General features: G+C 42.9%; 1 protein-coding gene across 1 annotated transcript; it reads left to right on the forward strand.

Annotated features, from left to right (window-relative positions):
• Positions 1 to 17,441: 17,441 nt before the first annotated feature.
• On the forward strand, positions 17,442 to 29,044 carry LOC8043920 (usherin-like). Its single transcript, XM_040223024.3, has 3 exons — positions 17,442 to 17,758; positions 27,623 to 27,805; positions 28,835 to 29,044. Exons 1-3 carry the CDS (start codon positions 17,455 to 17,457, stop codon positions 28,960 to 28,962), a joined length of 615 nt encoding a protein of 204 aa, XP_040078958.3. The 5' UTR covers positions 17,442 to 17,454; the 3' UTR covers positions 28,963 to 29,044.
• Positions 29,045 to 72,089: the final 43,045 nt, after the last annotated feature.

Below are 72,089 nucleotides of genomic sequence, written 5' to 3' on the forward strand. Positions count from 1 at the left end.
GCTCGCCAGAGCGCCCCGTCGGAATGCGAGACATGAAGATTGCGAAGAGTGCACCTAACGAAATATTTTAGCGTGCGCTAAGTACACATACAATTTACTTGGTAGTATACATTAAATTTACAAAACGTATGTTTTCAGTATACATTAAACGACTTTAAAAAGTGTACAAATCGTCTTCTAGCATGCTATCAGCATACGTCTAGTCTCCTTATTTGCTAAACGAAAGTGCTACTAATATGTGCACTAAGTACACAATAAATATACTTTTGGTGTGTTGCTTTTTACACAGGGTATCAAGGTTCACCATGCAATGTATCTAGATTCACTGGGGGCGTAAACAGCAATTAAGAAAAAGACAAAACGCCAAAGCTTTCGTCACTTCTCATCTTTAGGCCGCACAAAATTAAATAATTATGCCGGCCACAATGCTGACGTATACTGCATATTCTTAAATGTGGGAAGATCAGAAAAAAAAATATATTTATATAACATAGCTCGACTACTTTTGAAGATTTGTTTTTTTTGCTCCCTTTATCGCGCAGTTTCCGTTTCGCACAAAATGTTTTGTCTTTGCCTTGTCGGCTATCAAGCGCAGGCGTGCACTGCTACGTTTTTTAGAAAGCTTATTTATACGAGAGGTGAAGCATAGTCATGCGAACATGCAACATCAAACGCTTGGTGCTTTAGTAAAAAAGTTAAACCAGATCTTTTTTGTGTATATTGACGCATTGTTGCCTTCTGCTTGGGGAAAATTGGTTACAGCTCCAATTGATTTGGTAGCCGAGTCGCTAACACCTACAGAGGCAACAGTCAGCTGGCGAGCTGCAGGACCAACTGAATATTTCCAAGTATGTTTAATCAATTTGTTATAACTTTAGCAACATAAATTGCAAACTACACGCTCAGTCTCTGGATTTTGAAACAAGCACACCACATTTTAGGTGACAGGAAATTTCTACGCGCACGGTTCTTAATATTAAGTCATAAGCGTAGATAAGGCAGCAATATGTTGAGGCGAAGCGGCATTTAAAATCAACGCAAGACATCATGCGGCGAGCTGTTCCAGGAAGGTTAAAATAAACTACCAGATTCCTTGCTGTTGCACTGTGGTGATAGGTATTACATGTTAGCATTTTGGAGGCGCCCCATACCACAAGTCACAATTTATCCTCGTTTAGTGGCAGTAGCATTCACCAGCTCACATCACTGACAACTGCCAGTATTTATGAGGTTCTATGATGACTAAAACTCTGTTCACCACTACACTAAAAATATTCGTGGTTGACACTGACATTACGTCATATTTATCTGGACATTAAAAACCCTTCCACTAAGTGCTCTCAGGGTGGCACCACTTTGCTACATCCCGGCATTTCAACGAAGTGGGCTGAGTAAATGAGTGAGAGGGCATGCGCTCGATCGCGAGAGCAGACGGCAACCGGCGATTCTTCATGTGTGGCAGTACCCGTGGGCTATACCTAGCATCTAACGCTCGCTCGCTGCTGCCGCTTTGAAGTGGTTCGCGTCTCTAAAACATTTATGGCTACTTGAAGAGCTATTTATTGTGCTCCGTTGTTTTATTTCAGTAAACAATCAACTAGCGTACCTTTGTTCGCTTAATTCTATAGCAATGTGTTAACCGGCAGTTCTACCCTCAACCGCAGCGTTTATTGTGTCAAGAGAAAATCGAACCCTGCTGGTACAGTTCTGAGTTTGAAAAGTCCTTGCTCGGTTTTTGTAAAACGCCATGCAAATGTGTTTTGTTTCTTACTCTGGGGTTAGAAATATTAAAACCCATAGCGGTTTTTCTTACGTGTTTCCAGCAATATGTAATACAATATTGTTAGCTAAGGAAGCACTTCCATGTAGAGATTAGCTGCCTTGCATTAATTGCCTTATAAATTGCAATAAACAACTTTCCACAAACCCCGCTGCCACAGCACCCGCGTCGTTGGTTTTCGGTGGTGCATTGTATGTCAATTGCGCACTCATTAGTCTATTTCCAAGTACCACCTACACGTAAACATCAGAACATTTTAGTTCAGTTACAAATAAACCACTCCAAACATCTGGGAAAATGTGAAATCGTGTCCTTATCCAAAGATAGCAGGCAATGAAATATATACAGAATATTGTCCGTTTAAAATAAAATGTTGGATTTCCTTTATACTGAATAAAATAAACACGTTTTACTTTTTTTTTTTTTTTTTGCAGCGGAGTTTTTTAAGGTTTTGGTTCCCCAGGATCGCTTCCGGTACCAAATGTCGACACAACACTCTGGTTTCCGCCGTGGCTCATAGATGGCGGTAGCTGTCCAGAGTGCTGTGTTTGCCGGTTGTCTGGTTGCCGCCATCGCTTATAGACCGCGGCAACCTTTCCAGCCATTCCACTCCGGCTTGCCGACTTGCGGCCGGCCTTTACTTCATTCCCACCATAGTACAGCTTCGCTGATCTTCCTCCTTCACCAAAGTGGAAAGGCTGAAAGTTTCTTTTTTTTAATCTATACTTTCCACACATTCATACTAAAACGTAAATCAGAAGATATCCTAAATTGCAAAAAGCTACATCAATAGCCTTAACTTTTCGCCGGAGGTAACAGAGAAATCACACAGTTTACGGGGATGTATTCACTCTTCTTTTTTTTGTTATTGACGCGGTAGTAGGTGATATGAGGTTTGCATTAGGTTAGTCTTTTTATCGGTTATAGTTTTTCACATAAACTTAAACATCTAAATCTACAAATGTTTGCCTAATAATGCAGAAATTACGCAATTTTCAACCGTGTTTGCATGCCAACCAAATGTATGCTTTTACCCACGGTCTACGGAGCAGACGACGAACCTGCGTGATCGGAGAGAGCGCATTTCCCTGTCTGCTCTTTTTAGCGGACTGGTCTATAGATTCTAACCGAAAGTAACTAATTATGTAAATACGGTACAAAAATAAACGTGAATGCAATACATGCGCATGATATAAGAGATGACGTCTGACGGGTTTGAGTGGTTGCAATATGTCTGTCCCACATCAATAAAACGAAAAAAATATATTTTTGAATAGTGTCTATGCCAGGTAGCCAATAAAATTAGAGGAACTTTTCCTTCGAAGAAAGGAGGGGCTAGGCATCTCCACAGACGTATTAAAGTCGTCGCACAGCAGTTTCTAAATTACTGGTTGTGTAAATAATATTTTTCTCTCCTAGTGGTTCCAAATATATATATATATATATATATATATATATATATATATATATATATATATATATATATATATACACTTTTTTTTTAAATAAAAGAGAAAGTTATATTTCAATTAACACCTAGCATCAACTTGAGCTCCTTAAACATAACAAAGGAACGACCACAAAACAAATCATGTCTTTCAAGAAACTAAAACTCAGTACGAAACTGAAATTCAAAAGTAAAATATATGAATTAGCCAATTTTAGGACGTCAAGCCTGTTGTAATGGCCACACTACTGCTGTTAAGGTTGCTTTATTTCGTAAAGCCACGATTGCCACTTTACTTTTTCATAGTTTTGATTATAATTAGTTTTCAGATTTATTTTTCTTTACCTATATTTGGTATTAGCAAAGAGACGGAACCTGGTTAAATTACTTTAGAGGAAGTATACCTCATGTGATCTTCAAATAGTACATCACAATCATTCTGCAATAATATCTACACGGGATTTTTATCATGTTTTTCACTGAGGGAGGTGTGACCAAAATCCTGGTATGTATTCATGATAACTAATGACCGATATTCAAGGAAAACAGACAATATTTGTCACAAAGACGTTTCATCAATTGCCCGTTTCTGTAATGTTCTTATCAGGTTAGTACTTACATAGCGCGACACTGCTAGCCCGAACGAATTTTGCCAAGTTCTTTTAGTACCATCTTAGAAGCAAAAACTAGTTTTGTGAAAAATGCTGATTTCGGACATCAACCTATGGGATATAATTTAGTGCCCATTATGCCGTACCATTTTATAGTGATAGGCGAAAAAGCGCCAATATCGTGTTCGCGCTAAGAGTGTCGCGCAAAATACGTGGATCGTTGTAGTGTCTCATGGCAATGCGTTTTCTCCCAAGTCCAAAAGCGTGTCAAAAAAGCTGCCCCATCCATGATGACAACGTTAGAACAGGCTTGTTGCTTCAGCATTCGCATCAAGCTGGAATTTAGGAACACAGCTTGGATATCTAGTTTAAAGGAAACTTTCATGTTACAGGTAACTGTGGACGAGGAATATATCCACCAGGGTTTCTACTCGTATGTAAGTATACACTGAGCGTTTTTTTTCCGGGGAGTTCAATTTTGTAGAAACATAAAATAGAAAACTCATGTGGTTATATGTGACACGTGGAAATCCTGGTGCTTGAAACTTCCTCCAAAAAATGCTGGAGCAACCAAAACGACAGAAAATAGTTAAGAACGGCATTCTATATCTTTGTCTTCTGAATCCGTATACTGCTCTGAATATTGGAAAGAATATTATGTAACATTCATTTCCTTTTGAAAAAAACGGGAACCGAATGTCGCACGCCATTTGGCGAGTCTTTCTGCCACCTTCTGTCAGTCAGAGGCCTCGTGACGTCGTCGTCTGGATCTCCAAGCCAGGGGGGAAGAACTCCAAAAGCCACCTGACAGCCAATTATATCACTTTATATATAGTTACTGACAGCCAAAAAACGCGGGACATGCCTTGTTTTAAGCAGGCCCGGTGCTCTTTTTAACTTTTTTTATTGCGTTTTGGCAGAATATTCTCTTCCAGGAAACTTTGGTTCTTGGTTTAATATTGTTACATATGTGTCACTGCGTTAGCTTGATATATTTACACAGTAACTGTACAACCAGACATTTTACTTCCAGCAGCCACCACGTGCGAATTCACCCGCACATTTCCGCGCCCGAGTCTTGTGGGACGAGAAAACCGAATCATCAGAACACAGTCTTATTGTCAATAATCTTCTACCAGCAAGAAACTACGTGGTGGAGGTCTTGGCCTGCACCCTGAATGAATGCAGTGATATACGGAGAGCTGTAGTCTTCACCCAACCAGCACGTATGATTTTTTCTGCATGCCAAAATGTCCTGTGAATAGATCAATAGTGAAAAATGGGCCAGTTGGTACATGATCCCTTTTGACAAAATGCGTCGCAAGACAGGGACAGGATAAGGAGACACAACGAAGCGCTACTTTCAACTAAATGTTAATTGAAACAACACACACTACTTATGCACCCAATCGGGCTTCTCATGCAGCGATTCGAATTTCTTGTCTGTTAGATGAACTGTCGGCGCACTTCTCCATATGTCATCGCCCTGCGATCTAAAGTTGAATGATTCGTACAGCTTTCTTGATATTTTGCTTCTTAGCTATCCCAGAATTTTTTTTTTTTTTTTTACAATTCGGGGGAGCAAGCGCATCTCTCACAGTGACTAGCTAAATTTCCCGAGGGCCAATTCCTTACTGATAGCGCGTGCTCTCTTGCCCTTTCCTTAACGCATCTGCCCGTTAGGCCCATGTGCCCTTTTCCACAAGTCATTGGAATTTCAAATACGACCGAAGATACGGATTCCACGAATTTCCTAGAGTGTTTCTTTCTGTTAACGTCGCCTCCGTATTTTTTGTCGGTAATTTTATGGCACAGGCTGGACGGCTTTTCTGAGGTCGAAAACACAACCGGCAAATCAAATGTCCGGCCACTTTTTTTAGGTTGTGTGATACCTTGTGGATATATGGTATAAAAGCGGGTCCCCCTCTCTTCCTGAGCTCCTGTGCTTCCTATTCTTTTTCTTTCATCTTGGAAACAAGTGTTTCAGCCGCCTCTTGAAGAAAACGATCAGGGTAACCCGATGATTTTAGGCCTTCCACCTGGTTGCGAAAACTTTTTTTCACGGTGTGCTGACACGATTTGGCAAAAGAAACCTTCAAAAGGGAGCAAGCAATCCCTCTTTTAACCAACTTAAAGCGTGCTGAATTAAAGGGCAAGACCGTTCTCTTTGAGCGTGGTCTGTACTCCCAGCACACGTGCTCTTCTGGAAAATATAAACTTAAATCTAGGAATGCAACTTTCCTCACGTCATTGTTACGTCAGTAAGTCCGCGCGAATTCAAAACGAAAATTCACAGCACTTTTTGAATCAGGTTGCTTCCAACAAACTGGGCTGCGGTACTAGCACCAGGAAGTCATCCACGTATCCTAGTATCTTAACATCCCCCTCTTCTTCTAGATTACGGAGCCCTTTTCGGTCAAATCGCGCCAAAAACATGTCGCACAGTACTGAGGGAACTCTTGACCCAATGCTAATCCCGTGCTTTTGAACATACAAGTCATCTTTAAAAGTCACAAAGGTAAAATCTAGGTAGCATGTGAGCAGTTAAATAAATGACTCCACACTAAGCCCGCTAGAGTTCCTAAACGCGATCTCGTCGTAACCCTCTATGCACTCCCTAACCGCAGGGAACAATTCGTTCCCTGCTGGTTGTCCGCCTTCAAATTACGGATCAAAGAAAGTTCTTTTAAATCAAGATCCGCAAGCTGCTTGCCCAGGAACCCCCAACGTTCCCATGAGTCCCTTTCCTTTTGGCAGAGAAAAACACTTCCAAGCTAAGCTTCTTGGAAGCCTGAACCTTCTTGGCCAGTCTGTTCCATTCAAGTCTTCACAAAGTTCCTTGGCCGTTGTATTGATCTTGTTAAGCGACACCTTTTCTACTTGCCGCTTGCGGGCAGGTGTACAAAAGAACTTCAGACAAGTGGAGAAGATGTCGCTTAACAAGATCAAGACAGCGTCGAAGGAACTTTTTGAAAGACTTGAATTGAACAGACTGGTGAAGAAGGTTCAGTCTTCCAAGAAGCTTAGCCTGGAAGTGTTTTTTTTTTTCCGCCAAAACTCTTAAAGCTACAATTCCTGTTAGGGTAATAGCGTCGGAAAGAGACTGGTGGCAACGTGACGTCGGGGGGGGGGGGGGGGGGGGGGGAGTTCCAGGGCAAGCAGCTTGCGGGTTTTGACTTAAAATATCCATTTTTCATTCGTAATTCGCAGGCGGCCATCCAGCGCTTGTCCACAAAAGATGTTTTCTGCTCGGGAGGGTTCTCCATCGATGTAGAGGACTTGTCTTATTCCATACGGCAAAACGAATTGTCCCCTGCAGTTAGAGAGTGCATACAGGGTGACGACGAGATCGTGTTTAGGAACTCTAGCGGGCTTAGTGTGGAGTAATTTATTGAACTGCTCACATGCTACCTAGATTCTAGCTTTGTGTCTTTTGAAAGTGACTTGTATGTTCAGAAGCATGGGATTTGCATTGGGTCACGAGTCGCCCCAGTACTACGCGACATTTTTTTCGTGCAATTTGACCGGGAAGTGCTCAGTAATTTAGAAAAGAGGGGATCTTAAGATACTAAAATACGTTGATGGCTTCTTTGTGCTAGTATCGCAGCCCACTTTGTTGGATGGCAGCCTTATTCAAAGCGTGCTGGAAATTTTCGATTTGAATTCGCGTGGACTTATGTTTAATCACGAAACTATGACGTCAGAAAAGCTGCAAATCCTATATTTAAGTTTAGATTTTCAAGAAGAGCAAGCTCGCTGGGAGTACAGACCACGCTCAAAGAAAATGGTCTTGCCCTTTCATTTAGCACACTCAAAGCTTGTTAAAACATGGATCGCTTCCTCCCTTTAAAAGGCGTCTTTTGCCAAATCATGCAAGCACACCGTGAAAACTAGTTTTTGCAACCAGGTGGAAGGCCTAAAATCATCGGGTTACCTTGATCGTTTTCTTCAAGAGGTGGCTTAAACACATGTTTCCAAGATGAAAAGGAAAGAAGAGGAAGCACAGGAGCCCAGGAGGACAGTCAGACCCACTGTTATACCATATATCCACAAGGTCTCACACAACCCAAAAAAATGGCGGTACAGTTTCATTTGCCGGTTGTGTTTTCGATGCAAAAAAGCTTTCCAGCATGTGCAAACAAAAATTAAAAGCGAAAAGAATGGAGGCGACGTTTGCAGAAAGAAACACTCTAAGAAATTCATGGAATGCGCAACCTCAGTTGTATACGAAATTCCTTTGACTTGCGCAAAAGGGTACGTGGACCAAACGGGAAATGTGTTAATGAAAGGACAAGAGAGCACGCGCTACCAGTAAGGAAATCCCCCTAGAGCAATTTAGCTATTCACTGTGACGGATGCCGTTGCGCCCCGGAATTGGAAAAAAAAACTAAAACTCTGGGAGAGCTAAGAAGCAAAACCTCGAGAGAGCATTAGATTGCAGGGGGATGACAGGTGCATACGTGCCCCGACAGTAAATTTTACCAACAAGAAATTGGAATTCCTGCTTGCGAAGTCCAATTGGGTGTGTAAATAGTTTGTGTTGTTTCAATAAACATTTAGTTGAAATTAGCGCTTCGTGTTGTCTCCCTTACTCAGTCCCTGTCTTGCGGCCAATTTTGTCAAAAGAGTCCTGTTAATGGTTTCAAATTTAATTTTTTTTGTTTTCTATTTAGCCCAATTTTTAGCACGAAGGCATAGTAACGGAAGCACTTGTTTGAGAACTCTCTTCCCTCAACGCTTAGTTCATTTTTATCGCGTTCGGACGCACTGCGACCTCTTACAAAGGACTTTGCATTTCAAAACTAAACAATCGGAATATGTAATTTCGTAGGGTGATGCACCATAAGAAGAACAGGGTTGACTGTTTAGGCAAGCACATAGATACAACAGCACTGTCAGCTTAGGCATTAACGGAGAATAAGCTGGCACCCTTTCCCCCTTTCCGGATTACATTCTCACCCTTTCTAGAGTTCCCTCACTGAACTTTGGTGAATCAGAACAGCTTAGCAGGGTTGTGGATAAGGGGTAAGAGGGGTAGATAGGGCTCCAATAGGCTCGAGTAAGCAACCTCATGGTTGCTTGCTCGAAGTTGACTGTTTTGTGGAATGCTTGTTGGGCCAATCAGCCGTTGGCACTGAGCTACATCTGCATGCTCAGAAGTAAAGAAATTTAAGTCACGCGGTGCATAAGTGTGAGGCTGTAATCCTCAGCCATTGATGTTTCGCAGACCCCTTGTGGTAGGTGGAGATGATGGAGGAACCCGTTCGTGGTGAGGGCCCTGAGGGGAAGGGAAAGGTATAGGTTAATTATAATATTGTTTAAATAAATGGATGTATCTAAGGACTAGTGTGAAGCAGACTTCGCTCATTGACATAAACACGAGAAAACTCACCCGAAAATGGGAACATTTCTTATCAATCTGAATAAATACAACTTTTATTACCGGGCTTGACTGATGAGGCAGGGCTTCGCGATCCCCAAAGGGGCCGCATACCCACATTTGAGAACCACTGGTGTAAAGCATGTAGCCACGTCCGCCACCGTAAGGCTTCCGTCCCACTAACAGCCTTGGCGTTTAAACGAAGGAATTGTTTTTTGTTTTGTCTTTTGTAAGCATTTCAAAAACGCTTCTTACGTTGAAAGTGCTATTTCTACTCGCAGAAGGTTTTCAATTTGCCTTTCATTCTTCATAAAAATATATAATCTTTCGTAGCAATGTAGTTCAGCGCCTGCCCCTGTGACTTGTAATATTTCTTTTTTATAGTGGTTCCCTAATAAAATGACATCTCGGAGAGAAGATACTGCAACCTTTCAGAAGGAAATTCGGCAGCTTTTTATTCATGCAAAAGTTGCGCAGGGTGCGCCATATTTTTTGTGTTGCTACCGATATTCTTTTTATGGTCTAATATTTTAATACGATGCTTAGCCAATTTTAAAATGAAAGCGTAATTTAAAAAAAATCAATTCCACAATAGTTTATTGCATGTCTATAATGTAGAACAAATACCATGTTTGCTGCGTAATATTAATGTTAATTCCGGTTCCGATTTCTACTAAGTAATATTTTTGCCGGGAGGTTTTCGAGATTTATGTTTTAGTTCTTTCATATGACAGTATGTCTTTTTAACAAGGTGTAACGTACGTCAATGAACGTTGCTGCTCCTCACAAAATTTTTTTAAGGATTATTTCACATACCCAACTAATTTCATCGCACAGGCCCTAACAAACAACGGGAGGGTGTCGGTTTACTAAAGTCAAAAGTTAAAAATCAAATGGTTTTATTTTAAGAGTTTTGAGCAAAGCCTAATTTTATTGTTATACTTTTTGGTAGTTTAATATTACACGAATTGAGCCTCCTTCCAGAGTGAACATGTCACTTTCAGCATAGTATCTTAGTGCGCAGACTGAATTTGACGTACCCAGGTTAGCGTCCAGCCAAATCTGCTTCCCGTCAAGTCCTTCCTAGTTACATATCCAGTGATTGTTTTTTTTTTTCATTCGGTCATGTTCAGTAAAAGTCCACCTTACTTAAGCTTAACACGCACATCCAGCACACATTTTCGGCTTTAAGTAAATGGATACCATACTTACAGTGTGAGATCCAGATAATTTTGTACAATTTGAAGTTTCCACTACCATTTCCAGTTAGATCTCAAACGAGATTTTCCGGTAAGGAAAGCCTTTTGGACAAACTCCTTACTTAGTGCGAGCAAAAGTTAGCCAACACATGTCATCGAGAATTTTGTTTTTAATATTCACAGGAGTCTTAGTACAGAGATATAATTACAATGTAGCGCAAAGACAACATTTCCCCCACTTTGCGCTACATTGTAATTATGAAAAACCAACTAGCCCAACAGCTCATTTTAGCACAGAGAACCGCCTTTTTTCACCTGCATTATTGGCGCGCATTCTGCGCGGGCGCTCATTATATATCACCAGAAAAAACAAGTGGGTACTGAAAATAAAAACGACCGCACATGATGTAATCTATACGTTACTTTGTTACAATATGTTATACCATTCAGTACTTCGGCATTTCCTCAGCTAATGCATAATATACTATTTTAAGGGAAAATATTGTGCTTAGATCCTGTTTATTTTAGTATCAATAACACTAGGATATTACACTTTCTGTGTTCAACTCGCAACTCTCTACTTCCATAAGCGGCGAATCAATTGAACTGACCGTTATGCGTTTCCTTCGTCAGTCAGCATAAACGTTTTTTTTTTTTTGCACGAAGAAAGTCACTGTAGTTTTCTTTTGGTTTCAGCCACACCGAAGCCCGATATTACAATAGTAGATTCAAACCTGAATTCCTTCGTCGTGGGCTGGACCTTCCCACGTTATAACTGGAGGAGCGACTATGATGGTTTCCTGGTGCGCTATTGTCGAATGTCTAAGTTTTGTGAAGAAAGCTACACAGACCTTCACCTTATGAACGTCAGCAGCTTACGTCCCGACACAATATACAATATTGAAGTACGAGTCAACATTAAACATTCCGATAGGCATGTCGAGGTTGGGCCGGCAGCCAGGGCTCAAGTGAAAACTTGGAGCAAACGTGAGTAGCAAGGCTCTTCATTACTCGTCATAAGAATTGCACGGCCTCGTAATTTTTTAACGCAAATATATATTCAAATATTCTGCCATTTAGAGGTCGTGAAAATGCGGGTGATGTTTCGCCACATCAAACAAGTAAAGTATTTTTTTTCGCTGAAACTTTATATTTTAAGCCGGCCTTTTATCAGCGGAAAAGAAGAGACATCTGATCCATAGAAAAGAACCGAGTAGGAGACTGCACTACTCTCAGCTCATATGCATTACCGCTTGTTCTTTGTATGGCTTCTATTTTAGAGTAAAAGAATAATAGGCATACTTAGTACAAATAAAATATTTTTTTTTAAAAAATGAGACTGTCGCACAAAATTTAAATGTGTTGATAATTGTACAGATTACAAATTTATCATCCTGTCTGAATTTAAACTATATTTTTGTAGGTCCTGGAAAGCCACAACTACGTACACATGCTGAAGGAGCATCACAAAATTCTGCTCATCTTTCCTGGGCCTTCGATAACAGCAGCGTCACTCATGTTCAGTTCCTTTTAGCATATCCGGTGAGTGGGGGAAATGTTAAATAGCAGCAAGACGTACTTCACTTTGTTACTTTGAGGAATCATTTACCATATTTGATGCTATATATGTCGCACAGCTGTGTAAGTATAAACTGCAATTTTCTAAATAAGGTTGGTATATAAGGCGCACTTTTGTGTACATCGCACTTATATTCCGAGTGTTTCGTCGAAAACTTAAAAAAAAATTCTGCCAATGGGTTGACTGAGAAAAAAGGGAACAGTTATCGGGACGAACCTGCCAGCCACGGCGGACGTCAGGGATTGGCAAATCAAAATAATTGGCTAATGTAATATAAACCTTATAACTGATGGAAAGAAACATGGTTCCCACTGGAAACCTCTTTGGCGTCATCAAAAACCACTAAATCTGTCAAATTTGGCAAGACTGAAAGCACGCTGAAGTTACCACTCGTGGAGCAGGATCAAGGTTAGCGATGCCAAAATGCGAATGGTAAGAATATCATCCGCGTTTCGCATCGCCACCTTTTTTCTGGTGCAAGAGTGAAAACTTAACTGGGCACCCTTGCTTTGACACGTGCTTTAAGTTATAATAAAATTGACTGTTTTAGTGGCTTGTGGTGACGCTCAGCAAGATTCTAATTTTAGCCATGTGTTTATTGTTTTCTAATTTAAAGGCTAATTAGGTATTTACAGTTCATTACCTACCTAACTTAATTTTTTGCAATCCCTGACGCCTTCCATGGCTGGCAATTTGTTACCTAAACGTTTATTTGTTTTTCTTTTAGCTACGAATATTTGAGCTTTTGTTGAAGCATTGAGTATTTGTACGCAGGGCGGTGCGAAAGTTGATTGATAAGCACGCATATGTATATTGTAATCGTCATATATCAAGGGGCATATTCATTATTGTACGCGGTCTCAATAACATTATATCTTATATAATGTTCGTACAAATGATATCCATAAGTAACAAGCTTTACCGTTAGTGCAAATTGGCCTAACGATTACATTCCAAATTTTGTTGCAGCAGCCTCCGATTACTCTTTGTTTCGGGTGGGACTTTCGTGTGATTTTGTTCTTCCTACTTTCGCACTTCGCAGCATAATTTAGCTGTAAATTCGCTTTTTTTTCTAATCTGGCAACCGGATTGACCTATTCTTATGACGGGCTACATGTTTTTTTCTGTTTCTTTTTCACCAATATGCCAGCTAATTTGTTTATACAAATTAAATGTAATAACATCTAGATAATACGCTCGCAAACTTTCAAGTCACAGAAGGGACCTATGGTTCACAGCGGATGATATTTTCACAGATATAAAAAGGTTAACGAACATAAAACTGAAAATAAGCATTTAATGAGGTGAACTTGTACTTACAAACTTTTAATAAAAGGTACAACGCGATTTCTGTTTTTACGGTAACTGCACTGAAGCACCAGGTTACAGCTGATTTTATATATGTTGTGTGTTCAGAAAGTGTCCTAACCAGGATACACGATGACAGCTGGAAATCGACTGAAAATTCCAAAAAGCCTACAAAAAAAATATCCGGGTCAAGTTGGTTTTCAATTTTGTTGGCATTCGCGTGGCAACCGCGTGCGCTCCAAACTCCGCCCCGTATGCGGCATTACACCCCCTTTAAGAAGCAGCGGCCCGCTGCAGAACGAAGCTATGCATAAAAGGAAGTTAGTTGCACCAAAAGACAATAAATGTGTGTCACCTTCACTGAATAGGATAGTCCCTGATTCGTCGGGCTGTTCATTGCAGTCTCCAGTGTCGTCAAAAGCTTGGGCTCGCCGTCGTTTTTCGTCATCGTTGGTTGTCGTCGTTTGCCGTCGTAGTCACCTTTGTCGTCCTCGTAGTTTTCCGTCGTAGGCTGCGGTCGTCGTAGTTGTCGATCGTCATCGTCGGTCGTCGTCATAGATCTTCGTCGGAAGTTGTCGTCGGAGATTGTCGTTGGAGGGCGTCGTCAGAAATTGTCCTCAGAGGTGTCTTCGAATAACGTCGTCTAGGTAGTCGTCGTCATTTGTAATCGTAAGTCGTCATCCTCGTGGTCTTCACGGGTCATTATAGATGCATGGAGGATGGTACCCAGCCCCTCCACCAAAATATCAAAGTTTGAAAATGGTAAAGCAATGTAAAACGGAAAATACGCATTTAATCAGGAAAACCTACGCCTACAAACTTAAAGAAAAAGCTGCAACGCGTCTTGAGTTCCGAAAGCGACCGCCCCGAAGCAACGCGTTACGCCAGTTTTTATACATGCTGCGACTACAGGAATGTTCCTAACCGAAATACACAATGACAGCCGGGAATGTGCTAGAATTTAAAGAAGTTCACATAATTACAAAAGAGAAATTCGGACCGAGTGGCGTCCAAGCCACGTTCAAATGCGTGTCATACGCGTGCCCTGTCAACCGGTGGTGCGGAATGGGCAACCCAATTTAATTCCAGTTCCATTCCGGGGAATTAGAGTTTCCGACAATTTCATTCCTTTTAACTTCTCGGAAATAACACACCGGGCCCATTCCACTCCTAAAATGGCTGAATTCACCCATTCCATTCCTCTAATTCCTAAACGTGAAGGAATGGCCAATTGAAAGCCACACTGTGTTACTGGAAAAAGCGGCAGAAAGCTGCTAACGTTGTCATACGCGGACACGAAAGCAAAGCAATGCAAACCATTCTTCAAAGCACTTATTCCACAAACTCGAAGGGCGATCGCAAAAAGCGCTTCGTGGTGCTTGGTGTCACTGAAGACATAGATCGCGCGATCAAACGTAAGATATTTGCGAGTCGCAACAGACGCCAAAAATTAAGACCACCCATTTTTTTCACACTTGTATAGACCTTTCAAGGGCTTATCATCCCGGCGAAAGATGCTGAGTTACAGGTCTGTGGACGCATGCGTGGCGTCTCATACTTCGTGTAAGAGGGCTACTGCGCTCGCTCAGAACGCCTGCCACAGTCCACGAGACAATACTAATAATATTAATGATGCTTATTTTCCATCATATATAATGGCGCAATGACACTAAGGTGAAAAGCTGCCACATGAAGCTCGACGAGTCCTCGGCCAGCATTCGACTATTTGAAAGGTCTCTACGCTCCACAGATACATGGTTAGCTTGTTGCTTGTTTGATAAGGCCTTAAAGTTGTCTAGTTCGGGCGTAGTGCAAGAAAAAGCTATCTTGCTCTCAGCTTCGTACACTTGCGCAACAGCACCGCCAGCGCGCTGTTTGAAGTGATGCCGCGTATAGCCACCCCAAATCTCCATGTATCAAGGCAACAACAGAAAACCGCTGACGACGTGCAATCAGAATAGGACGCCAGCACGGGGGACTGTAGCACCATATTGCAAAACCTAAAGACATCAACTTTTTTACGTTTTCTGCACGATTATTGCGATTCCTTAACATATTCAATCCAATTTTTTTATTTGTGTTTCACGCAAGAAATAGAAGATCGGCTTGTTAAAAGCAGGGAGTCGAACCGGTCATCGCTCCGGATCGGCTAGGGTTCGGGTTCAGTAGCTTTGCATTTTGTTCCGGTTCGGTTCTGGTTCAGTGATGCATTTGAAATAACGGTTCGGTTACCGGTCCCACCAAGCGCAAACCAGTTCAAAATGGTTCTTCAAAAAAAAAGTCCACAGCTACCAGTTGTTAAGAAGAAAATGTGACTTCAACACCGCGTCATCTGCCTTAAAGAAAGTAGGTCAGCAGAAGCTGTGCTTTGACACAAGGACAGTAAAACAAATATATGTCTAATTTCGTTTTGTGATCTCGAATTTTTAACAAAAACATCGTTGCAAAAATTGTTATACAAGCGTTTGGAAGCAGAACCAAAGTACTCAATGGGAGGTCAATCAGCCAGCACGCTCAGAGACACCGTGACGGTAGTCCGCACCATACTTGCGAACTACCACGAAATAAAAAGAAATTAATCGTTAGTTCTTTAATCGTTAGTTCTTTAATCGTTAGTTCTTTAAGCCGATGGAGTTTAGTCTGTCCGAGTACCCAGAGTAGGGCGACATTGTTACCCACTGTAGATGAGCGATTTAGCCAGTGCAGTATGACTGCTAGCCTGGAGCTTTTAGCGGGCACCGCGCAGTACTGATAAACGACCTTATGCCGGTCGATGCTCATTCAGATCGAAACGGCGGACTATACACAAAGCACGCCAAACGACTTGCTGGATCGACTGAGTTGAAAAGGAGAAAGGCAGTGATGGCCTGTCGAAAGACATTTAAAACAAAAAAAGGACATAAAGGAGACCACAGGCTACTTGCTGTTTCTAGAAAAAGCACACAAAAAAGAATTGCCGTCAAGCCGCTTTCAGGGCTATGGGCCACTGGCGTCCCATCACCCGGCGTAGCAGTGTCGCGCTCGTCCCGGCTTCGTCTCTTGGCGCCTCCATATTCCGCCGCTCCGCTCAACCGGGAGCAGACGTGACAACCCCCGAGCTAAGCATTTGCTCCGGTGTCTCGCAGCGTCCTTTTCGGTCCATCGTAACATGAAACAAATATAGAAGTGTATGCCTCAATGCCAACTCAATGACGCCAAGTCGTGCTGCACATAGATGTGTAATATGCTTATTTGTTTCAATATTATGGAGCTGTCTCCATGTCGTCGCTGTCGTTTACTTCGACAAAACTGAGCCGCTGACGCCACCGTCGCGAATATTTATTTACTTTGTGCCGCCGTCTGTAAGAAGGCGGGGCATTTTATTACGCTGAACCGTTTCTAATGAACCACTAATCGCCAGATGATGTTACGGATTTGTTCCGGTTCGGGTTCAATATCAAATGTTTGATTTGGGTTACAGTTTTGTCCCGGTTCAGTTAAAAATAACAATTTTGCCCTGATTTTCGGTTAGGGCTCGGTTCAATATTCTAGTTAAAAGCTACTTGCTAATTCCGTATGATTATAACAGCTGCATTGTTGCGTTTCGCGACGCCAGGAGCAACACCTTGACCGTATACAACTATTCAGTTTTGGTTGCTTCACGGATAGCGCGCCATTTTTATCCTGGAAAGAGTGTAGCTAGTGAGAAAATCAAGCCATCAGTCACCTCCCTGCTGTTTCAAGAGCCAATTACAAGGCGCTAGCGAATTGCGCCATCAGCCCGGGACCTAGATCAAAATCATCACAGCTCGCATAACAACCGAGCCCAGAAAGAATAAACATCTTTATTGAGAGAAGGCAAGTGTGGGAGACTTCAGTCTCTCGTTTCTGCGCCTTTTTTATGCTGTCCAGTAATAAAATCTCTTTGCTGAAGCACTTACTGAATTGGTCGTTTGACTTTCTTCATTTTCGCAATTGTTTCGCTGTTTTTATTTTCCTTTTCTTTTTCTTTTTTGTGCTCGTGCTTGCTGTTTTATTTATTTATTATTTAAGTTTTTTCCCCGAATATTTCACTTTTGATTTTTTTAATAAGAGATCTTAGCCAAGTTGTAAGGAGATACCAATAAATGCCGTTGGTTGTTAAAATATGTGGGTGTCTGTCTTTTGTCTTATGTGTTTCTTATTTCGTGTTTTCGCAGCATTGCAAACGTATTCCTTGTTAATCTTATATTGGATACTTGAGCTGTCTTTCCGTCAATTTCAGGAACTCCAAGGGAGCGCCCTCTGGACGAATTGCACAAGTAACGCTAGCTGTAGCGTATCCGTCATCCATCAGCAGAATCCTTTCTTTAAGACGGGATTTCTTAGACTAAAACATCTCGAGCCTTTCACCACATATTGCATCTCAGTGAGAGGTTGTAACGATGCCGGATGTGGAGAGGGATCTACTCAAGAGGCGAGAACAAGCGTATCAGGTAAGCAACATATAGGTCCAGAAAGATAAATAAATACTCTCCATGTATTCTAGCCAAGTAAGTTTCAACATATTCTGCATAAAAATAGTATTTATCAGATTTTTTTTAAGTAAAAGGGAACATTGAGCAAATTTGGAGATCAGTGATTCGCCTGCAAATGCGTTCAAAATACCAGTAAACACGAGGGAACTATTAACCTAAATATATAAATATTACATCTAATCCTCACCGCTTTTTTAAATTTGCCAAACTAAAAAATAATACAGATGCAATTACAGCTTTAAAATTTGGGCTGTAGAAATTGTCCCCAATAATTACAAAACGTTTGACGGTGTGGAATAAAAAATATGGAAGCTCACTCCAGCAATTTTTAGCAGCACAAAAAAAGCGCGACATAATCTGTGTTTTTAGGCTGCTCGCTAGACCTTAGCTTTTAAACATGCAATGACACGTTGCTGGAAAATATAAAATATTGGCTCTGGCGTAAGCTTTATTTGCCTTTTTTTATCAAAAGCTAGCATGATTATAGAGGAAACGAATAGAACGTCAGGACGAGTGAAGTCAGTGTATTTGAAAATTGAGTTAGTCTAGGTAGCTCAAAACTGTCGGAGTACCACTACTACTACCATTTATCGACTGGAAATGTTGGTAAAAGCTAGAAATACTATAGGTGTGCGAATTTTAAAATTTCAAAATAGAATCGAATAGTACCGGTCAGAATATTTCTGACTGATTTTCATATGTATGATATTCGACATTTTGAATGATTTAGCCGATTGAGTACAGCCGGAAAACAAACTGGAATTATTCAGTAATGCTCTTCACATTGTGACGTATTCCTCGCAGGTCTCCGCATACGCTAAATCAAGCCTATGTTTCGCATCATCAACTCACTAACCATCTTGATAAAAAAAGTGCTTTGCTTCTTGCATTTCTCAAATTATAAATTTCGCTGTTGTTCTCACTAAGTGGTTTATTAGTTGTCATCCTCTAAAAGTATTGCGAGACATTAAATTATTTGTTACTTCATATTCTTAAACAAAAACAAAAATCCAGCTGTTACAGCATATGCAATAATACAACCACTCATACTAATAAACTAAAATTACATTAATCTTTCTTGGTAAATTAATGTGCACTCTTCGCGCACTCGACATGAGAGATTCGGGGAACAAGTTCTCTTAAGTCTTTTCAGGCGTTACACGGACTCAAAACGGTTTGATTCTTCGTTTACTTATGGTACCATGTTAATATCAATAAATCAAAACAACGAAGTTTCTAGAGCTGGACGAGCGTGTTGTCGTACATGCTAATATATTGAAAGCTAAACAAAAGTGAGGAACGAGGACGGAGGTGGGTACAAGCTTTCAGTTCCCAACATTTATTTCGTGGCAACGGAACCAAGCAAATCTCGTCTGGAAAGAGGAAGCGAAGAGCGGCGGTGGCGAGAGAAAGTAAGAGTGAAAGAGGGGAGGAGAAAAGGTGGGGGAAGAACGCGGAACGAACACATACACAAACCGGATCGCTTTAGCGCTACGCCACCGGCGCCGCACATTCGCGGTGGGGCATCGGCAAGAAGCGCAGCATCTCGCGTCAACAAACTTTGGATTGTGATGTTTTCGGCGTCGGTGTGAGTCCCCGTGCTCTTTTTCGCGTTGGAATTGTTGATTCTACGTACGTCTAGCAATGTCTTACTACGTTAGAAACCTGAGCGAAATTAACAAGGCTCGTCACACCGCAAAACTCCGTGTAAATAACGCGACGTACGGCCGTTCATTTCGTGTGAACGCTGAAGAATGGACGCTAAAGCCTCATTCACGTGATTAGATTCTGCTCGATATTTTCAGTCGCGACCTTGCTCGGGCCGCAAAGGTGCCGACGGTAGCTTTGATACTCGATGTCGATATTGAAAATTGCAAGCAGAGTGAGAAAAAGTGGATCAGGCGTAACAAGTCGACGATGGCCACTGGAAACAATGATCAACATCTTCTTGCATCTGCTGTTTATGCCGAGTCTATTTACCCCAAACAACCTTCAAACTGAAGCCTCTTGGGACCTGCACTTACCTCTTTTCGTGACATTTGGTCGACGGGCCGCTGTTGTTTTAACGAGCAGATGACAGTTTCAACGGCTTTGAAAGAATAGAAGACGGTTTTAACGACCACGGCTCGTTCGCTAGAAGCCGGTTAACTTTCACCCGTTAAAAAGGTAACCGCCCTTTCCTACTAGGTGCCTAAAAGTACCCAGACAAGCTTGATGAGGAGTGGATGAGCGATAGCTCCGTGTTTTATTATGGGGTGGTAGCAGGCACGTAGCCAGGGGGGCGGCCCATGGGGCCCGCCCCCCCCTCCCCCCCCCCCCCCGAAATCTTCGATTTTGCTGGGACCTCCTCTCCCCCCTCCCCCTCATACCGCATTTTGTCATGGGCGGGCCCCCCCGAAACAAAATCCCGGCTACGTGCTTGGGTGGTAGCTGGTGTAACTTACTGGTTGTAGCGAATATATATAAGTGGCTTTCGTGGGAAGCATCTGCAGGGGAAACGGCGCACCCGCAAAACAGTCACTCAATTCCACGCACACTAAAGAGAGACACACTTACGCAGATGCATAGAGGAGAGCATAGACACATAAGGTACTATTTCCTAGAGAAAAAAGGAGTCTGCATAGGATCGTGTATTGCCCTGTCCTCAGCGACCTCTATCTAGCGCACTGCAACAGGAATTTAAAGGACACTTTAAATAGCTCCAAAGTTATAAAAGTGTACTGGTATGTCGACGATTATTTAATCGTGTTAGCTTCCTATTATCGCAACTTTACCACCATGGTCGCCGACGTTCTCGACATTTTTAAAGTCTGTATGAGCCCTTTGGACATCACTCACCAACTTCCAAACGAACGATCTTTAAGGTTCCTGGATCTTAGACTTTTTATGTTGCTCCAACGTTTTTGCAGGTCCTGTGAGCCCATGGGGAAAAAAACGCTATTACCACTCAACTCGGCGCATTTAAAACTCGATAAGAGGAGCATAGTGTCTTTATGCCTCAAAAACTGACTTACAAAATCCTGCCCGCATTCCATCCCAACAAGCTTTGATAGGCAAGTCTCTCGACTAAAACGCGCAGGGCATCCAATCTCTTTATTAACATCCGTGGCCGAAAGGCTCATCATAGAAATCAGGCGAGACATCTGCATTCAACAAAAGCAGAGACAGAACGAAGAAACGCACAATTGTGCCATATATTCAAAATTTTTCCGACAGACTGAATAAAATAGCTAACAGAGTAAACTTGGGAGTCATCTTCTCAGCTCCTAACAAACTTCGCAGCTTGTGCAAGAAAGTACATACCCCCCCCCCTCCCCCTCAAGTGCAACTGTCGGCTGCAAAGAGAAGCCTAAGAACATCTTTGTTCCTTGTACAGAAAAGGGGGTGTACTCATTTCCCCTATCTTGTGGAAAACTATACACAGGTAAAACCAAACAGTGTCTCCAAGATCGCCTTCGATAACATAACACTTTTATCAACAAGGATATCAACAAGGTGTATCTGTGTGTGCCCGCTCACCGACCGGCGACGTTTTGACAATAATCGGCTGTATTTTAAGGACTTTTCTCGTCGTTATTGCGATTGTACGTTCAGTAAAGGGCTACAAGCTGATCTAGATTGCATTCTTCTTTGGTCGAAAGATAACAAACTTCCTCTAAACTTAAACCAAATGCGCTACCATGCACATCACTGCCTCGTGCCAACCTTCGACCCCTCCAACACTTTTCCTGAACCGAGTGGAGGTCCCAAGAACAACGCATATCCACCTCCCAGGTGTCATCATCGACCAGCATTTCGATTTCCATTGCTATGTCCAAAATCTCGTGTCTGGGGAAAGGTGACTCCTTGGCTTTGTGATTCGGTCCACAAGAAGAGCCAGTCGCGATGTGCCCAGATTGCTGTTCACAGCACTGGTTGTTGCCCATCCTGGAGTTTTGCTGCTCGGCGTGGGATTCGGCAACCAGGCAACTTGTTGTCTCCCTCGAGTAGTTGCAACGTCACGCTTCCTACCTCATTCTGGCTCCAACTTGGCCCCCGAACACCACCCTATTGAGCACTGCACCTCCTCCGTTCAGTCGGCAGGGACCTGCTTCAACATCGTCTTTAAGTAGTGACCACGCGGCTCCTAGCCACTTTTCTGCTACCAGACTCCTCGCTTCCTTTTGCCTCCTCCCTGCGGCGAACTCGCACTGGTCGACTGCTGCCCCTTTTAAAGGGATACTGAACCAAAGATTTTAGTGCCCACAATAAGTGGGCGCACGTTCTTTCCACGAGCCAGCAGCCGCCGGTGTGCGCGAGCACACGCAACGAAAATAACGTCAAAGACCTCCATTCGCGCTTAAGAGGACAGTGAAATGCATGGGCTTGATGTCAAAGGAGAATAAAGACAGGCTTTTCATCTCCACAAGTGAAAGCTACGTCTTTGTTACACCAATTAACCGCTTACCGTTTACACCACACACCACTGTGTAGATGAAAAACTTGTCTTTATTCTCCTTTGGCCCGAAGCCCATACATTTCACTGTCATCTTAACCGCGAATGGAGGTATGTGACGTCATATTGGTTGCGTGTGCTCGCGCACACCGGCGGCTGCTGGCTCATGGAAAGAGCGTGCGCCACTTATTATGGACACTAAATTCCTTGGTTCAGTATCCCTTTAACCCGTGCGCTTCGTCAGTAGAACTCCTTCGCACCCCGTGCAGTGAAACTTCGGAGGTCCACCCGACAATCACCAGTTCACCACCAATCAACAGTGTCTCACTTCGAACATTCACCAAGAACGTCACGGCCCAGCTGTGGAGCATCTAACCCGATATTTTATTCCGATCACGGGAGTGGGCTCCAGCAGGTGGACTGGATGCACCATACTGTACACTTGTACACCCTATAAATGCTTAACTCAAGATACTAACTATTCTGCTCGAGAAAACTATGATATAGTGGCTCTTTTTACCATATTCTGTCCATAATATATACTAGCATTAGCGCCTGCCTATTAAATGCGACAGAAATCATCCGAAACCAACGTTATTTCAACGCGCTCCCATTGCCTTCCATAGCGGCCGCCACGCTTTTGGTGGTGAGCTATAGGGCGGCGCCAAGCAGAGCACTCGACCCCTCCAAGCCATTCACGTGATATTTCTTGGCTCCCGCGCTCCCATAGGGACACGCGGAGTGAGCAGATCGCCCCTATTAGCGCCGATGTGTTTTGGTGGCGCCCTCTTATTGTTTACTTCCGTGACGTCACGACTGGGATTTGCCTCGCCGTGACGTCACCAGTTGTTATTCTGGCTACTTATGATCGGGTGCGACGACGAGTTCGATGGTGTGTTTAAAAACCACAGTAGAAGCTAAGAGCAATCCGAAACTAACACCGTCAAAGTTGACAATCTGAGAGTGCTCATACGCCCATGGTTTGGCCAATAGTGGATAGTTGACCACAGCGACACTTTTGGCCGTGCACATTCCTAATAAAGCCGGTCGTGGTCGAGACTTTGGCTGCTCAGTGCTGCTGAGCAACTGCGCCGTGCTCGGCGAGTATCACAACCACCTAATAAGAGAAATCATTGAGGCAGAGAATATCGCAAAACATGACGATATATCTGTTAGTACTCCGTCTTTAGCCCTATCACAGAAAGAACTAGACTACCTAGCCCACATTAATTTCAGCTCTTGTTTTTGGTTTATAGTTTAGCTTTCTATTGCAAAAAAAGGAATTATTCTTTCATGGCCCTTCTCCATAATACCAAAAGAAGACGAAGACAAAAGTATCAATATACCAAAGAGTTGTTAGTCCTAGGGTGCCTACATGTCTGTCTCTCTGAGGGTGAAGACATCCATTGTTGCCCTGAATCTGCCAGCGCGTGACGCTGTCGCGCAGTCGGTGCTTAACTTGGGAGGTAAAACTAAAATGGCGTCTATGCATTAGCCAAAGCTACGCGCTCGAGCTGAGTGGCACCAGATTGAGCGCACTTCAGAATGCATAAAAAACGATTGGGCGGAAAAATGGGTGAGATGGCACCACTCAAGCAAAAGCGCGCGTGTGTATGAAGGCACTCCAGTTAGTCCGTGTGCGCTGCTCCGCCTGTACATCAAGAGCAACCAACACGCCCGAACCTGCGTTTTAACCACCGCAGTGGTTTTAACAAAATCGTGAAGTTCCCAAAAAGGGAGGACTCAAGAACGCGCGCTACCGGGTTCTCGCAACGCAGCGCAGCATGCATTCGAGCTCAAGAAACACTTTTTGTTTCTCGTGGTAGAGATATTGGGTAAGGCAAAACCAAATAAACCTTTGTTTGGAAAATTGCTAAATATTTGTCTTACTGAAGTAAAGACAAGTCTCGTTGAAATTTCCTTTTAAGTTCGAAAAAAGACGACAAAGTTCAGTCCTAGAAACGATGAGAAAGAAGTGAGCGGTGAAAGGCGGGCGGCACACGGTTAGACTAAACTATAGTCTAACGACGATAGTTTAGTTATTACACGCGCATTACACGACATCAAGACTGCATTCTGACGTCATATTGCGTTCACAACGACGTTGATGTCAACGTTGACGATGATAAAGACAACGTCACGCGAAGTCAAGATAACGGCTTCCTTGTCAAACACGTCATAAAGACGCTTAGTATTGGGTCGTCGACGTCGTTGTCGACATGACGTAACTCGACGTCACGACGACGTCCAGACATCCTCACGACGTCTACGTCGACGTCATCGTCGACGACGACGACGTGACACGACGTGAAGACTTCGTCGTGACGGCGCGTCGAAGCTGATGTTGGCAAAGACAACGATGTTGTACGTCGTCAAGGCTTCGTCATATCGTCGCCGTGACGTTGACGCTAACGACGATGTCAGGACCACGTTAACAGGGCGTCATAGCAATGTTTGACGTTGCGCGGTGCGTGGACAACAACGTCGGCATCGACGATCACGTCCACGTCGTCCTCGACGCGGCGCGACGTCATGACCGCGTTACAACGGCGACTTGATGTCGCGTAACGGCATCGTCCTCGACGCGAAGGGATGTCACGGCGACATTACGACAACATCTTGGCATCGCGTAACGTCGTAGTCGACGATGACGTCGTGACGTCATCGCAACGTTACGTCGTCGTGACGTGGTGTTTTGACGTTACCTCTGACGTCAAAATCATAAAAAATACAGTATAGCCTCTAAGGGTTACATTGCCCATATGACCTTGACCTGTGTCGTCGCTCGCTTCGATCGCAGTGAAGATGGCGCTGCGATCGAAGTGGCTTGGTTCCACCTGATCGCTTTCCGCATTTCGAGGTGGAACTGAAAGCATGAGCGAAGCCTGTCGCTCACCCCACACAGTCGTTTCTAATTCACTCTAGCGTCGGGTACTACAAAGGGTGGCATCACCATAATCGGAAGGACATTGAGGCACCCTAGACTGTATCTTTGCCTGAACACGCTTAATTGGTTTCGGTTTAGCGGAAGGTGGCGTTTCATCGGGGCCATGCCCAGAGATAAGCTCACAAAGGCCCAAAACAAGCTAGTCAACACTGTTTTAGAGCGCAGCTCTTAGGCGCCCGTTTCCGGCTTGAGCGTCGTCGCCATCGCCATTTGCGTCGCCGTCGTCGGCGTCGACGTAAATTTGAGTAAATTTTCCCGCTAAATTTTGCAGCAAATTTTTGCCGCTAAATTTTTTTCGCTAAATTTATCCGCAAATGATTTCCGCTGGCGGGGAAATGTTTTCGCTAAATATAGCGGGGAAATGTTTTCACTAAATATAGCGGGGAAATTTTTCCGCTAAATTTAGCGGGGAATTATGTCCGATAAATTTAGCGCGGAAATTTGTTCGCTAAATATAACGGGGAAAGTTTTCCGCTAAATTTAGCGAGGATATAATTCCGCTAAATTTAGCGCGGAAATTTTTTCTCCAAATTAGTCTCACTGACGCTGCTGATTTTCAAACCGCCATCACTGATATTCTGAATAATGTTCCATATCGATTCTGCACCTTAAATTAAAAAAAACACTGTTTGGATTTTTTACATATAACCCATGAACTTCCGGTTGAAGAGTCTCTAAGGTTCTTAGACCTCAACCTTTTTTTATTTATCACCACACTTGTAGTTAATATGCTCCGAGGGGGAAAAAGCCACCCCATCATTATCAATCGGCCCGCTCCAAATTAGTTAAGAGGGGCGTAGTTAACCCATGCCTAACCAATTCCATCAAAAAGTCATGCCTGCATATACTGTAAAAACTAGCTTTGACGTGCAGATAGCTAGGCTACTATCAGGGGGGGTACCCTATTTACTTATTGACATGTGTCGCAGAAAAAACTCCTTCAGACAATTAAAAATCCCGATTTGACCCAATGTAAGAAAAGGGACCGGAACCAAAGGCCGGCGGTTATGCCTTATATTCACCATATTTCTGATGGCCTTAAAAAGATAGGCAACCGCGTAAACGTCCACATAGTATTCTCTGCTCCATAGAAGCTCTCTAGTTTATCAAAAAGTCAATTCATCCTACGATAAAACATTAGGTTGTATAAAAAATCAACACACCCGTTTTGTTCCGTGCTCTGAGGGGGTGGTTTATGCAATTCCCCTCTCATGCGGTAACCAGTATGCCGGGCAAACCGGGTGGGTGCCTGAATGATCGGTTACGTGAACATCACTATAATATACACAGCGTAATCTCAGGTAACCTAGGCATCCATTGCCGGGACTTCGGGTGCTCAGCGCACTTGAGTAACTGCTCTGTTATTGCCAGAATTTGTAATCAGCTGACAAGAGAAATTATCGAAGCTGAAAAAATAGCCACGTTGGACAAGCATTGTCCGTCAGTGTCCCATCATTAACTTCATCAAAGAAAGAATTGAAATACCTCGAGATAATATCAAAGCGCCAATACTGATGAAGATATTTTTAATTTTTGAAATTTTATAAACTTATTTTAATTTATTTTTAGATTTCTTTCTTGAAACAAAAATATTAATATTTTTAGATTTATTTTTAGTTAAGTTCATTTTCAGTTGTCATTTATTTATGCATTTATTTATTATTATTTTTTTTTTTGCTATTAGGTGTTTGGTGGTTAAAATTTAAAATGTTCTCTTTAACGGCGAAAGAGAAGAAGATGACGATTTGGGGAAGAAGAAATGTATCACTAAGTTGTTAGTCAGCGCTGCGAGTCTGTTTCCTTCTTGTGTGCCTCTGAGTGTGACTATATCCGCGATGTTTCATTCAAGTCGGGACACTGCAAAATGCATGGCTGGCTTCTTCCAAGACTCGCCCAATGGCTGTGACTCGTGCAGCTTTTTCTTGAGCTCGAGCCGTTCTTCTGCTTCTTCGTCAGCTCCCTGATCATGACAGCGTAGTCTTGTTCGAATGCTTTAAAGTTTAATTAGCACAATAAAACAAAAAAATCTTGCAATCTTTTTGAGAGAGAAATGTTGCTCCTCTTCGGTAGAGTCGTCATGAACACAAACATTCTTGCCGTTAGGCCTAAACTAAAAGAAAAAAATGTATTGAGGTACTATTTATTATAAGATGTAATAGGTTAACGGCTATGAACGATTCTCTAGTTCTTTGTTAAGTTGATATTTCCAATTTTCAACACATATTTTGATGGAGTTTAATCATGAACCCAAATATATTTGCCATTCGACAAATATGTTTCACATACTAAAAGTTTGTTCTAAGGTTCATAGCAATTACAAGATAATAACGTTCACTGCTCTGAAAAAATAGGTTTTATTTCTTAGCATTGTGTACATCGCGGATTTTTCAGCGCTTATTGTGAGCTTTTCCTGGGTGTAATTCTCTAATATTTCCCGCAGCTCCCAGTGCACCAGTGGATTTGAAAGTCTCGAGATATGAGGGGAACAGTGTCTTTGTAGCTTGGGAAGAGCCTAGGAAACCAGCAGGTCCTATATATGGCTATTCAGTCGAATGGCACTGCCCCTCCGGCGAACGCCTTAGTACGTTCATATCTGGACACTTAAACAGCACCACTGTTGAAGGTAAGCTTCTCATACACTTCTAATAGGAACATATGATTACTAATCATAACATTTCTATTAGAGGGATTTTGCGAATTGCATGGTACATAAACAGATAAGTATAAATACAGTTTTTGTACAAAACTATTAAGTTTAAGAAACTCAGACTAATGGTTTTTCTCATAAACAATTTCTACTTTCAGAAGTTTTCAAATGTTTGTTTTTATTATTCATTTCTTCTTTATATAGTGTATCCGTAACAATATTTTGCCTTTTCGCAGCGTCATGCTCTCTTGAAAGCTTGAAATTTTCTACATATGCTTAGTAAAGCACCCAAACCAAACGTCAGAAGCCTAATGAATGCACTTTATGTGTGATACATAAAACTTAAATCGTACCTATCCCAGAAACGATTTGACAATATAAAAAATAACGAGCCAGGTCATAGTTTGCGTTGAACTCAGAAGTTGAATGCCTCACATAATTGGGAACATCTTCCAAAAAAAATGCACATACATTTTATTACCCTGTGCGATAAAAATTTACTTACTTTGCTGTCGCATGCGGGTGCGTAGTCTTAGCAGCAAAAAATAATTAGACAAGAAACTATCGTTCAGAGTTTGAGTATATTACTGGGATACTATCCTACTTTTGTCTATATTGAATCAATATATTAAACAAAAATCTATATTGTTTAGGCTGCAGCTCATAATGCTGAGGCTGGCGGAACATAACACAGCGTTCGGAGATGAGCCGCCTTGTTAATCCCTATCGTGGACATTACTCTTTTTTTTTTAGTCGGGTTGCTCAGTCCATAGGAGGCATCCAGTTTATTTTTTAACTTCTGTGTATATTTTCTAAGTATTTGCGTATTTTCGAAGACGTAACCTTGAGGCTTCATGATGCGGAAAATAAAGTATTACATTTTTCGGGTGCGTGAATGAAAAGCCTTTGGTCGCTTCCTGTAACTCTTACTTACTTTAATATACAAATATTTGCACACAAATAACATCATCGCGCACATCCCAGTAACTTTTTTTCTTCTTTCAGATTTGCCTTTAGGTGGATTAAATTGCACATTTTGGGTGTCTGCTTTCAACAGAAGCTGGAGAGATAATCTACTGCAAGGAGACCTCGCAGAAGCAGTATTGTCGTCATCAAATGTTTCTAGCGACTAGCTCCAGGGGTGCTGGCTCACAAGGATTACCCGTCACAGCATAGTTTCTAAATTTAGTGAAATAAAATCGCATTTTTACCATACGTTGTCTATAATTTTATCAATAAAACAAAGCATAGTTGGTGCGGTTGCTTTATACACTTTTTCCCCCGTAATATGATTTCTCTAACTTTGGAAGCTAATTAAAATCTCACAGACTGAGGCACTGTGAGCTAGCTAAGCAATACGCCGATGAGAATATGTAACAAGTGCTTCATGGGTCTTTCACAGGCAACACCTTCTAAAAGACCAGGCCGTAGTGCTTAATTTTCTACGTCACGTATTGGAGGCCAGCGAAAAGCAGAGTAGGGCAAATTTTTTGTGCTTTCGTTGAGCTGGTACTCGGGTTCAGTCAGTGAGAACACGAGTCCGAGCCGAACGCCGAAACCAGCGTGAGGTGTCTACTTTACACGCAGCGCTGACCTCAAGTAAGTGACGTCAAACATTCTGAACAATGTCCTTGTTATCTAGGAGTTCTTATCAAAAGGGTACGAGCTTGCTGCTTTGTAAGAGCGAGAGCTTTCTTGGCTGCTCGCTAGGACTTGTTTTCACAGCTTTTTGATCGTGGAGCCTTACCTACGAATAAAATTTGCTTTATTTTTTTCGAACCCCATGATCCATCAGTATTTTGCTGAGTCCTTCTCGCTTGTAGGCAAATAGTACGAAAGATCTCAAAAGAGCGAATGAACTTGTCCCTAGCGCCATTTTATTCGCCGATGGATTTCGACGTGTGTAGGCAGTGAAACAAAGTAATAGTTGCACACAGAAAACAAAAAATTGGGTTGGCAAATGCTTTCTTAGCGAAATAGCAGCATATATAACCCCTAAAAAAAGAATGTTTACTTTATTGAAAACATGTTGGCTTCTTGTTGACTATCTGATGATATTGTGCTGACATATATGTGTTCATTTTCTGCAGCACGAGCAAAAATCAGCTGTTGAGTTGCTCTTAGCCATACGTTATTTTTTTCACCTAATTTCCTGCTGAGAGCTAGTGTCATAAAAAAAAACTCCTGTCGTTCTGTTTACCTCGTATTTAAAAGGTTCAGTTGACTCTCTGTAACCAGTATCAATAGAAAAGACACAGAATTTATGTGGACTTTGTATTCAACACAGTACATCTTGTCTATGCGTATGTCAAAAGTCAGAAAGTTCCTCTAAAGGCTCTGACATGCTGAGAACGGTAGGGAAGAGCTTCAGTTGTCCCCCCTCCAACGCGAGCTTCGCACCCTTAGCAACGCTTTGGCTTCTCGTGCACCTGGGCCGCGCGCGAGAAGTCAAAGAAAGCACGACGGAAGGCACGAAGCGCGTGTTGGAGGCCATGCGTTCGAAAGAGACGCCCTGCCGTTCTTATTCTCTCAGCGACTATAGTAACTTGGTAGTAGACCTTGTTAGAGTAGTAAATTAGTAAAAAAAAAAAAAGAAACAATAAAATTAATATTTTAAAGTAGAGTAACTACTGTGACCTGCCTCACCCTCAGTTGTGCTATGCAGAGAAGCTAAAACATATACTTTTTAGGAGCCGCCTTCTTAGAGGTAGTGGTTCAGCGACTGTGCCAAATAATGATTGCTTTTGCCAATGTCTTTTACTAAGATATCGAGTCCAGGAACGCCGAAACATTGTTTTGCTTCTGACAAACTCCCGAGAAGGGGATAGGATACTTGGAACCTTAAAAAAAATGGTAAGGCAGCCAGCGGCCAAATCATGACCTTTAAAATTTAGGGTGGTAATGATGTGGAGCAATCAACAGGACTGCGATTCAGGAGTTGCGAGTACTTCATGGTGTTGTTTTTTTGTGTGTGTGTTCGTTTCATCTGTGTATTTGTGGGATATGTTGCGTGTCTGAGTACTATTGGGAAAGGTTTTCTAAGTAACACCAAAATATAAAAAGCTCGATAATATTTTTTTTACGTTATACCGCGGCAGCCATTCTGGAACAGACCGAAAAGCCGTATAACCCTTCCAAAACTTTATTGAATACCTAGCTAAGATGTGAAGCTTACTTTTTTCCTGGGTGGCTGTAGCTTTTCAATTGAAAAGCTAAAATATTTTAGAGGCAACAGAAAGTGTTGACTGTCTATTGAAAAGTGAGTCAATATTCAATGGAAGGTCATCAGAAATATTAGAGGAAGTCAAACAAAAAACTGTTGACATTTTATAACCTTTGATGACTGCTTTTCAACAACTCAACAGACATACATTAGAGTTTTCGGTAAGGAAACCTTTGCGGAATATCCTCAATATAATTTCACTCTGGCTGTTAGTAAGGAGCAGGTCCATCCATATTTTTGTTTCCTGTAATAGAGGAGGCGTAAGTGTATCTGTGTTTTTAAATTTTCGTCCGCGAATAACACCTTGCAGAAGACAAACCTTCGAGCTATACTTGCCTTATAAGACGATTCTTTTCCTAACTAGATTTTGACTTTCTGAATATGGGCCAAATTAGGTTTCGCTCTCGTTCTTGCGATGACCAAATTGGGACCCCAAACGGACTTTGGCAGCGGCAGTGACGTCAGTAGTAAATAGTCGGCTAACGTCTTGCCTGAGTTACTTTCAGTTTTCCAAGTTTTGCTGAATGCTGGTGACTGCTACCGGAAAGCTGCAGGCCTTCGGTGCTGCTCTCACTACTCAACGTGGCAAGTCATCTTCACAAAACACTCACCGTCATCGACCTGTGCCACCCACCACTCATCTTTCAAAGCGTCGCCAGCTGCACCATCGTCTGCGCTAAGAAGAGCTGTTCAGAGACACGGACCAACACTTTTGCAGCGGTGTCGATAGTACACAGTCAGCTAACGTCTTACCCGTGTTACTTTAAGTTTTCTGATTTGTAAGAGTACTGATGACTGCTACAGGAAAGCTACACGCCTTCGGATCTGCTCTCGCTACTCAACGTGGAAAGTCGTCCTCATGAATTATTTACCGGCATCGCCCTGTGCCACCCACCAATCATCTTTCAAAACGTCACCAGAGACACCATCGCCTGCGCTAAACAGCTGTTCGGAGACGCGGACCATCACTTTGGGAGCGGAAGCGGCGTCAATAGTAGAAAGTCGGTTAACGTCTTGTCTGTGTTGCTTTCAGATTAGTCTTACCTTTGATTTTATATAAATGTGCATTGATTGATTGTTGTTGCTGCTGCCAAACATCACTTCATTTTGAATCGTTTCTTGCTTTGCTGTGTTTCTCGACGATGTCAGAGGAAGACGATATTGTTTATTCGAAATGTCGCGCCGAGTTTGGCAGTGGTGAAAATGTCTTGACGTGTTCAGAATGCGACTGTTTCTACCACTTGGGCGATTGTTCTGGTGTAACTGAGACAACGTATAAGTTTAAAAGGGAAGGTTACAAGAAGTCTTGGCGGTGCCCACGCTGCAAACCAGGGAAATCAAAGGGGGGCGGGTAAGGAAGAAAACCTGATCTTAATGTAGCGAGCTCACTTGCGGATATAAACCGTAAGCTGGACAGCCTGGAACCACTAAAACGACCGTTGAAAACATCGGGAAAAAAAAACACAGGGGTGTCCCACAAGTATGACGACGTCCTCAAGACCAATTTTGGCATGAGAAAAAGATCAAAGAGTTGAGAAAACGCATGGATGCTGCCGAAAAAAGCGAGCCCGGCTAAAGAAATCGAGCAACTAAAAAATGAAATCAGCGACATTGAGTGGCGATCAAGGAAACTAAATCTCCAGGTTCACGGCATTATCAAAACTGAAAAGAAGATCATGCTTGATAAGGTCAATGAGGTAGCGTCCAGATTGCAGCTTCCACTCATAACATTTAACGAGGTGGTAACTATGCACAGATACCAACGAACTCGATAAGGGGCCGCACATTATCAAGTGCTTCGCCAGACAAACCACGAAAGAGCAGTGGCTGCAAAACAGAACAAAAAGAGCTGCGTGCAACCAAGCCCGATGTCTTTATTGATGAAAATATGACTAAGAAAAACAAGGTACTTCACTGGCTGGCAAAATAGTGGGCTAAAGGGGCTAGTTTCCGGTACGTATGGCATCGCTATCGGAGTATCTTAGTGCAAAGGCAAAAATGACCCAGCGATTGTAGTAAATAACAAGGATGCCCTTTGCCGTCTTAGTAGAAAGACCGGTCGTACTTTCCTTTTTTGTTTCATAAAGAGTTTTTCTCCTCTTGGGGAACAACGTCCCATTGCTTCCTAAAGAACTATTATGCAATCTTGAGAAAGAAAGTGGTTCCAATTTTACTTGTTTACATTTTGATGCGCAGTCAGCAATAAATAAACAACTGACCTTGAACTTTTTTTATGAGTTCGGTGCTTTCTGATGTTATGTTTACCGAGACAGAGTACACAGAAAATGCTGATGTCTTTCCAGTACCATCATATGACACTTTACTCTTTCAATCTTACTTCAAAGCGCCTGCGCAGGATTGGCTCTCCTGATAAAAGAAGGCATAAACTGTGGTCTTCTGAGTGACTATAATTTTATTGCGGAAGATGTTGAAGGATTGCGTTTGCAAAAAAACCTCAGAATTATCGCTGTTGTTTGCCGCCCACCAGATTTTTACATTTCTGCATTTTCGGGTCGTTTTTGTCCTTCATAAACGAACGTCACTATACTGTCATTTGCGGTGGTGACTTCAATATAAATATGTTTTCTGACAGCACCGCCGAAAAGGGAATGGAGAAAATTCTTGACTTGAACGGATGTATAAATTATAAATACCATCACCAATCCCACAAGAATTACTCTGCATTCAACAACTCTTTAAGGAGGAGGCGGAGGAATCCCTGAGATCACTGGGCTACCCGCACGATCGCCGCCATGATCCAAGCTACCACCGGGATTCCAAACTGCCGGCTTATCCCAGTGATACCGCTTGCTTGGTGAGCAGCCCAGATTTGTGATACTGCACTCGCGCAGTTTCCAGTGTATCGTCATCGGCGTGTTATGCATTGCAGTCTCATCGGTGTTTTTTGATCTGCACTACAAGTTCGGGGAAATGACGCCACGGACGAAAGACGTGTCTGGAAGCGCTCCCTTGAAAGATGTCTGTGGATCGTGTGCCGCGCGTTTCTACGTGAAGCAACAATATCTTGTTCGTTCAGCTAGCTGTAGGCGGAAGTTTCACTGTAAGTGTCTCAATATGGGTCTTGAGGGGTACGACGTATATATGGAAACTGGGTTCAGCACTTTCAAATGCACAGGCTGCACCCGGAGACACAGCCTATCTCCGAAAGCTGCTGGTGCACATGATTCAACCATTGGTGCATCGGATTCCACCTTGAACGAAAATGTGAATGCCATAAATGGGGAGTCATTTGAAGCGCTAGAAAGCGTGCCCATTCCTGCGGGAATCGCTCGTGTCTTGCAAAGTTTGACTAGCAAGCTAGATGTTTCGACAGCGGAAGTCAAGTGCCTTCGAGCAGAAAACAAAAGCCTTCACTCGGAAGTGCTTCAGCTGCGAAAGACCGTTAACGACAAAGTTCCGTTACCTCCGCCAAGAACATCCTTCGCTGCTGTCACCGCACATTCCTCGGCTCATCCGACTATTAGGGTTCAGGCGCTTCATGCGCAACCACGACAGTCCCCGTGCGAGGACCTTGGAGCTTCTTCGAGAATCAGATTTCAGAAGCAGCAAAACCTTTTGTCATCTCGTGCAGGCACCGTGAGCGATAAAAACTAAGATCCACCGCTAAGAGAACCTGTATTACGTGCAGTGAACGAGTTAAAATCAAGAAATGAGGTAGGCGATGACGGCTTCACCCTGGTCAAGCAATCGCCGACCAGCCAAGCCATCGACGGGTAGCGCAAAGCCTGGCAAGCTAAATGCTGTGTCTCGGCCAGTGCGTCGTATGGGATTACTTGTGTCCAGACTGGACCCAAGCACGTCTGTGACTGATATCGAATCTCAGGTTGAGCCTTTTCTAGCGGGAAAAGCAATTGTTTTCTCTAAAATGAAAACTCGATTTCGTCATATGCGTCATTCCACCTAGCTTGTGACGAAGCAGCATTTTAGTCCTAAACAAACCAGACGTGTGGCCGGAAGGAAGCATCTTTCAACCAGACTGATTATAATGTCATTAAATGCAAAGGTGCAAGCCAGCGCTGGACAAGAATGACGAAAATAATCCCTGGTGAAGGGGAACGAGAGGGACAAACGGCAAACACAAATCTGCAAACACAGCTAGGTGACTTGTGCGCGACCGAAAAAATCCGCCTGGTCTGAGTATCGAACCCGAGACCTCTACATTACAGATGGAGCGCTCTGCCAACGGAGCTAACCAGGGGTTAGACGTCAGTAGAGTGAACGGGTTTTATCAGCTGCCCCCAGTGTAATACCATCAAGGGTAAAGCTAGTAATTTTAGGTTATAAATATAATTAGGTTTCCGCGCTTTCAGTTTCTAGTTTTTACATATTCCGTGTACTTTTTTCAGCGTTTATCGGAGTATATTTATGCCCAGAAATGTTTGTCGGCCTTTTGGGTGTATATAAAACAAACACCAACGGACACCGGATCAGATGACCCTTGTAGCTCTAATATTTGTGATCGCTCAAATAATCACGGAACGGATGCAATGAAAAAGATTTGGACACTTTATTTGGCAAATCTGTGCCACTGTAAAAGAAACAAGAAAAAAAGAGAAGTACACACAAGTCAAATAGGAAGCCTATGCCCAAAAAACATGAAACTTCACCTTCTGTATATCAGGATTATGTGATCTTATTATAGCACACACACACATGTACTTTCCCAGGCTCTCCTCGTTGATCCGCACTCTTTCTTTCTTTTTAATGTGACCCTGAGCTTCGAGAATGCCCTCTCAAAGCTAACACTGGTGCAAGCGAGCTGATGCAGATGCAAAGCTGCAAGCGAGCTGGACAAGAATGACGAAAATAATCCCTTGAGAAGGGGAACACGAAGGACAACGGACAAGCGGAAACCAGTCACCTAGCTCTGTTCGGAGATTTGTGTTTGTCCTTTGAATATTTTGTTCCCAGAGGTTCAATAGGACAAACACAAATCTCAAAACACAGCTAGGTGGCTGGTTTCTGTTTGTCCTTTTTCCCCCGTGTTCCCCTTCTCAAGGGATTATTTTCGTCATTCTTGTCCAGCTCGCTTTCACCTTTGCATTTAATTTAATTATAATCACAACCTAAAATTTCAAGCTTCACCCTTGTTGGTGTTAGACTGGTGGCAGCTGATAAAACCCGTTTGCTCTACTGACGTCTAACCCCTGGTTACCTCAGTTGGTAGAGCGCTATAACTCTAATAAAGAGGTCCCGGGTTCGATACCCGGACGAGGCTGATTTTTTCGGTCGCGCACCAATCACCTAGCGGTGTTTGGAGATTTGTGTTTGTCCTTTGTCCCTCTTGTTCCCCTTCTCCAGGGATTATTTTCGTCATTCTTGTCCAGTTCGCTTGCACCTTTGCATTTAATTGCATTATGGTCTTAACCTAAAATTGCAAGCTTCACCCTGGTTGGTGTTAGACTGGTGGCAGCTGATAAAACCCGTTCACTCTACTGACGTCTAACCCTTGGTTCGCTCAGGTGGCAGAGCCCTCCAGCTTTAATGGAGAGGTCCCGAGTTCGATACCCGGACCAGGCGAATTTTTTGGGGTCGCGCACCAGTCACCTATCAGTGTTTGTTGTCCAGCTCGTTGGCACCTTTGCGTTTAATTGCATTATAATCCTAACCTAAAATTGCAAGTTTCACCCTTGTTGGTGTTAAACTGGTGGTAGCTGATAAAACCCATTTGCTCTACTGACGTCTAACCCCGGGTTAGCTCAGTTGATAGAGCGCTCCACCCGTAATGGAGAGGTCCCGGGTTCGATGCCCGGATTATGTAGATTTTTTCGGTCGCGCACAAGTCACCCAGCTGTGTTGGAGATTTGTGTTTGTCCATTGTTCCTCTTGTCCAGGGGTTATTTTCGTCATTCCACCAGTCCGTTGGCAGGCTTGACAGCACACGTGTAGAAGGGACAGAAACAGCAGCCCATGAAAATGGCACCAATGCTTAGTGTTTATTATGAAAGTGTGAGGGGTCTCCGAACGAGTTTTTGTCAAACTTGGTAACAACTATGTTTGATGTTATTTGTCTCACTGAAATATGGCTATGTAATGGTATTCCCGACTCAAATTACTTCACAGCTAACTACAAAGTGTATAGTCAGGATAGGGACTACGAGAGCACAAGTCAGAACTTCGGCGTTGGCGTATGAATTGCTGCTGAGGCATCTCTCTCCGGGACACTGCCGTTTTGATCTTGGAACATATTCCAAGTGTTTATGAACAGAAATCAAAGCAAGTGATGGCTTCAGCTACCTAGTTGGAAGTTACTACTTTCCAACCCTGTTTGATCAGGTTATCTTCGTTGAGCATCTCGAGACACTTAAAAACATCGATTTCAGCAGGTACAGGGTACAGCTGTATGGCGACGTAATCTTCCAGATGGAGATTGGTCAGTTAGAGATGTTAATAGCAGCAGCCTCATAACAATAAAATAAGGCTTTATTTTTAATGGACTTTATGAACTTCTGTGGCTTGGATCAACTTCGCAGGATTGAGAATTGTGCTGGTAATGTCCTTTACCTTGTTCTGTCCAGCGTGTTGGTTGACTCTGTGACTCCTAGTTTAGCCCTCTTAGTGCAGATGTATGTTTTATACCCTCCATTAACAGTTGAGCTCTGTCTTCTTCGTAAAATGTCAGTAACCGTATCCCTACTCTACTTACTGTTACTATAAAGATGATTACCTGAATATGTAAGAATACTTCAAAAACTGCGACTGGAGCGGCCTGCTCATTATGACTGATGTCAAACTGGTGATCGAACATCTTCTTTAATGGTTAAAGACGGAATTGATCTATTTGTGCTGCAGCGCATTCCAAAACCTTCAATATATTCTGAGTGGTTGTCTAAAGAACTGAAAACGTAGATGCGGAAAAAATACCACTTTCATAGACTTTTCAAACAAACCGGCTCTTCCTTATATTATACTCAGTTCAGTAAATACAGGGCCTTAGGGAAGAAATTATATTCGAGGGACGAGCGCCCGCACCTTGACCAGGTAGAGTTTTGCTTGAACCGGCACATAAAAACCTTTTGGCGATTTGCACAAAAGCACAATCGTAATTCTAACCAAAACGTTTGTTTGCGTACAGACAACGGTGCGAGCTATGTTACATTTTGCTACTTACTTCAGTAGCTGTTACTCAACCAGCCAGGGTATTGCTCCGCCTCAAGAAGTTAAAACGAACTGCCATGACTTTTCGACTAGTAACAGAGAAGATACGACCGAAATCGAAGAAGCAATTAAGCAGTTAAAACCAAAGTTATCTAAAGCGCTGACTGTATTCAATCAGTTATTATAAAGGGCTGGAGTGACATTTTCACATTCATTCTGTTGCACATCTTTAACCTCTCTCTGAGTTCCGGTGTCTTCCCGTCACTATAGAATTAAGCGGTTGTGGTACCTATCTTAAAGATATGCGATCGCTCCGTCACAAGTAATTATCGCCCCATATTTTTATTGTCAGGGTTTCCCAAAGTTTTTGAACGGGTTGTGCATTCCCGAATTCTTTAATATTTCCGCCAAAAGTGCGTATCTTGTCAGCATGTTTCTTTTTAAAGGACGGTTGGTTGAAATCAATCTTTGCTCTTTTTTAAACTACTGTGCTCCCATTGTTTTAAACAGAGGCCAAGTTGATTGTATATATTTTGACACGTCGAAAGTTTTCGATGAAGTAAATCATGAGTTAATGTGACGCAAATTATCGTCATACGGTTGTTGTTCAAAGCTGTGTAACTGGTCCGAAAGTCACTTATCTTCTCGTCCAAACAATGTTCACATTCATAAAAGTTATTCCGACCTTTTTTTCTCAACATCTGGTGTACCTCAAGGATCTATTCTTGGCCTAATTTTGTTCTTAATCGACGTCAACGATCTAGCGGCCTGTGCAGATAGTGGTGAGTTACTGATGTTTGCTGATGACATCAAGATTTTATGAGTGTGAAGTCTCTTGTTGACTTTTTTGTTCTGCAACATGATGTCGTACGTGTTGTCCAGTGGTTTTCAGGGAATAGCTTATCACTGTATCCCCTGGAAACAAATGTATTGACTTTCTGCAGGCGCCGCAGTGTAGTACACTATGATTACATTATAGACGGAGTGAATATCCAGCGTGAACCTGTTGTAAAAGACCTTGGTGTGTATCTGGATAATGCATTCAAGTTTACTGTTCACGCGTCTTTTATTGTTGGTAGGGCGACGAGAATCTTGGGTATTATATACCGCATTAGTCAGCTATTCAAGGACCCGGCCTCCATTATTCGTTTATTTTGTGCCCTAGTTATGTCTAAGCTTGAGTTCGGTTTTGTGGCCTAGAATTCGTTATCAAAAACACAAGCAATGTCCATCGAAAGTATGCAACAGAAACTAATACGTAATGTTTCTGTTGCTACTTCTAACACCGTTTGTATTTTGACTATACTTTTCTGCTGATACCATTAACTGATACAAGAGCAGAGCGCGACATAGTTTTTCTGTACAAAATTGTAAATAGCGTATTTGACAGTGCTTCGTTTTTACTTGTACATATTCATGTCCCTCCTCGTTCCACTAGGACCCGTAGCACTTTCACCATTCACACCATATGTAAACCATCTCCTCTGTCACGGATACAATCTATGTTTATCAATATTGATAATGCCGAACTTGCTATATACAGTGACATTAAGGCGTTCAGAAACCAAGTGAAATTGCTTGTTGCCGAACTGTAAATATTGTGTGTTTGTTGCTTTCCGTTTGAAACCTGCCATTGTGTTTTTCTTTTTTTTTTTCTGTTCATATTTATATAATTTCTGCACCAAAGAGGAGACCTGCACGGTTGTTTTTGGCGCGTAAAATAAAATAAAATAAAATAAAGAAATAACAAATTTTAACGTAGATCGAGTGAAAAGAGGAGTAATTGTTGTGACCCCAGTGACCATGTTCAAATTTCTTGGCGTGCGCAAAATAACCTATGTAGGAAGATAATAAAACACCAACCCATAATTTTTCAAAAAAAAATCAATAGCCTCGATGTGTTTAGACGGGACGTGACAGCTAAAACTTGGTACACCCTGCTGTTGCAATGAACTGCCGACAATGCTTATAACACATTTCTAGAAGAATTTCTTAAATTCTTTAGATACCACTTTCCGTATAAATATAGAAAACAATCCAAAAAGATTCCGAAGTCATAAATAACCTGTGCCATGTTCAAGATGATTGTATGAGCGATGAATTATATAAAAAAATTACTAAAAACCGTCATCCGCACGATGTTCGGAACTTTTAAGTCCTGTCAAAACAACCTAAATAACAAAACAAAAGTATACGAAAACAAAATTACTATTCCTCTCTTTCATCTACATCAAATGGTCACAGAGATATTATGTAAAAGCATTTAGGTTCGTTAGTTAAGAGTGCTCCTCTATCAAACGCCATTGAAATGTTGCTGAATAAAGGTATTCCTTTAACCGGTCAAGACTTAGCAAATGTGTTTAATGACCATCTTGTAAATCTATCTGGCAGTGTTAATGGTTCTGACTCTTCCAAATATATTCAGAGGAGAACCAGGTATTCAATTTTTAGAGCCAATTATCAGTTCAGAAGTTGGTAATGTTGTAATGAAACTAAATAATAGCGCATGCTGTGGTGCTGATGGTAAACAATTTCATCGAAGTAAATATGTCATAAACATAATCGCTCCAGTTTTAACACACATATTAAATCTCTCTTTTGAAGCGTTTGTATTTCCTAGACGAATGTGAATAGCAAAAGATTTTGTTTTGTACACAAAAGGCCATAAGAATCACCTAGGTAATTATAGGCCCCTTCAATATAGCCCGTTTTTTTTAAAGCCTTAGAGTATTTCATTTATCACCGTTTAGAAAACCTTTCAAATAAATATGATCATATTACCTCTTCTCAATTCGGTTTCAGAAAGAATTCCGCACACTAGCTCGGAGCACGTGGAGCAAAAGCTAGCGCTGCAGAACCCAGGAATCCTGTGTTCAATTTCCACTCCTGTCCGTTTCAATCTGGATGATCAACGTACCGGCGTGCGGTCGTGTATCACTACTGCGTGGTGCACGTTAAAGACCCCAGGCTAGCGGTTGTGCTGCACTGGCTAAATCGCTCATCTACAGCGAGTGGCTGGTCGCAACTTTTAAATGGCTGACCACCTATACGCTGTATAAATATCCACACAACCCCAATTATTATTTTAAAAAAAAATTGTTTTACTAAAACAGCATTACGTCACCCAAGATAATTCATTTTAAAAAATTTTAAAAAAACATACTAGGGTTGTATTTAGATTTAACGAAAGCATTTAACTGCCTTTGTCATTATGTCTTATTTGAAAAACTTGAAACTGGAATTTACGGTTTTCGTGGACAGACACTACACAGTCTAAAGTTCTACTTTCAATATCGCGAACAATATATGTGAATGAATAATTACTCGTCAACAATAAAACCTGTCACGTCAGGTGTTCCACAAGGCAGTATTTTTAGACTAATTATTTTTTTACTTATACCTGAACGGCATTGTTAACGTTAATAAGAAAGCAAAATTCGTCAGCTATACAGATGATACAAGCATATTTTTTATTCCAAAACAAGCGATGGTGTAATAAATATGGCTCATCTGACTTCATTGAGGGTAAAATTTTGGCACAGTAGTAACTCTTTAAAAATGAACATTAATAAAACAAAATTGGTCTTTTGTTTTCCAAAAAACATGTCGGTTGTACTATCTAAATCACCAGGTTTGAATTCCTATCCCATGGAAGTAGTCAGTTCCTTTATAACTCTCGGTGTATTTTTAATGAAACCATGTCCTAGACTTGTTCTATAAATGATCTTATTCAAAGCTATCGCGAGTGATAAGAACCTTAAATCGCTACCGTTTTTGTTTATCGCGAATGTTAAATGGATAATTTACGATTCTCTATTTTACTCTCCCCTAACATACCGCCATCTAGTCTGGGGTTCATCAAATCTGACCAATATTGAAAGACTACTTATGTAGCAAAACAGAATATATTAAGGAACGTACGTAATATTTCCTATGACACTCACACTGCTGAACTATTTATTATATTATAATTACTTTATTATAATTTCCATACAACTTATGATAGTACAGACTATGCGTCAGTTTCAAGAAGGAAAAATTAGGGACTTACATTTGATGGAAAAAACAATTCATCTTTCGAAAAAAAAAAAAAAGGCTCGAGGTACACCTAAGCACTTCTTATGAGTTGTGAATGCGAAAGCATGCATACCGTTCCTCCGCTCCCTTATTTCGTCTGCGGCGTGCTTGCGTCGATGGACGAGCGCGCGCGCTTTCTTTGCCACGCTGACATCGGGCGTGGAGAGGCGGAGCCGCTGTCTCGCGGACACATAGCGCCATGGGGAGACTCTAATTGAAACTGACGCGCGGCGGCTTCATATCAATGCCGTTTTGCGTGGCTTTGGCGTGGTTTCAAAGCTGGGATGCCTCAGATCGCGGCTTCGGGAATTTATCTGCCGTTTGGCGAGGCTGATGACGTCGGCTCGCTCCATGGGGCCAGTTAATGCTTTCGCATTAAAAATTCATCAGCACACCCCACTCGCCGCGCGAAGAAGAGGAGGATGGTCACTCAGCGAACGAGCTATGAATTGCAAGTGCTTAAGTTTTCGCTCCCACATTTGTTAAATCACTTTTATATTACTAATGTGAATTTGTACTGTATATCGTTTTAAAGGTTTGCACTTGTACTTTTGCACGTGATTTCAACTTTTGTTTTTGTGTTGTTTACTTGATAGGCTAAAATGCGTACTCTGTGAGTTTCAATTGTTGCTTTCTGCGTGTGTATATATTTTTTGCCTATACTTCCTACACGCTCGCAGCTGGCCAATGTAGGAACCAAAGGATCAGTCAAGCTGCACATGAAAGATTTTTCCTCGGCTCCCACCAGCATGATCGACGGAAATAAATATTTATATATTACAATTAGTTTGAGCTTTTAATTACGCACGATGGCCGCGAACTCATGTACGGGAGTTTTGGTAGAATTAATAATAGGCTTATCTGCCGCCAACGTCAGAAAACAATTTGCCTATTCAGTCGGCGGTTTGTGCAGATGCAACATCTTCTAAAATCGCAAAATATGTTGTTGACTTTTTTTTCAGGATTACAAATAAATGTACTTTTATCACATTAAATGCTCTGCTTATCAATTTTACCATTCAGCCAAAACGCCGAACCCCAGCTTAGAAAAAAAGCCGTGATCAATCTTTGATAATTGGACACGAATGAAACGTCATTGTTCCACAGGCTGATTGAGCACTAGCCCCGGCCAAACGCTTGCACAACGCAAGTGCTGTGCCCTATCATTTCCCCAAGCGGGGCTCCATTTGGTGAATCGGAAAACTGAGCGGGTCCTTTTCCGTATGCTCCGTTTCGTCAAAATTCTGAGCACAGCTGATGAATAGGTGGGGACGGTATATATAAACCTGGGCTGGTGCCCACGTGTGAATGTACTAGGCGCGGTGAAAATAAACGTGGAGTTGCTAGTCAGCGCTGTCGCCTGTGTCTTTACTTTATCATTGTCTTGTCGCGCTGCTTTAAACTGAGATATAGTTGGTGGCTGAGCACATACGAAGAAAATGATGGGTGGAGCAGAGAAAGAAAGCTGCGTGGTTGCTGATCTCTATTGTCACTGACAGTTCAAGAAACGCGGGGCGCCTAATTATGTTCACGTATCTTGCCTCGTGATTTTGTCTTGGACGTTCTCAGTGGCACTGCCCTAGTCTCATCGACTGTAAAGTAATAGTAAGACACTCAAAACTTTCCCCGCCTTACGTTTTTTTTTTCTTTTTCTAATGAGATGGCAGGAAATGTAGTGTCTAGCCAAACAACTCAATATTTTTCAATCCTTGCTTCGTCTCTAACACTCCATATAGAATGTATTATTTCTTGTAACCTTGGTTTAGTGCTTTCTGTTGCTGTGAGCATTGCGTACTATCTTTGTTGTGTTGTGGAGTCATTTACTTGCTTGGCCCTCTTCCACGATAGAACCTTACGACGCAGTAAAGTACCTGAAAAAAATAAATTCAGCGTCTAGCTGGCCATATCAATGCTGCAGGTATTAAAAACCTGTACAGAGGCCTAGGATGCCTAAAATGGTTTGTCCGGGATGCAGACCCAAAGGACGACGCAGTGAGTGGAGAACAGGCCACCCAGAAAAGTGTAACTTTCCATCATAAATGGCAAATACAATCGAAGTAAAAAAAGAACTTGACAAGTCGGAGAACGTTAGAGCCGTTGAGAAATTAATGATTCAACTCCAGTATGCTATCAAATGCTCGTCATTAAACAAAAGGCAAGCTAATGATCTGCCAAGTCCCAGCATATCTGAACAAGTTCCTACTCCGAAGATATTTCCCGCTTAAAACACTAAGACGAATCGCAGCACCCAAGTCAGTGGGTCCATAGTCTTCACTCTGCTCGACCTTCAGAAGTGCTTCTTCCACCGAACCGTGTCCGAGAAGACGCAGAAATATCTGGTGTTCAGCTCACCGCGGGAAAGGTTTACCTTTTTGTTTGCTCTTTTCGGAATAGAAGCAACACCCAAGGTATTTCAACAAGAGATCACAGACCGTTTGAAGAGATCACAAACGTTTGAAAGTCCTTTCAAACGTTTCAAACACCCTTGATAACAAATTAGTATACGTCAAGGCGACAGAAAAACTGAGAAAAACACATTGAAACTGTCTTGGAAAAACTCCAACGAGCCGGTGCCAAGCTCAACCAACAGAAATGTGTCTACAACCAAACAATAGTCAGGTTCCTAGTACATGTCGTAACAGACAATCGCCTTGATTTAGGCGATGAAAAGGTTGATGTCACTGAAGACCCAAGACAAGGACAAACTGCAACGTGTCCTTGGCATGCTGCAATATTTGCCGGAGTTCATACCAGACCTGGCACAGAAAGCAGTGCCAATGAGAAATATGTTTAACAGGACACAACTTGGCTTTGGGCAGGAGAGAAGAACACCGCACTCAGTGAGTTAAAAAAGTGGACCAAAGAAGCTCCAGTACTGCGGTTTTGCGACGTAATTGGAGACTCTGTCGGTGAATAGCAACTCAAAAGCACTGCGCGCAGTACTCATGCAGGATAGAAATCCCTTGGTCTATGCATCAGCCACACCATGCTCCAGCACAGATGAACTATCAACAGACAGAAAAGGATGCCCTTGCAATAAGCTATGGCTGTAAGAGGTTGCACATTTACATATACGGGAGACCACTTATCATAGAAACAGATCATCGTCCTCTAGAGAGTATTATAAAAAAAAAACGATTGGGACTTGATCCCTTTTGACTCCTGAGACTCCTCTTCGACATACAACACTACACACCCATAACTGTATACAAGAGAAGAAAGGATCTCTACATCGCAGACCTCTAAGCTGTGACTGCGAAACAGGTAAGAGTGCAAGCATATCCCTTAGCGAAAACTAATACGTTTGAAATATACCACATTCTAATTTGAGTGTATTTGAAATACAATTCATAATTGTAAGTACACGAAAAATATACCGAAAATATAAACTTCTTTTTTTTGTTACTTAGTACTAAAATATACTTCTAAAAATCATTTTAAAATACCTCTACTTAAACTACATTTGAAGTTCCCTTCATGCGTTTTGAAATATGTAAATACTAAATTAATAGGCAGAAAATACCTTTCACATATATTTCTTGAAATATTTATTTAATTCATGCAAAATATACTCCAACCCTAAAAAAAATGGAGCAATCAAGAATACGTGCAGAATACTCTTAAAATACCCGAAAATCGTAAATACTGTTGTGTTATACTCTAAGTACCTTTTGACTCCAATACTTTGGTAGTTTCACTTAAACTACAAAAATATTTAAAAGCTCCCCTTCTGAAGTTCACTTCAAGCAGATATGGAGTACACTGAAGCGCCTAAATACATTTGATTAGTTTGGCAATTGAATTGCGCAGCATCGCACTGATAAATCAGCCCAGTTTATGTTATTGTTTCCTTTTTTCTATCAAGAACACACCTGATCAGTTCCTTGCACACCAATCACAAGCGGGGTTCGGGAACTACAACCACAACAATTGCTGATGCTGGAAAGCTTCAGCAGGTGCTGTGAACAGATACGTTTGGCGTGGTTTTGTTAGCACAATGTTAGTTCACTGAACGTGTATACTCACCATTGTACGTGATGTGAATAGTGACTTTAATACATTGACATTAACTACCATATTAAATAGTCAACTACTAAAAAGGAAAGGCAAAACAACTACTGTAAAATATTTATTTTTCGCGGGCTCAATATTTCGCGATTTAGGTCAAAGTTGGAGTTTTGGAATAATTCGCAAATTCTAATTTTCGCGACGCGCTGGGATCGCAATATAGATTTTAATGTTTTTACATTTTGCCGGAATTGTTCACGTGACCTATTTTTCGGAATTGTAGGCGATTCGCCAACTTTGCGAGAATTAGGTCCTCACGAAAATAAAGTCGTTTACAGTATTTTAAAGTGAAGAAACTGCCTTGATTCGCTTCGCCCTGAGTGGTGCTACGCAGCGAAGCAATAACATGTATTTTATGAGCCGTTTGTGTGGATATTGTTTTAGGGACTGTGCCGAATTGTTATTAGTTGTACCAATGCCTTTTAGTAGGAGATATCGTCCACGAACTTCAAAACACTGTTTCCCCTTTGACAGGCTCCCGAGGAGAAGATCGAATACTTGGACCCTTAATAAGCGCAGAGGTGGTCACCGAAAAAATAATTACCTTCAGTATGTAGGCTATATAAGGCTCTAGAGCAGTCAACGGGACTGTGAATGAGCTGTTCAGTGCGTCATGGTGTTTGTGTTTGTGTTCGTTTCTAATGCAGCTTTGTGAGATGTATTTAGTAGTGCCTTCTAATACCACAGGGACACCATTTGCTGACAAAATCGAAAATAAAAAAAAATTGTGTAACCGGTTTTTAATGCACAAATCGCATCTTGAGTGTGAAGGAATAATATTTTTGGTATATCTAAAATATTTTTTGATTCATATTTATAATGTATTTTGAATACATTACGCGCGTATTTCGAATGCGGCCAAAATAATACAGAATAAATACAAAATGAATATTCGTACTAAATATATTTCAACTTCGTTTGAAGTACGGCCTCTTTTTGCTAAGGGATGCACCGAAAAATTAGGATGGCTAGCCGTTTAGCCATGTCGGAACAAACTTCCAGAAAACTCCGAGCAACAACCCAACAAGACGAAGCACTCCAAAACGTAATGCAGGCAGTGAAGCACGGATATCCCACAACAACAAGAACGGCGAAAGCGCAGGAAATATTCTCACCTGCGCGTGACGAGCTATCGGCTTACGGAGGTCTACTGTTCCATAATGACTGCATGGTCATTTTAAATACTTGGAAATCCAGAGTTCTTAAAGCAACCCGGCTCTGAATACCTAGCGGTTAATGAGACCCTCAAACGTGCTCGACAAACAGTGTACTGGCCAGAAATGTCAAATGGTATCCGCCGTCATGTTCATATATGCAGTATCTGTGAATACTCACACAAGCGACCACCGCAGGGACCACGTATCTCGAAAGAAGTCCCGAACTTGCCCTGGGAATGAATACCCGTGGACTTATTCGATTGCAAAGGAAAACCGCACATCGTGATTGTGAATAGCTACTATGGGCACATGAACTTTGCAGAACTTGGAAACAGCACTACAGCATAAGTAATCCATGTACTGAAGCGCTGGTTTGCCACTCAGCCGTGGCATACCACGAGTTGTGGAGTCAAACAACAGGACCTGCTTCACGGCACGGGAATTTCGCACTTTCGAAGTGCGGCAGCTCCGAATGCAAACACCAAGTATGCAGCAAACAACCGTGTTGCCAGGCCAACACCACGGCAATGTGGTTCTTTTCCCATATTTAGATAGCGGCGCCCATTAACTGAGTTTCCTAAATCACAGTGAGTGCGCAGGCGAGCTGGTGAAAATTACTCATAATGTAACCCCTGAAACTGGTGCCGCAAGAATAATAAACTTCTAAGTCGGAGAACTAGACAGCAGTAAAATAACACAGAGAGACTGAGGGGAGACTTTCTGGCCATACCTATTTCCGCTACACTTCGTTCCATAAATATAGAACATGGACGCCCCCTCCTGCCGATTATAACCTCCATGCTCTATGGCGTTGGCATTGGGTTGTCATCATGTGATCGCCTGCTCGGAAAAACTTTGTGTTTCGTGCCACGACTTAAATTTAGTTGCACTCAGTGACTAGCCTGACGCACTATGCCACGCTTATCTCATAGTCCTCTCACAGCTTGGTCGGCTACGTTAGGCTTTGGCTACGTCTGTTCGGTGCCTGTGGTCTGCTTCGTCTGCCCGCTGTCATGGCTAGTTTTCAAAACAAACGGCGCACCGAAAAAAGTTTAGATGCGCAGGCGCATTCTTATCACGATGGAAGTCAACAAACGCGTGCTGGAAGAAGTGTTTTTACGGCTTTCTCAACGCCGTGCTATTCTCAACGTTCCTGCGGACGACGCCTGAAACGATCGTTTTCCAAAGTCGCGCTATGACGGAACCGCGCCCGGAACATCGTGTATAGACGATGTTCCGGGCGCGGTCCCTAGAGCGTCCACAACACGCTGACTTCGTACTGGTCAGTCAAGCGTTGGGCTCCGAATCTGATCTATTCGACGCCGATTCGGTGAACGTCGCAATGAAAATATGGGACAACCAGCCGCGTCGCCATGGCATTGCCGTGGCAACACGCCTGCTTTTCTCTTCCACTCGAAAGTTTCGGATTTTCCGCACCATAGACTCATGTGTTAAATTATGATTAATTGTCAAAAGCTCGCTTGCACATATCATTTAGGTAATTCGGTTAGTGGGCACCGCCATGTAAATATGTGGCAAACAACCGCGTTCCCCTGGCATTGCCATGGTAACATAGTTTTTTCCCCCACATGTATATGCTAGTGCCTTTTAACTGAGTTCTCTAAATCCCACGGTGCACGCAGACTGGTGATGATCATAATATAACACCTGGGACTGCGGTGCGAAAAAATGGAGAAACTTTCAGTCAAAGAAAAAGACAGCAGTAGGCAAACTCCGAGAATCCGAGGCTACACTATTTGGCCACGCCTACTTCCGCTACACTTCGTTAAAATATTCTGGCGGGCTAGTTGGTTATACATACTAAATTACAAATAGCGCTAGGACGAGGACAGACGAAGAAGTTGCGCCTGTCCTGTCAACTTCTTTGTCTGTCCTCGTCCTAGCGCTATTTGTAATTTAGCTACACTTCGCTTTATATACGGCAAATGTGAACGCCAGCTCCTGCCCACTAGAAGTTTCTTCTTGCTAGAGGAGGTGTTGGCTGCAGTCACGATATATATATATATATATATATATATATATATATATATACACATATATATATACATATATACATATGAACGAATATGTGCAGATGAATGAACCGTACTTAATCCAATGAATCAAAGAATCAAAGTTTCCAGGAACCCGCCGAAAGCCAAAAATTGGCGGTATATATATATATATATACGCAAGTGAGAGAAAGAGAAACGAACTAAACACACAAAAAAAGTGTATCGTGCTCGTGACACACGCGCGCGCGCTCTTTCCGCTCGGAGCATCTGCCCTGACTTGACGGACGCCAGTTTCAACTTTGCGCCAGAGGTCTCTCCGCTTCAAAGCCTTTAATAAACTGTTATTTTTGCATTTTAGGAATGAAACTAGCGTCAATGACGAAGCAGTGTCTAAGAAACGTGTATAGTGCAACTGCCAAGTTCTATATGATATTGCACGCTCATAAAACGACTTTAAACTCAAGCAGGTATCCCATATAAAAGCATGAAAAACCGGGCCCGTGATAGGCTGGCCTTAGCCGCATATTGGGACGTCACTTGCAGCCAAGGTGAGGAGAGGACTTTATATGGCAGCTGATATGCACGCGGTGTTCATACCTGTATATATCACACCGTGGCTGTAGTGGACCCCCGGTTTGCCGGAGCGTACCCAGGCCCATCTGTCCAGACGACCTTGCACGCCGTATAGCTATAGGCTTCAGAAAGTCGGTAGCAGGTCCCATGAAGGCGAATTTCAGCTACGGTGCGATGATGTGGCTTGTCGTAGGAGGGGCATGGGGGCGAAATCGGGAGTGTAATCGAGAATTGCGCGAAGATCCTCAAAATCGTGTTCAGAAGAAGTCGCAGAAACCACAAAGGTGCCACAATTATAGCAAATATTACGAGAGCGCGAAGCTGCGGTCGCTGTGACACACGTTACACGGTAGCGTGGATGTTCTCGGATATTTTTTTAGTGAATAATTAGCCGAATTGAGTTACACATTTAAAGATGCATATGTCAAAACACGGGATCGGGGGGTTGAAGATTTTTAAAATATCGAATAGTCTTGGAATACTGCCGAACTTCATATTTCTATTAAAGACCCTTGTTACAGTACTTAAGATTTTAATAATACATTTTTTTATTCATGAAATTGGTTACCACGATTATTCTTGCAATTAGTGTCCCCTTGGAAACATATCCTAGATAAAAGAATGAATTTCGCGTACCTCTCGTGGCTCTTCATACATTTAAATGAGTAAAGGGTAATTTTGAACGTCCCGCATTTTCATTTTACTACACGCCTGGTTGGGCTAATCGGCTCAATAAAGATTATGTGACTTTTCCTTGAGGCACCTTTACACGAATACAAAACACTAGGGGTGTGCAAATATTACTTCGAGTCTGCTAGGACTGTGACATACATAGCTTCAACACTGTAAAGAAAGCCTGCGGCTCGTGCCTTTTTCTTGTATTGCTAGAGTTAAAATATCTGCAACGCTATTTGATTTGAAGAACTATGTTCGCACACCTTTTCTAAGCCGTGTTCAGGAGTTAAACTATATATTTTCGTAAAAAACAAAAAAACAAAAAAAAAAATTTTTTTTCTTGCTGTACAAGTAGCACGCGCGCGAGAATGGCATAATGAGACAAGATCACCTTTAGCAAAGTCGCACAAACTTTAATACAAAATACAGTAATCAGTCGTGATCATTTCCAGTTACGTATATTTTTATTCATTCGTTTATAGAGTTACTCTTCTAGAAAATAAAAATACTACGTGCTTTTATATAATAAGACACCCGTAGAAACGGTTCATGAAACATCGCTCTTCGTTAAGCAGAAGTTATAAAAGACGAGCATAAAGAGATATTACTCTTTTATAATAACTAAAAATAAAAATATGAAACATCTGGGGTAATAGTTTGGCGCACGTTTATTCGCGGGCTGGATACACAGAGGACATTTTTGTGATCACAGTTAGAGTCTGTCCACCATTTTACGATCACAGGTCACATGTCCAAACGACTTGGCCTATTACTTATTCAGAGGTATGGTCATGCGAATACCGACTTCTCCGCGCGGCCTTCCCCGGAACGAGCGTCCGTTGGAGCGACCGAAACTTTGCGATCCTTCGCCGTAATCGGTGATCCTGCCCCCGTTCCTGAAGCGATGCAGGTCAACCTCGGCTCGGCCGCCGATCTTGCCGTTGAAGTTGCGACGGTTTCCACTTCCGGATCCAAAGAGTTCTATCCGACGCTGAAAATGGAACAGCAGCCTGAGGTTAGGTTCTGATGTCTTGAGGTCATTAAGGCAACTATGCTGAGAACGGCTTTGCATAATAAGTTAAAAATTATTTGTTCAACCGTATTTTTATGATGACTCGCACTTTTATTCCTCAGTTCAACGTTCTTCGATTAATTTCTTATGCCCTGCTGCAGGTTAAAAAAAACCAGGACAAACTCCTCTTCCAAAGCCCTTCGCTCTTTCCACTTTAGCCTTTTTGCTCTTTATTGCCTCATCTCCGCTGTTTTATTTGCTCAAGTGAAACGAAAAAAAAGAGCTTCGACGGAAGAGCTTGTCCTACTTTTCTTAGCCTGCAACATGGTATAAAATGTAATATATACCGCTATAGTCCGTGTCATATAAAGTTCCAGCGCTATTACCGATACAAGCCATTGAGGCCACTCTAGCTTTTCAGAAAGCGCAAGATTACGGAATTTTTCGTGTTTCTACGCATGTGCTAAAACCAACTTATCTAATAGAGCTTGAAAAACGCGTCTTGGCAAAGCGTTTTAGTCTGTGGGTTTATGTTTGTAGTGCAAGGGGCTTTTTATTCCTGCCGGACTTTAGATGAAACGGTGCGTATAGATACTTCAAGTTCTTGTGTGCCTCTTCAAATATTACCTTATATTTTTTTTAACTTGTACTACTGTTTGTATTTCCGGATACGCCCATCAGTCGGTTTCAGTGGTTGGGCTGAACTAAACAAAAATGAATTTATTAAAAAAAGTACCGGACACACGTATACGCCATGTTAAAACTTTAAACTGTATCATGTTAGGCCGCAGCTAGGCGAGCCAATAAAAAACGTAGCATTTTGATCAACATTAACTAAGATATGAACCCCTAAAATTCACATCAACTATCCTAGCGCATCAGACCAACGCGTTATTCAATAGTATAATTTCTTAACAATAGCGCTTATGTTCATTTGTTACTGGCAACGTCCAGGCTGTTGACTCCTTTGGCACAACAATCTCAAAGTCGTGCCGCTCAAATTTGTCGCACACTCATAGGGTTAACAAATCACTGCGATCTGTATTGCACAAGTCTGGTAAATGAAGAGACGGTAGAAACTATGTGACTATAATTTGTTTCACTTAAAAAGTAACTGCAAAAAAAAACGTTTTTTTTTAACTGCCTAATTGGGACAAACATGTCAAAAAACAAGTTTTCTGCGAGAAAAAAAAAACATTTTTTACAGCAATATTTATTGCGTGAGACTGATTTTAGTTTGCGGCTATTTCGCATGGTTGAAAAAACCCCGAAACTGCGGTTAAACGACACAACACTAAAAAGTCTCTAACACAGCTGAAAGTAAAACTAAAAACATCGGCGAGCATAAATACCCTGTCAGTGTCCCTTTAAGAGTTTGGTCCACTTTCTATGAGTACGTTATAATATACTAAACCAACCAAGTATATTGGATACGCCATGACCTTCCACCTTTAGTCAGGGTGTTCGTGATGCTACATATTCTCTAGTCACTAACTACTCAGGAAACAAAGAACACCGGTCTATTACAATCCCACTTCCTGCTTTGGGAGCCGTTGTTCAATGTTGTTTTTGTTTGATGTCGAAATCTCATCGGCTGTGCAGCAACAAGATTTTTTGGATTCACCGCGCTCTGCGTTTTGTTTAGGCTGCCCTTCACTGTACGTTTTGGCTGCGCTCTTATGGTGAAGCAAAGCAAAATAAACACGGTGTACACAGAAAACAAGAGCAACCGAATAGTCACTCATTGTGTTTACGCATATCGCACGTTTGAGTGAAAGAGCCGTTTAGGCACTGACGGGTTCTTTAAACACCACATTTTCGTCAAAATGCTTTACCCGTTACGCTCTTTTTGGGAAGGCTGCGGGGCATGTGTTCTAAAGCAAAGCTTAGAAATGAGTACTGTATTCAATGGCTAACATATAATGGCACTCAAAACGCAGAAAATGAAATGCATTATTTTTGCTAATGATAGAAGTTCTCTTGAAATTAACGAGTCCTATAAACGAAAATTAGGGTGATGTTCAGCAACAAGATACACCTATGAAAGGTTAAAGAACTCAAGACATCGGGTCAGCTAACCGCAATGAAATACAATTTTGACTCTACACTTTTATGCACAGAAATCGCAAGATCCTAAAAAGGGCAGCTAAATGTTCACAAAACTGACCCAGTTAACGAAATTGTATATACTTGACTTACCCTTGCGTCTGACTTCTTGAATATTCCATTGGAATGACGTGAATTTATGGAAAAAAATACATATTAATGATCATTAGAGTTTGGCAATTAAATTGGAAATCTACGAACACGTATTAATATAAGATAGTTTATTTTGAGCTGGTTTATAGGTGCGGATTGTTTGCTCTCCCTTCAGATAGAAGTGTAACTAAACTACATCTATTTATTTCAGTAATGCCAAATATTTCTTCCAGACATCTATCAAAAATACTAGACACTGCATCGAAGTTTCTGTAATTGAACCTCCTAGAAGTTTCAAGCTAGCAGCAAATGTTTCGTACCAGCATTCAGAAAAACCTAATTGTTCTTGCTCAGAGACACAAAAGAGTTATGGGTGAAAGTGACAATCTTATTGCAGGTCACCTCGAAACCGACGTGCCCTACTAAAGTTCCCCTACAGTCTCCCACCCATTTACCGCCCTCTCGCCAATTTAGTGACTCCCATGTGCCTTCCCCAGTCGCACCAGCATCCTCTTTCTTGACATATATACTGCTGCGATCCAAGATGTTCTTTGGCTTGTAGATTTGAACGCTCTTAGAGAATGGTCAGTGTCGACTATAATAATTTAAGGTTGGTACGTTTCAATATATTTTGAAGACATTAAACGAAATAAAAATCCGAAACGTAACATTGCACTAAATGGTTAGTTTTAAAACTCAGTAATCCTGAAAAATAGTTTACATATTCGCAGCTCTAGATATTGCGAGGCAGGAATAGTTGCTGCATTTTGGTGTATTTTATTAAGGACCCGTAAAATTAGTGCTATCTGTTTTATGAGAAGAAGAATGCATATCAGTTGTACTTACAGACCCAGCTGTTACAATTGCGGCAACTGGAAAGAACAAAACGAAAACTATGTAAAGGCTACATTTTAAAATATATCGAAACAAATGATACCTCATTTGCAACATAAACCGGCTGTTTTGTCTGAGAGCACGCCAGCAATTCTTATTGTCTGAGTAAACTATTGCATTGGTGATCATATATCACTTTGTGTCAGTGCATAAAAGTCTTCATTTTAAATTTGAGTATTCTTTTTTCTGGATGTAAAAGAAACCAAACAACTGCAACTTCGGCGGTTTCTTTTTTTTAGTTTTTGCGTTACAACTTCTTATAAAGAAACAAACTTAGTTCGTGCTTCACAGGGAGGTCATGTTTGACTTTTTTCCTGACCATCTAAAATACATTTTCTGAGCTAAGGATTATTCACGAACCCACGAAAGTGAGCTTATTATTCGTAATGAATTATTAAATTTGAAAATATTATTTTACAAGAATAGGACAATTCATTTTCGATTCGTCACCAAAATTTGTAAGCACTTTCGTGTGCTCTCTTTAAGCCTTTTCTATAATATAGACATCCTTGAAAATCTCAAATATATATTTTTTATTTCATTTTATACATTTCCCATCAGGGCATAAAGCACTACAGAGGGAGAGTCGGGAACAATGAGTCGCTAGTGAAAAACTCACGTGGGAAAAACGATAAACATCACTATTAACAAAATATGGTAAAGAGAGCTAGTACTCAATGCCTTTTTGAAAAGAGCACTGTCCACAATTGAAACAGTGGGGGCCGGAAGGTGGTTCCATTCATAGGATGTGCATGGTATAAAGCAGTGGTTTTCAAATGGGGGTCCGCAAAGGCATTCCAGGGGTCCGCGTTCATCAGTCAAGCCCCGCAATAAAAGTTTTTTTTCCCGGTCGAGAAGAAATGTTTCAGTTTTTGGGCGAGTTTCCTCGTGTGCATGTCAACAAGAAAGGCCTACTTTACACTAGCCTTTACTGAAATCTATTTATTCAATTCTTATAATATTTACCCTATACCTTCCCCCTCCCCTCACCCCGAATGGGGTCCTCCATCATCTCCGCCGATCCACGAGGGGTCCGCGAAACATCGATGATTGAGAACCACTGGTATAAAGGAATGGTAGAAAGCATTGCGATTTGAATGAGGAATTCCAACCTTATGTTTATGATGGACTCGTGATGAAACATAGAAAGGAGGTTCAAATGGCCATTCTCGCCGAGTAACATTACTCTAATAAATTCTGTAAAACAGGCTTAACCGAGCGATGTTTTACGTACTGAGAGATGTGGGAGTGAAAGGCTAGCCTTCATTAACGATGCACTTGCCGTTCGATGATAGAGCAAATGAATATATTGGACGTCTCAAAGCGATTTTCTCAAGAACCCTAATTTTTGTTTTCCACTTAATATTTAACTCAGAGTATTCTAGTACATTTTCAGAGAACAATCAAAATAAACGAACGATATTTTATATGTGGTTCTGTTACTGTCATACACGAGATTTGATTATAAAATCAATTTTTTGCTTGACAGAAATGGTGCTGCCTTTATTTGAATGCAGGAGTCTTGAATATACTGGAAGTTTAAAGTCGATTTTCTCAAGAACCGTAATTTTTATTTTCCACCTAATATTTAATTCAAGGGATTCTAGTGCATTTACAAAGAACAATAAAGATAAACTAACGATATCTTTATGTCTGGTTTTATCACTGTCATACACTAGCTTTGAGTTTCAATATTATATTTAATCGCAAAGGCACATGCACTTTAATATTATGACCTTATATTTTAGTTCGTAACCAATTTATAAATTTATGATGCCTTTAAGAAGTAATTGTTGAGGACCGGCGTACTGTATAAAGCTACAGTACGGCGCTAAATATCTAGTTGAATATAGGAATAAAAATATAATGAATTAATGAACATTTTCATGTTCTTTTTAACACCCCATTGAATGTTAAGGAATCTTGTTAAAATTTGCAAGCCTTTGGGATAGACACCAATTAAATTTTATGTAACCTTACCAATATTGCGTATCTGAAATAGAATGAATACTGCAATAGGCACAGCTTAATCGTCGATTTACGGAAATGTTACTGCTATTACTTGCAGTTTAAGTAAGAACTGTTGGAAACTACTTCGAAGTTTATCTTTAATTTCCTGAAGCTCATATTAATCTTGAATATCATATCCCATTAGACAGGATATGGGCCATTAAATATTATTAAAATGAAATTTCAATTCTCCTCGTCACCTCTGTCAAAGGCTGATTCTCCTCAGGTATGGTTCACAAGTGCATAGTAACTTAGATGCCCGGCTAGTTCGGGTCATGTCCTCAATTTAATTAAATATGTAATACGAGGACTGAACGATTAACCGATATATTTTGTATTACATATTTTCCTTAAAACGGTGAGTCTGCAACTCACCTACGCGCGTAATATTGGTATTAAATTCTCGTACTTTGCAGAATTAGTGGGGTCCGTACAAAAATTAAATATACTTTCTGGTACTGCTTTTTTATAACTTACGAGTTTGCGGCTTATAAATAAAGAAGCCAAGAAGATACGATTGAATGATTTTATCTAAAATCAGCACTTTAGAAGCAGCTGTTTATTCAAACGCACATAAAACACTCAATTTCTCAATTTTATACCCGCAAGTACCACACCAGATCGGCCAAAAATTTGTTTATTTTCTGTGAAAGTTTAGGGTCTTAGAAAGCCCGGAAAAAAATCGAAGTAGAGCACAACTTGTTTTTTTCTTTATCTTGGCCCTAATTCGCCAACCAAGAGCCAAAGTTAGACTTTACTCCTTGTAGTATGACTGTCATCGGACGTCTTCGGGAGTAAATTACCGAAGTGCCTGACTCAGGCTTCACTGCTGGTTGTTCGGTTCATACATGGAAGTGGGAAGCTTCTGGAGGCAACATGACGCCACTACAGGTGAAGCCACGAAGTGTGGTTGCACACGCCCCCAACAACAACCAAAACAGCTGTGGTTTTGGTACTCGTTGGGTGCGTATCTCTTTACACTTCTGGCTTCACCTCTGGTGACGTCAAGCCGCTTCCAGAGGCTTCCTGCTTCCATGGGTTCATACGTGGCACCCTTGGGAATTATGTGGCGAGCCAAAACAAGCTACATAAACCCCAAAGAAAGGTACTCTGGCACTAACTAACTTCCTGAAAAAAAAATTAGGCCCAAGTCAGGCCCCAATGCGGAGAGCAAGTCGTCTGCTTCTTGCACAGGTGTTGCGGTGACGTCAGAAAGACGCCGAGTTTTGATTGGCTCTGCATGAAACATAATGAGTATACCTCAAAGCAAGCTGCCTTGAGGTCTATACACTATCCTTCATTGAGAACCAATCAGAGCTCGGTGTTTTGGCGTCGCTACAACCCTTGCAAAAGAAGCAGACGAACTTCCTCTCCGCAGAGGAATGCCAAGCTAAGCTTATGCAAATTTAGGCGCTTCTCTGGCCGTCCTACTTCGCACAATAATACATATGTAATCAGTCAAACAAGATAACTTCAAGATTTTTTGCGATATCTATACACTTCAAAACTATTAATAAGTCACACAAAAGTTTTCCAATTTTTGACAAACACAGTCAGAAGGATTCAGTTTGATAATAAGTTAAAATATTCTAAAATAGTTTCAATCATTTACATTCATCGATCAGAAAACTCCCCCTTCCGACATTGTTTCAAAAACGTTCTAGAGCACTATTAGTAAGGGGAAGAAAAAAATATACGATGTACTCTCAGACAGAATAAAATGATTCAGTTTCCGCCTAGGACGTTCAAACGGTCCGTAACTTGAAAACTGAAAATTTTACAAGCTTAACATGAACGCCATTTTGATAAGTTTGATAACATTTAGAATAATAAAAGGTTTAACCGAAATAAAATAGCCTCATGATAGAAATTTTTGGATTTGGTATTGTAATAGGCTCCTTCGAGAGGACTTTCATTACAGCAATGCATATTTTATTTAGAGCCTAACAAACATTTGAGGTTTCTTCCACTGTCAAATGCCATTATTTGCCAATAGTTATCTATTTTTATTTCCAATCATTTCTGAGTCGCGGCTTCCATTTAGCGTAATTTGAAAGATTCTAATTATCATCATAAATATTTTATATTACAGCTTCAATTATGTCACAGAACTTCATACTTCTCATTTATAACGTGTCCTGCAGTGATCTGTGGTGCGGATATTCAGAACGTTCGAAAATAAATGTAATGTGTAGGCTGCAAATAGTACACTGCACGACACATTTAAGACGAAGAAGCAATCACCGACTTGTTCTTCTTAGATTCAAAAAGGTCGTCATTAAAACTGCTAGTGTGTTAGAAAGTAGTCATTTGGGACACTAATTTAAGCTGTAAAATGATGCCTGCCTATACCTGTCAAAGTAAAAGAAAAGAATTGCAAATATTGTGATCGCACTAAAAGTATCACGCCGTGTACAGTAATCAACCGCACTTGAATCAAGCATCCCCAAATTGAAAAGCAAATATGAACAGAAGCATATACAACGAAATTACGTTGAAAACAGTGAGAAACTCACCAGCCATTATGACGAGTAGACAAAAAAGTGCACGTGACATTTTTATAAAAAAACGTTCGCTTTCTCAGGGGAAAATAGCTCTGGAGTTATCTCCATCCCGCAACTTATATAGTGTGCGCCCATTCAAAAAAACACTGGCAATCCCGGATGGAGAGGAACGTTGCGCGGAGCATGGCCACGCGTTCCCAGAAGAAACCCGAATGACAGCTTTCTCCCGTGGCGAGGAGAAGGCAGCCTCTAACGCGCTTGGAGAATAAAGAAAAAAAGCCTAATGCTTTGGGGTTTTTTTTTTTGGTCGAAGGTCGAGGACTGATCAAAGCGCCTTGGCTCACAGCGAACCTGAAGCTGCCAGACGGTGGCAAAAACGTAAAGTGTTATTTTTTATATAAATGTGGATAACGTCATGTTTATTGCAAGTCTTTCTGTAGGGGGTGTTTCGCAAAACGCGAGCCAATACTCTTGAGTAAAAACCAGACATCACAGAGCAATTACGTGAAAATTGTTTAGTCATTGTTATGGAGCATATTTATCGAGGTATACGTAACGTTTAAGGGTATTAAGTTTTAATTTGTTTCCTATATATAACATTTAGTAGTCGAAAGGAAATGTATATAGTAAAAATTAGAATATAGTTAAAATTATACGCAGAGTGGACATCATTAAAGGCCACTAAATCGAACTGTATAGAAGGAGTTTGATGCAGTGATTTTCTTCCTGAGACTCAAAAAATCATGCACAGTTCACAGTACCCGTGCCTATTTTGCGTATCTTATTATCTCCGTTTCCGCTATACTAGCCTTGCGCACATCTTTGAGCACTATGAGTCTCCAGCGCTCACCAAGTCGTTTTAGACATAAGGCTGATTTAGTCATTTTGTTTACGCGCAAGCTTCTAATTATCAACCTGTTAAAAATAAAAATGTTGCTTACACAAAACTAATTGCTGTAGTTTCGTAAACGCTGTCTACTCGCCTAAAGGTCCATATACACATTTTTGCGTTTAAGACGTTTGAGTGCGGAACGGCGTCCTTGCTGCAGAAAGCGCGCGTCTGCTTTCGCTCCGAATCGCGCGGCCGCGCAGTGCTCAATCTTTCTAAAAATGTAAATGTGCACAACAAAAAAAGTCCTATAAATTAAGAAGTCGAAAAACATATCACAGCCTTTAATAGCCCCAGGTTGCGCTCTTGAGAAACGCCTAACTATGCACAAGCTTGGCAACCCTAGGGCCTAATTTAGGCCTGATGCGGTTTTGCTCCAAGGAATGGGTTAGTCTCAGTGTATTTTTCTTCGGTGTTTCCATGACCTTTCTCTGGCTCGCCATATATAATTTCCAAAGTGACGGACCGAAGATCCAAGTAGCAACCAAAAACCCAGCCGCAAAGACTAATTCTGGCCTTCGATTTGAAAACCAAGCCCAAAGACGCCACATCAGAAACCCGCCACGAAGACGTCTTCTGGTCTGGCCATGCAGGTCAGGGCAGAACGCAGGTTCAACTCGTTAAGTAAGTGGCCGACGTAAACTCCGGCCACTTCACGGTACACGTGGCTGTCTTGGGTCCCCTACATCTGTTGAGAGAAAAATCAAAATGGGACACTAAACTGACTTCTGTAGAGGGCGAGAGCTGTAATTCCACTTTGCAAGAGTAGCCCCTTGGACCCACTTTCATCGTCGGATTTCTTAGACCTTATATTATGGTTAATCTGTCCTATATGTTTTTAAAGAAACAGGCTGGAGGCAATCTTGCGTTAAACTGAGTTTATTAAAAAGAAAGAAAAGAGTCAGGTCGAGACCAGCACAAAGCGTCTTCCGCTGTTTCTGGGGGTAGCTCCGGTCGGGAGTCTACGGATTTTATATGAACGGAGGGGGAAACGTTCCGTCCGGCCATGCACGCACAACCGCGGTGTCGGGTGGCACTGCGTATGTTGGTGTACATGGCTCTTAACGCCGCGGGCGCGGCAGTACCCTTACTTTTTCTTTTTTCATTTCCTTTTCAAGTAGGTGTCGCGAGTTATAATTAGTTCCGTGTTTTGGTAACTACCGGTATATCCAGAAAATTAACCCCTGTAACAGTTTTATGCAAGGCGAATAAAACTGAAAAAACTCGTATGCCAACTTTTCTTGAATAAGAAAAATATAAGATTACTGGGAATAAACCTTTGTGAGCAGCTCGTGGCGCCTAGCAGAGCCGTCGGGCTGGGTGGGCATCGTCCGGGTCGGATTTCAGCTGCGGCACCTGAAAATATATCCTAATAAGGTAATTATGCGCCTAATTTCGTATAATTAAATAAACTCACTGTAGCTAAGCATGTTTTTGTAGTGTTTATGTGCTAATACATATTGCCGGCTAATGGCTTTACGTTTCCTCGGCCTGAGCCTAACTGTTCGTCGTTACGCTCGGGCGTCCCACATTTCGCATAAAATACAGCCCTTAATTTTAACACATTCTGTTCTCAAATTTTGGAACACGAGAAACGCGATTGCAAAGGCGCACAGAAATCCTAGCCTGCATTTTTTACACCGCGAAACATATTAGAAAAATCGTTCAGTTTTTCCACTCTCGTGAAGAAGGAAGACCAGCGGAGCTGTACTCGATACACTGTGTGCTTCTTCTTCGTCGTCGTCTGTTTTTCGCGCTGTTTCCTACGATGAATTCCCACGAACGCGCCCAACTATTCATTCTTCTATTATAGCTGGAAAGGTTGCCGCCATCTACGAGCGACGGCGGAAACCATACTGGTTGTGTGCTTGCCACCGTCGCTAATAGATGGCGGTAGCTGTCAAGGTAGGTTTGTGTCGACATACATGGACACGATTCTGAGGAACCTAGCCTTTAACAGCACCCCTGTAAAAAACGACGCTTTTACGGAGATGTAGGTATTGGCCTCGGGACCCAGATTTAAGTGTGTGGAAGCGTGCTTTTGTTTATCAGTGGTTCTCTATGAGGTACGTGGTGATTCAATCTGCCCACAATGCGGGTGGAGTCAAAGCATCCACACTAATGGCTTGCTAATGGCACGGAGCGTGGGCAAGGGTACAGATCAAGAGCTCTTAGCAGTTCATTCCAGTGCGCGAGCGCTGCACTGGCGCCTCCTTAGGTTCGGCCTCGCGAGGATAGCCTTAATTTTGCTCCAAGTAAGTGTAAAACTAAATATAGTTCAGTTTTTCACCAGATGAGCTGTGCCATATCTTCCGCTATACTCACAAAGCCTGGCAGTTTGACGACACAGCGTTGGAGTGCCCGGTCGCAGATTTGGAGTGGAAGGATCTGGTAGCACGGAGCGTTTCTCGGGGAGCTTGTAGTCAGCGCACAGATTTTGCAGCGGCGAAAACCCGAAATATGGTTTTCGAACCCGCCGAGCAACGAAGCGGTAGTCTCCAAGGTTTTAATTCTTCTCTCAAGGTTTTAATTAGAAAAGAAGCGGTAGCGCGAGGAACGCGAGGAGCGCGAGCGGGCATTCCAGCGCTCGGGACAAGTGTGTTTCGGCGTCTCGCCGCAGCGGGGAGCCCATTACATGCCTCTCCTCATTCGTTGTCTGCCGCTCTACCTTTTCACTCTCGGTGGCCGCGTCTCGTGGCGATCTGCCAGGCTTTGTGAGTATAGAGGAGGCTATGACTGTGTCGATCGAATTTTGAGGCGAATACATAGTTCTACAGCTGGTTAAGGGCAATAATACCAACGCGCACGGTCGTCAACTGGTACGAGATACGCGTGCGGTTGCAATGAAGCGAAAAAGTTGTTCTTTTGATCCAAGTGTCGAACTGGCTTTTAGCGAATTCAGAAAGTAGAATCAAGGTGAATTGTGAAATTAAGCAAAAAGAAATGTTTGGTAGCAACCATTGACAAATAACGGCGTTACCGGTAACGCATTCATTATTTTGTTTTCTTTAAAGTAGTAACGTACTCTTCACGCTTTGTGAAGAGTAACGGGTAACCTACTTCCCTCATCTATAACGAGCAACTAAGTTACGTTACATCTTTACAAGATTTGAAAAAAAGTTACACTTATTTTTGTATGTTTTCATATGCCAACTCATAAATCATTTCCCTCCTTCCACATACAATCCAAAATGTGGCCTCGCTTTTCACAGCGTGAAAATCCCGCTTTGGAAGGAAAAAAAAGGCCCCGCCTATTGTCCCGGTGTCCAAAGACACTGACGCCGAAAAAAGATATTGCCGAAAATTTATAAATTAAAAGTAACTCAGCAGTAGCGAGTATTACTTTTTATTAGTTTTATTTTGTTTTATTTTGAAGCAACGTAAGTCGATGACGCTCTCATCTTATTTCCAAGGAATAAGTATCGTATTTCGTTACTTTGTTCGGTAACGTCTACAACATTTCCGGTACTTCCGTTGTGAAAACGTGTATTGGTCCATATCTACGAGACCCTTATCGATAGACGGGCCCGGCGGGTTCGTTGAAGCCATATCGGATAAGAGTCTAAAATATGGACATGTTAGCCACGTATCGTCACTTTTTAATCTTAATTATCTCACAGCAACCGATGCCTTACATATTGAAAATATACAGAAAGGTGTGTTAAGATAACGACGGTCATGGTGGTGTCATGCCTATTTTTTGCTTAAATTAAATGTTTATATGGGACAACGAAATTTGTCCACAAGACAGGACAGACCTTGCTTTTGCAAGACATGTCCTTGTATTCGTGAGAAATATCGCATTCGGGAGAAGGTCGAAACAGTGATCTTCCCAACTATGCCACGGAGCAATTTTGAAGGCCAGAGGATTAAAATGCAGCTTTTTACACCATCAGATTTTTCACGTTTAATGCACGCATATTTTACTGTCAGAATTAGTTAAAGTTAACTTATGTGAACATTTATTTCAAGCGAAAAAAGAATGCCACTTAGTTTCTTCAGCACATCTTAATAATGAGGTATTCTTCAGCGAATATCTAAGTCCATTTAATTTATATTTTAAACCTGTAACTTTTTGTGTCGAGTGTTTCATGCTTTGTGAACCTTTAACAAATGATTTAGCATTCTACTGTTTTTCTGCATTGAGTACGGAAACTGCGTTAAAATGAAAAAATTCAAAATTTTGCTATATTTGTGCGGCAATTAAAAAAGACATTCTCGATTTCTTTTAAATTTTACCCTATGGGCCCTTGATGAGCGCTAATTAAAAATCTGCAAATATATGTTTCACTATTTTGTCCTAAAAACAAAACAAAAATGTGCAACCAGGACGTGGTCACATCAATTACCGCTGGGGCGTTTCTGTCTTAACGACTAGTAGTACACGAGCGACGCAAGCCATAATAACCGTACTTGGTCATATTAAAGGGGCGATGCAACGATTTTTGTACTTTGCGCAAATACCGCTTAGAACAAATCCCTGACGTTGATAACTAATGAAACACCCGTTCGTTTTTTCACCCCACGCAATAGAAGTCCCAGAAAAAAAAAATTAAAGAAAAACGAGCAGCGTTCACCCCCTCAACTCGCAGTCAGAAAAAACGGCCACGTGATCTGGAGCCGATTATATGCCGCCAATGTTAATCATAACCACGCGCTGGGGTTGGCAAAGCACAGGACACGCGCCGAGTTCCAGACATTGTTATGGCTCGGCTATTGTCGTCGTTGCAGCGATTGGACATGGGCCACCACCCGAATGCTTCTCGAGCTAAGTATTATCACGAGCCCAAATCGAGTGCCCACGCAATGGTCGGGTTCAATTTATAAACCACATTCAAATATCGTCATTGGGGTGTACTGCGCTCCTCACGTTACGTCATCAAATTTCGCAAAAAAGAGATTGAATAAAAATGATCGCTTTTGTCCTTGAAAATACACCGCAACAAAGGCGTTTCTTGGCCAGTGGCGTTGCGTGCGAGTATCCTTGATCCCCACTAGTGCAAGTAAGCTCGTGTAAAGTGAAAAACATTCCAATTGAATATGGTTGCACAGCTCCTTTAATGCTCAGGCGCCACGAAGCACTCTAACAATAGTAAGTGAACTTGGTTTCATCGCTAATTCACTTGATATTGCCAATGAAACGTGAACGTTGCGGCGCGTCCGATCCATATTAGGGTGTTGTAATTGGCTAGTTAGATATTCATTGTGCTACCATTTCAAGTTAGTAATTTAATATTAGTACCTGGCTGACAAAATAATTTGATTCGTATTTCTGGGCACCGCTCGAAAGCTTGCTGACAAAATAGTTTGATTCTGTAGCGTCGCAGCTTTTAATACCTGACTCACACAAAAATAAATTGGCGACGTGCGCGACCGAAAGCGTCGCTGTGGTCGACCTTCCACGATTGGCCCAAAAGCTGACTATGACGTCGGAAAGGGTATACCATCGACGGAAATAAGAGGAATGAAAGAACTTTATATTCGACGGTGTTGGCAGTGTTGCTTTGAGAGCGCAATGATTTCAGGCTTCCACCACGCTATTTACAAACACCATCGAACTTGTTGTTCGCAAGGTAATGACGTCACAAGGGGGAACCATAGGAGGGCGCCACCAAAACATCTCGCCACTAATACTTCGCGCTCTAAATGAAAACAATGAGCGCGCCTAAGAACCGAGCACAGCGAGCGCGAGTTTCTCGTGCAGACTCCCGCTCTGGCTCGCTCAGGGATCTCGGAAGCCGGTGCGACAAAAATAAAAAAAAGAGATGCCTTTCGCCTAAGCTCCGGGCCGGACGTCTCAAATTCTTTACCGGCAACTTCGAACACCGCCGACAAATTGGTGACACGGACGTCCGGCCAACATGGACCGGAACACAGACAGCTCTTCCAACGGCGATGGAACCTTTTCTTCCACCCAGCTCCGCCTTCCAGCCTTGTGGGCGAAGAATCCTCGGGCCTGGTTTTCGCAAGTGGAAGCCCAGTTCCAATTGCGCCGCATAACCACACAAGAATCCCGCTACTATCATGTGGTTTCTGCCCTACCCCCCAAAGTGGCCGATAAGCTGGATGATGTCCTAGCGCTTCGTCCTCCGCAGAACGCCTATAACCACATCAAGGAAACCATCCTCGCCAGGAAGATAGCATCCGAGGCATCGCGGATACAACAGCATCGCCGAGGAACTGGGCGACCGGCGACCCTTTCAGTTGCTGCACCGCATGCGCCAAATTCTAGGTGAGCGAGCTCCCGATCAGAACCTTCCAATTCTACGGGAATTGTTCCTACAACGCTTGCCTCAATGGATCCGCATGACCCTTGCAGCAGCGGCGGACCTTTCACTAGATAGCCTCGCCGAGGTGGTGGACCGCGTTGCCGAATATGCTGCGCCAACCTTGTCAAGCCTTACGGACAACGACCGCCAGTGCTGTTCCATCCGAGCCCTTGAGGCCCGCGTCGATGCTCTAACAACCGCCATCCAAGAACTAAGCACAACGCGTAGACACCCACATCGCCCGCCACGTCGTAGTCAGTCTCGACGACGCAGTTCTTCTCGACGACGCCATTCTTCGCAACAACGCACTAGTGACTCCTGCTGGTACCACTAGAAATTTGTCAACCGAGCTTTGAAGTGCCAACAGCCATGCAAGTGGCAGGGAAACGCTCCGGCCAGTCACTAGAGGCGGCGAGTGACGCTGGCCCAACAGCAAGCCGTCTCTTTTTCATTACCGAGAAAACCTCTGGAATACGCTTACTAGTTGACACTGGAGCGGAAATGTCCATCCTTCCGCCAACGCCAGCTCAGAAACGACACCCATTACCCGGCCGCCATCTAGTTGCAGCAAATAGCTCAAACATCCCTACCGACGGAATGCGCTCTGTGACCTTGGACTTGGGGCTACGCAGAGTTTTCCGGTGGATCTTCACCATCGCCGATGTTGCGTACCCCCTCCTAGGTTCAGACTTCTTGTGGCACTTCGACCTAGACGTCAGCGTGCACCACCGATGTGTCATTGACAACAAGACTCGTCTCGCTGTAAATGGCGTAGCCACAAACCAGACTTCCCTTGGCATCAAAAACCTCCTCCCAGCTTCAGAAGTCGCAGACATCCTCGGCGCATTCCCGGAAATTACAAAGACTTCCAATTTGGCAAAGCCACCGCCACATGGGGTGACACACCACATCATCACCTCTTGCCCACCCACCTTTGCACGCCCTCGACGCCTATCTGGCGAACGTCTCAGGATAGCCCGCCAAAAATTCGAACATATGCTCGAGTTAGGCATCATCCGGCCATCCAACAGCTCTCGGGAAACGCCTCTACACATGGTGCCCAAGAAAGATCCGGGCGACTGGAGACCCTGTGGGGATTACCGGGCACTCAACTCACAAACTCAACCTGACCGGTACCCACCACCCCATATCCATGACTTTACTGAACATCTTGCGGAACGTCCATATACAAAAAGATCGATTTATTCAACGCGTACTATCACATTCCAATCCAGCCAGAGGACATCCCGAAGACGGCCATCACTATTACCTTCGGCCTATTCCAATACATCCGAACGCCTTTTGGATTGCGAAATTCCACCCAGACATTTCAGAGGTTCATCCACGAAGTTCTATCTGGGTTACCTTTCGTTGTTGCATACGTGGATGACCTGTTGGTGGCGAGCAAGTCACACGAAGAACACAGCACACACCTGCGCTTGCCCTTCAAACGACTCCGCGACTACGGTCTCGCCATTAATGTGACGAAGTGCGTTTTTGGTGTGACATCCTTAGAGTTTCTGGGGCACCGCATCACAACCGCAGGCATCGAACCCCTTCATTCCAAGGTACAAGTCATTCGAGACTACCCGCAACCGCAATCTCTACGCAAGCTGCGGGAGTTCCTAGGGCTCATCAGATTTAGCAGGCGCTTCATTCCACACTGCGCACTAACCATCAAGCCCCTTACCGACTTGCTCCGCGGACCCAAGAAATCTTCGACGCCAATACCATGGACGCCAGAGGCAGAGGTTGCCTTCACCACGGTCAAGAATGCCCTGGCCGAGGCCGCACTCCTTGTGCACCCCATGGCAAACGCTCCAACGGGTGTCATGGTCGACGCGTCCGATGTCGCTGTAGGAGCAGTGCTTTAGCAATACGGCGATCATCAGTGGCTCCCACTGGGTTTCTTTTCACGAAAACTCAACCCAGCTGAAACACGGTATAGCACGTTTGGACGTGAACTATTCGCAATCTACGCGACCATCCGCCACTTGCGGTACTTATTAGAGGGCCGAGCTTTCCACGTGCTCACCGACCACAGGCCACTGATCTACGCATTCGTCGGCAATCACCACTCCTACTCCACCAGCGAAATTCGTCACGTAACCTACATATCGAAATTCACTACCGATCTCCGCCATGTCGCTGGAGCGCAGAACATGCCAGCAGATGCACTTTCGCGCAATGACGCCATCTCCTCATTTTTTGTTGTCAATTTCCCGGAATTGACCTTGGCACAACTGGAAGACACCGAGCTACAGTATTTACGGGTATCCTCCACATCCCTTCAACTACAGCCCGTCAGATTACCACTGGCCACCTGCGAGCATACCTCGGCAAACCTCACTCATGAGGGCCCTCACTCACCCTCACTTACCCTCATCCTCACAGGTGAGGTGAGGGTGAGGGAGTTTCTGAACCAGGAAAATTCATGAGTTTGAGGGTGAGTGAGGGCCGTGAGGGCCGTGAGGGCTGTGAGGGCGGTGAGGGCCGTGAGGGCCGTGAGGGCTGTGAGGGCGGTGAGGGCCGCGAGGGTGTTGAGGGCCGTGAGGGCGGTGAGGGCCGTGAGGGCCGAGAGGGCCGTGAGGGCCATGTGGGCCATGAGGGCGGTGAGTGCGGTAGGGGGTGTGAGGGCCATGAGTGCGTGAGGGGCGTGAGGGCGGTGAGTGGCGTGAGGGCCATGAGCGCGTGAGTGGTGTGAGGGCGGTGAGTGGCGTGAGGGCCATGAGTGCGTGGGGGCAGTGAGTGGCATGAGAGGCGTGAGGGCCGTGAGAGCCGTGAGGGCGGTGAGTGCATGAGGTGTGTGAGGGCCATGAGTGCGTGAGCGCGGTGAGTGCGTGAGGCCCCCTTCAGATCGAGCATCTTTCTCAGCAATTTTGGTGTTAATGACGGGTTGTTCTCTAGCTTTCCCTAGATCGACACGAATGGCTGAGATGGGGTCCGGCTCGAAATAAGCAAGCAACTCGGAGCAATTCGAATACGTTTGAAGCGGCTGCATCCAATCAGGGACGCAAAAGTTTCACGTGATACCTCGTGCCGGTGATGATGACACCGAAAGACTTGGTTCTGGTTTGAAATCGATCGTTTTTTGGAAATAAACTGTTTCAGAAAGGTGCATTAGTATTCTTAACGAGATTTAAATGCATAAAAACACGTTTATAACGCGTAATTGTGTCTAAATAGTGCAAGAAAAATAAAATGTTATGATGGGGATGGCAAATTGCAGCAATTGGTTGCTGCGTGTGATCGCGGGCGGCCCGTGTTGCTGGTGTTGCGACGTAAAGTTTCTGGGCGAAATTGCCCCATCTGAAGCTGTCCTGAGTGGCGTGAGGGTCATCAGTGCGTGAGGGGCGTGAGGGGTGTGAGGGCCGCAAGGGCGGTGAGGGGCGTGTGGGCGGTGAGTGGCGTGAGGGCGGTGAGTGGCGTGAGGGCAGTGAGTGGCGTGAGGGCCGTGAGGGCGGTGAGGGCCGTTAGGGCGGTGAGGGCCGTGAGGGCCGTGAGGGCGGTGAGGGCGGTGAGGGCGGTGAGGGCGGTGAGGGCGGTGAGGGCGGTGAATTTCGTGAGGGCGGTGAATTTCGTGAGGGCGGTGAGTTTCGTGAGGGCCATGAGTGAGTGAGGGGCGTGAGGGCCGTGAGGGTGGTGAGGGGCGTGAGGGCCGTGAGGGGCGTGAGGGCCGTGAGGGGCGCGAGGGCCGGGAGGGCGGTGAGTGCGTGAGGGCCGTGAGGTTCAGTGAGGGTGAGTGAAGGGCTGAAGGTGAGTGTGACTGTGAGGGTGAGGGTGAGTGAGGGGCTGAAGGTGAGTGAAGCTGTGAGGGTGAGGGTGAGTGAGGGGCTTAGGTGAGTGTGGCTCTGAGGGTGAGGGTGAGTGAGGGCGACCTAAAATGCCGACCTCTGCCTGCGAGATCATCTGCGATGTATCTACGTCCCCCCACACCACGACCCTACATTCCAGAAGATTTTGGCAAGCTATCTTCCGCACCATCCCTGACCTAAATCATCCGGGTATCCGTGCTACGCAGCGTCTCGTTGCGTCACGGTACGTCTGGCCCCCAATGAACTCTGACATTCGTCTGTGCACGAAAACATGCAACAAATGTCAACGATCTAAAGTGTTTTGCCACACAAAAACACCAACGCACGCATTTCGCCCACCGGATGCCAGATTCGACCATGTACACATTGACATAGTAGGCCCCCTACCATCATCAAACGGATTTCGATACATACTCATATGTGTGGACAGATTTACACGACGGCCAGGGGCCGTTCCGCTTACCGACATCACAGCGGAAACAGTCGCTCACGCGCTCATCTCCATATGGATCGCGCGTTTCGGCTATCCGTCGACCATCATAACCGACCGCGGCCGACAGTTCCAATGCGCCTTCTTCACAGCCCTCAATAAGATATTGGGTGTCAAACACGTACACACAACAGCCTATCATCCCGCTGTCAATGGCATGATTGAAAGGCTGCATCGACAGCTCAAAGCAGCGCTAAAGACAAAAGAAGATCGAACCCATTGGGTTAATCACCTTCCTCTTGTCCTTCTTGGAATTCGTGCCACTTTCAAAGCCGGCATTGACCGCTCCTCAGCTGAACTCGTTTATGGAACCACACTTTGATTAAAGGGAGAATTTCTAACCTGCATACCCTCTGAACCAACGGACATTCCATCATACCTTCAAGACAAGAAGACATTTTTCAATTCCCTGCGTCCAGTCTCACCTCGACGCTCAAACTCTCGACACATATTTATTAGTGACGACCTCAATGCATGCAAACATGTATTCGTAAGAAGAGACGCAGTACGACCACCTTTCACGCCACCGTATGATGGTCCATTTGAGGTACTTTCGCGAACGGACAAGACCTGCACCATCGACATCAACGGGCGCCATGATGTCATCCCGCTGGACAGAGTCAAGCCAGCGTACTTGACCTCTACTGTGATAGACCCCGTCATTAGGCCGTTCCACCACCTAGTGCAACAAACACCACCACCACCTCCCGTCATCCACACCCGCCGAACAAAGCCCGTTACGTGGAGCTCAACAAAACTTCCTGCTCCACGCAACTAGGGGGGGGGGGGGGGAGGATTCTTTAGAGTCGCAGCTTTTAATACCTGACTCACACAAAAAGAAATACATCGCGCTCTAAATGACAACATAAGCGCGCCACAAAACCGAGCACAGCGAGCGCGAGTTGCTCGTGCAGACTCTCGCTCTGGCTCGCTCAGGGATCTCGGGATCCGGTGCGACAAAACTAAAAACAAGAAGAGATGCAGTTCGCCACAGCTCCGGGACGGACGTTTCAAATTTTTTTCCGGCGACTTCGAACACCGCCGACAATTAATTTTTCTATGTATCGCTTGGAACGAGCAACATTGCGGAATGTTCTACCCCGACCGATGGCGGACGTGCCTGGGGCGAGACGATAACTGGTTATATCTAAAAAAAAAAGACAATGGCGAATAGGTGGAAATCAAGTTTGAGTTAGAGTGGATTTAGGTAGCGTTAGCGGTTTAGATTACGCTACCTAAGGCAATAGCCAAGTGTGCACTCGGGCGCTACT

This window comes from Ixodes scapularis, unplaced genomic scaffold (assembly GCF_016920785.2).
Source record: "Ixodes scapularis isolate PalLabHiFi unplaced genomic scaffold, ASM1692078v2 PGA_scaffold3__209_contigs__length_174095766, whole genome shotgun sequence".
Classification (NCBI taxonomy): Eukaryota; Metazoa; Arthropoda; class Arachnida; order Ixodida; family Ixodidae; genus Ixodes; species Ixodes scapularis.

Bases quoted from the DNA above. Each gene is read 5' to 3' on its own strand.
- LOC8043920 (XM_040223024.3), top strand. From the start codon at position 17,455: ATGTGTTTCTTATTTCGTGTTTTCGCAGCATTGCAAACGTATTCCTTG. The intron at 17,759-27,622 runs GTAAGCAACATA...TATTTCCCGCAG, and splicing joins GGCGAGAACAAGCGTATCAG to CTCCCAGTGCACCAGTGGAT. The intron at 27,806-28,834 runs GTAAGCTTCTCA...TTCTTCTTTCAG, and splicing joins AAACAGCACCACTGTTGAAG to ATTTGCCTTTAGGTGGATTA.